The 72089-nt window shown below is 44.1% G+C and overlaps 2 protein-coding genes and 1 pseudogene across 3 annotated transcripts; all 3 read right to left on the minus strand.

The window, feature by feature from the left end:
* Nucleotides 1-11430: 11430 nt before the first annotated feature.
* On the minus strand, nucleotides 11431-12732 carry LOC125548051 (putative 2-oxoglutarate-dependent dioxygenase AOP1). Of its 2 annotated transcripts, XM_048711747.2 has the most exons (3): nucleotides 12266-12725; nucleotides 11834-12179; nucleotides 11431-11747 (listed from the first exon to the last, which is right to left on the minus strand). In XM_048711747.2, the coding sequence occupies exons 1-3, from the start codon at nucleotides 12670-12672 to the stop codon at nucleotides 11505-11507; spliced, it is 996 nt and encodes a 331-aa protein (XP_048567704.1). In that variant the 5' UTR covers nucleotides 12673-12725; the 3' UTR covers nucleotides 11431-11504. The 2 variants fall into 2 exon arrangements, with proteins under 2 accessions (XP_048567704.1, XP_048567703.1); XM_048711746.2 differs by having other exon boundaries at nucleotides 11431-12179; nucleotides 12266-12732.
* A 13510-nt stretch (nucleotides 12733-26242) lies between these two features.
* On the minus strand, nucleotides 26243-27474 carry LOC125548052 (uncharacterized). Its single transcript, XM_048711748.2, has 2 exons — nucleotides 26550-27474; nucleotides 26243-26444 (listed from the first exon to the last, which is right to left on the minus strand). Exons 1-2 carry the CDS (start codon nucleotides 27382-27384, stop codon nucleotides 26371-26373), a joined length of 909 nt encoding a protein of 302 aa, XP_048567705.1. The 5' UTR covers nucleotides 27385-27474; the 3' UTR covers nucleotides 26243-26370.
* An 11605-nt stretch (nucleotides 27475-39079) lies between these two features.
* On the minus strand, nucleotides 39080-41524 carry LOC147978742 (uncharacterized; annotated as a pseudogene).
* Nucleotides 41525-72089: the final 30565 nt, after the last annotated feature.

The raw sequence follows: 72089 nt of genomic DNA on the forward strand, positions 1-72089 counted from the left end.
GACCATTTTTTCCGAAAATTGCGATTTTTTATAATTTTATGAACAGTTTAGCAAAAACACCAACATTTTTTGAATCTGCAAAACTTTTCTGATTTTCTAACATTTTTGAATTCACATATATTTTTTATGATTTCTCAAACATTTTTTTGAAAAGTTGCAACTTTTAGAATATTAAAATCCCGAATTAATTTAAATAAGAAATAAGAAATCATGAACATTAGTTTTGTTTACATTTTTTTAAATGTATGAACCAGTTTCGAATTCATTAACATTTTTTGACTCAACAAACATTTGTTCAATCGACAAACTTTTTAAAAAAAATTGGGGAACAAATTTTTTTTTTATTTTTGTGAATGGACATTTTTTCAGATTCCCGAATATGTTTTGAATACATGATCATTTTTTCAAAATCATGAACATGATTTTCTTTCCTGACCATTTTTTCAAAAAATTGTGATTTTTTATAATTTTGTAAACAGTTTTGCAAAAACACCAACATTTTTGAATCTGCAAATTTTTTATGGTTTTCTAAACATTTGAATCTGCAATTTTTTTAATTCACATATATTTTTATGATTTCTCAAACATTTTTTTGAAAACTTGCAACTTTTAGATTATTAAAATCCCGAAATAATTTAAATAACAAATAAGAAAAAACAAAATGAGGAAAGAAAAGATAAAAAAACAAAAAAAAAACAAGGGAGTAAAGCCCTGCACATGGGCCATGAACGCATACATGGATAGGGACATGTGTGAGAAAGGAAAGAGAAATATTGTGAAAGCTGGGATTCGAACCCTTGTGTCCGCGCTACAAGAGTGATCAGCCAACCACTCTGCCGCTTATCGTTTCATGAATTATTCTCGTCGCGCAGCTATATGACAACGAAGGAGACGGTGATTTTTGGTCCGAAAAATTGAATTTTTTTCCCATTTATGGGTGATATTGGTGGGTAATTTTTATCAACTTAGAGGGTAATTTTAATGACGGACGACCAGAAGCGATAGCCGCTTTATTAGTAGGTAAAGATAAAGATTACTTACTCCCTCCGTTTCAGTTTACAAATCCTGCGCGTATACCTAGGTTGCCAATTTTGTCACCCTAATATAAACTATATAACACAAAAATTATAGCGTTTGAAAATAGACCATCTGAAGTTTATAATGATATATATTTTATTATATATGACTTGTATTAGGTTGGTCAAATCGACGACCTAGGGACACGCGCACGCCCTGTAAACTGAGAGAGAGGTAGTACCACATTTGTCTCATGGTCGAACTATGTCCTGTGAATCTACAATATTACTTTGTTTACCAAATGTTAAGTGCCTTTCTGATTCCACTTTTACGGTTTGATGCTCCTACTACTCAGTTGCCTGAATTTGAAGTAAGTAACCTTGTGATAGATCGTTCTAAAGTTGATGCCCTCCCCGAGGGTGTGATTGCATCTAAAACGGTGGCCATCTAATTTGGGTCCATATACGCTTGCCAACACGTTTGGGACGCGTACGCCGAAGGTGATCAGGTAGACCACATCTCTCTCTCCACAACCATATGCCCTACTCCCCGCAACAACAAAAAAACCATATGCCCTACCCTATATCCATACAAACTACGTACCATACGTAGATTAACATATGAACATAGCAATTCAGTATGGATATAACATATAAAATAACAATCCGACAAAGATATAACATTAAAAGTTAACACAATCCAATCCATGAACGTTTGTGTTGAATCTCGTGAATATTTTTAAAATTTTGGAAACACTTATAAAAATCATAAGCATTTCCAAAAGGAAGGGAAAACTAAAAGAAAATGAAAATGAAAAAACATGTAAAAGAAAACAGAAAAGTAAACAAGAAAGAAAAATCCCGTGAACAAAACGAAGGAAAGCGATTTAGAGCCGCTCCAAAAACAAGAAAAAATAACTTACCTAAATATCCTACGCGGTCTGGCCCATGACATTGCCCCCTATGCGATTGCACGACACTAAACTTGATCATGTCTAAGGATGGGCCTTGTTTAGGGACGGTCTTGACAAAGCCTAAAAGTGAAAACCCCAGGCTCGGGCATTAGCTGCCCCAAAACGTGTGAACAATGCACCTTCTCATTTGAAATTATTATTTAGTATTATACTTCCTTCATTCAAAAAAACTTGTCCCAAACTTGTCTATCAAATAAACGTATCTAGCACTAACTTGTTACTAGATACATCCATTTGAGGGATAAACTTTTTCGGACGGAGGGAGTACTTATTTGTCAACTAAAATATTTAACACAATTTGGGCTTTGTTTGGGCTTTTGGGCCGAACTTCGGGCAGACAATTCAAGCCCAAGCCCAAGCCGGATTTCGAGCATTCAAGCCCGGGTCATCAAGCCAGGTTGCCTATGAAAGGGTATACACGACACTTTACACAGTGAGCGCCAGCCGCTAGATAAGAATCCACCTAAAACTAGATAGACGCAACCTAGCATGTCAGCCTCGAACTCCATGGATGTCAGGGTTCCAAACTTTTGCTAGAAGCCTAGCTAGAAACGCCAAAATAGCGAATAATAAATTCATTAAGAATAGGCGCAATAATACATTTAGTTTCCAAAAAAGATTGAATTAAATAAAATGCATTGTGTATGAGTTCTGGTGTGGGCTTAGGCTTCGTGTTTACATATCGGGCTTCCACAAGGCCTCGCGGGGGTAGATCAGTCCTAAGCCAGACTTACGTAAATGAAGTGAGGGTGGCGCTAAGTGCCACTCGGAGGAGCGCCCATTAATAGATGAGCACTCGATCGCTTGACCCGTTCCCCCCCCCCCCCCCCCCCCCTCTCGCTCGAGGTTGACTAGTTGACTGGTTGACATTGAATATTTGACTAGTCAACCATTGACTTTTGGAAAAAAAGAGGAAAAATTAAAAACAAAAAAAATGCAAAAAATCAAAAAAATTGTGACTTCAAAAATGTTCACGGATTTTGAAAAAAAGGTTCACAAACTTCAAAAAAATTCATGAATTTGAAAAGGAAGTTCAAGGATAATGGAAAAAATTTCATTGAATTTATAAAAAGTTTATCCATTTCAGAAAAAGTTCATTGAATTTGAAAAAAAAATTATTTTGAAAAAATCATCAATTTGAAAAATGTTCATCAAAAGTTAAGAAAAACTTCATCAACTTTGATAAAAAGTTCACCGAATTTGAAAATAAACCATCAACTTTAAAGAAAGGTTCATCACATTCGAAAAAAATTCAACATTTTTTTTAAATCCTTTATTTTAGAAAATTCACGCATCTGAGAAAAGAAAAAATAAACATGAAAAATGTAGAAAACCCAAGTGAAAACGCAGAAAAAACAAACAACATAAAAGAAAAAAAATGGGTCAGCCCGTTACTAGATCTAGTGTACAAGGGGGTGTGCGCCCTGTTCCTTTAGGTCTGTAACGGTGGCCACGGGCGCCGTTTAGGAATTGCTTGAAGTGAGGTTATTACAACATCTGTAGTTCAAACATCACCTTCCAAAGTATGAAAATATCAAACAACCTATGCATGTAATTCATTTAACAATAATTTTTCAGATTTGTTGAGGAATATGTCATATCATGGCCTCTAAAATAAATACAAACTTTAGAGCTATCACTATTCTTTCCTTCTCATTTTGTCTTCTTGGTCACCTTGCTACAATGGTTATAATTAAACTAGTTACATATCTATATTGTTTTTTAGTATTCATTGAGGGAGTGTATGCATGTAGCATGAGACATCTACTCTATTATAAATATGCTATACTCTATGATTGAAATATTGTAGTCATGTAAGAAAATGCTTCGTGGGAGATGGATAGGGCCGAGAATCTTGTTGACTCATCACTTCAAAATAAACTGCTAAGCAATCGTGCTACCAAAGTCATTGATCACTCTGCATTTGAGATCGAGAGATAATTTCATTGTTCGAACATGGAAAGAAATTCATGCAGTCACGTTTAGGCGCAACGGTGCTCCCTATTTTTTTTTTTGAGGGAACGGTGCTCCCTGGTTAGTAGTAGCTCCTAATCGATGCTCTCACTGCAGGTTAGCGCTGCTGGCGCTCACAGGGACTTGTAGCGTGGCGGCCCAACAACCTGCTATCGAACAGCAAGTGCAAAGAAAAAATGTAACAAATCGTTACTCCAAATATTACTGCAATAAGCGACACTCGAACTCGACATTAGTTCACTTAGTTGAAAACTGTAACCAATAACCACTGGTCAAGTTCACTTAGTTGTCTACAATCATGAAACAGTGTTATTTGACTATTCTCGTAGTACAACATTAACACACATTATGTATCTAGTATAAAATATTTTAAAAAGAAAGCGTAAATTTGAAAAAGAATTCTTAAAAATGGTGAAAACAGCCAACAATTAAAAAAAGTTTCGTAGAAATTGGAAAAAGTTCACGGAAATTTTAAAAGTTCATGAAATTGTGAAAAGTTGCTGAATTTGAGGAAAGTTCACGAAATTCATGAAATTCGAAATAGTTCACAAAATTAGAAAAAATCAAGATTGTTTTTTAAAAAGTCCATAAGCTACAAGTTTGTGTATTTGAAGAAGTTTTCAAATTTAAGGAAAACTTTGTGAAATTTGACAAAATTTCATGAATTTGTAAAAAGTGCACTTCACAAAACTTTTAAAAGTTCATGATTTGTTTTTAAAATAATCACAAAATTTGGAAAGAGTTCATCAATTTGGGGAAAAATTTCATCAAGTTTGAAAAAAGTTCATCAAATTTTAAAAAAAACTTCACGGATTTTGGAATATGTTCGTAAAAATTGAAAAGATTTTCATGGATTTGAAAAAAGTTCAAGTATTTGAAAAAAAAAAGTTCACGGATTTGAAAGAAGTCCACCAGTTTCATACAAAGGTCCACAAATTGAAAAACTTTCACGGATTTGAAAAAAAATCACATCGTCCATTCTCGCCAATATATGAAAGAGCGTAAGAGGAAAAAGGAAGTAATTACTCACAACATGTGAGATATCCTTGTTTTTTTAATGAATGGAGGCCGGGTCAGTGCTAGGGAGGACACCTGCGTGGTGCTGGGCCCGGCCGGTTTCGACGGGGTATCGGGTGCCGCTTGTTCGGTGCCAACTGTCACAACCTCTTCTTTGGACAAGAAAACGTGAGATATCCTTGTCGGTTACTGCAATTTGTACCGAATGAGGAGGTCACGAGTTCGGATCATTTCACGCACATCTTTTTTTGCACAGGTTAACGGAAAAAAGGTTAAATGGTCGGCACAGCATGGAGGGTGTATAACATACTAAAGAGCGCATAAGTCACATACTCCCTAAGTCCGTATATCTTAATTATCTCGAGAGAACCAGCACACATGTCGGTTATACAAAGATAACGGGAGCAAGCTAAGGCAAACCCAGGGCAACAAGACGGGCGACCAAGAGAGACTATCACTAGATGGTCATTTTTCTTTATTTCTCTTGTGCTTTTTAGCGTGTTTGTGTTCATGCCCTAGCGGACTCCTTTATTTCCTTGCACTTGAACTTATTGTAGGAGTATTTATAAAGCAGGACGAAAGCTTATTTTAGTAGAGAGAGACAGTGTACACATGCTTAGGGCTTCATTTTTCCTTTCAGTCACCTTTTCATTTTTCATTCATGGATCAATGCGAGAACAGTGTGTATATGTGTGGCTATCACTAAGTGCACGTGCGATTCTGCTCTAGATTCGTTCAGCCATAATGGGCATATACAGTGGTCAATAAAAGAATCTTATTTTAATTATGTAATGTGATCTAGAGATAGAAAAAATTGATGTACAATAGATGACCGGTGGTGCTACATAGTGCGTCAAATTTAGAGGTAAGATCAAAAAAGGTTAAGATGGAACTGATACTTCAACAATAGTTGCGAGACCAAAAATGAACCTTTTTGTTTAAAATAAAATAAAATATAATGTGATTTCTGGTTTGAATTTCAAAATATGCATTTGGAACCATGTCCCATAGAAACCGTACAGTTAGTTTCCTCCCACCAAACCCTAGAGAGGTGACCTCCGAATGCGTCACCCCACAACTTATTCTCCGCGGGTATGTCGCCGTGCCCCTCCGCCTGGGAGTGTCTAGAACTCATCTAGCTGAGATATAGTTTGGTTTCATTCACCTGGCAGTTGCGACCCCTCCTTGAAGACATGTAGTTGCGACTCCATTTGAAAACATGCATTTGCAACCCCCTCTGAACACATGCAGTTGTGATCCCCTTTGAAGACATGTAGTTGCGACTCAATTCAAAAACATGCAATTGCGACCCCCTCTGAACACATGCAGTTGCGACCCCCTTTGAAGACATGTAGTTGCAACTCAAAAACATGCAGTTGAGACCCCTCTTTGAAGACATGCAGTTGCGACCCCTCTGAACACATGCAGTTGTGACCCCTTTGAAGACATGTAGCTGTGACTCAAAAACATGTAGTTGTGACCCCTCTTTCAAGACATGCAGTTGCGACCCCTCTGAACACATGCAGTTGCAACCACTTTGAAGACATGTAGTTGCGACTCCATTCGAAAACATGCAGTAGCGACCCCCTCTGGACAACATGCAGTTGCGACCCCCCTTGAAGAGATGTAATTATGACCCCCTTTAAATACATGTAACTGCGACTCCATTTGTAAACATGCAGTTGCTACCCACTCTAAACAACATGCAGTTACGATCCACCTTGAAAACATGTAGTTGCGACTCCATTTAAACACATGCAGTTGCGACCCCCTCTAAACAACATGTAGTTGCGGTCCGCCTTGAAAACATATAGTTGTGACTCCATTTAAACACATGCAGTTGTGAAGCCCCTTAAACACATGCATGATAATAATAAGACCACAAGAAAATGCAAGTGAGAGAAAAAAAATGGAAAACAAGAAGAAAAATGACCATCCTTCTCAATGGTGGTGGCGTATCTCCCTTTATACAACACCTCGTCTTGTATATTTGCATCGTTTCAAGAACATTTTGTACAAATTTGAAATCTTGACTAGAATAATGCCCGTGTGTTCCAACAGGATATAAATATTCTTGTACATTTGTGATTTACCTGTAAATAATAATGCGACTGTGTAAATAAATGTTCATCAAATTCTGCCCGTGAATTACCTTTTATTTTGATTAGAAGTTTGGCAAGTAAATTAAAATGAAATTGGTTCAGAAGATAAGTAAATTAACATGATTGATTATCATATATATATATATATATATATATATATATATATATATATATATAAAAGGTTGGACGAAGGGGTGGTGGGAAGAAAGGTGAAATGAAAACCTTACGTTATTTTTAAGTAGCAGAGATATGCTCCTCCAAAAACTCTACGCGCCGGTAGCCGTCCCAGCATGTCGCAGACATGGGCGCTATCACAACCATGCGAGCCCTCCACATGGTGGAGCACGAGGAGTGACGATGTGGCCACCACCGGTGGGAAGAGCCTTGCAATGTTTCGAAGCCACGATTGACGAAGCCATCACAGGAAACTTCATAGTTGATGAAAATGTCTCCTCCACTTAATAAACATTGTCGAAAAGCTCAAATAAATCCCAAAAAATGCAAGAACTAATGCCAAGTCTAAGACTTAGAATCATCGTGGGTTGGTTCCGTCACAAGGAACTTAACCATCTAAACTACACTTAGTTTGTTGAGAACAAAGGTGTTGATAACATGTTAAGAGCATCTACAAACAGACTGGACAAATTTAGACCTCTATACGTCCACGGACGTGTGGACGCGATCACAGACTGCACTGGTCCGACCCTCTAAAGTGTCACCGCTTCTTACATCATTGCAGCTCTACGAACAATACCCCAGTGAGCTTGGAGCTATCTGAATACACTCTACACATTGTTCCTAGTACCTTCTTGTGCTTGTGCAAAGATACATTGTTTACTACCATGAGGATCAGATAGTCTTCACAAACGCCGCACATTGAGAATAAATACCACCTGCAAGATAGTATTGTAGTTGTGCCAACTGACGGTTAGTTGTATGGTGGAGCTTCCCCATTACAAAGTCTCTTGAATAAATGAGATCATTCAAGAACATTGATGATATTATTAGGGCCAGGCGTACTAAAGAAAGCATGTCAAATCCGTAAGTCCTTCAGTGATGGAAAACTTGTCTGGTGGTGTATCTGCGGAGGAGTTGCACATACCGGAGCGGCGTCCGGTGGTGACGCAGTTAGCAGCCTTGTGGGTTGGGGACTCCGATGGTGGAGTTGTAGGTTGAGGACGACGGCAGACCAATGATGATGTGGGAGTTACAGTGGCGGTTGTTCGAATGAGGCAGAAAATAGAAGAGAAAGATGATAGGTCGGACAAGGACAAGGACGTTGGCACGGGTCATCATGGTCCGTCTGGCATAACGGAAGCATGTCACGTTATCCGCATATCTGCTACACGTATGAGCTGATACAGGGTTTGCCGGTCAGCCCCAACATTTCGGATGGGTTTATCCAACGTGTATGGTGGTGTTTCTATGTTCGCGCAGTGACCGTGCAGGCCGTCTGGGTTCAGACGTTTGGGCAAAAAAAGCGCAAAGTAAAGAGCGAGAGAGACAGAGAAATGATGATATATTTCTTTACTGATGATGGATTTGTGGTATATATCTATACTACTTATAAAAGAGTAAACATTATCTTCTTTAAATGTACCTCACAAAACGTACACGGATACATTATTACCGCATGATTAGTCCTACTAAACTCAATCTAACGGCTAGCCTTAACCTAATTTGTTCTCTGTGTGCACTTAACAATTTATATTGATTGACCGTACTCCACCGTGGAGTAAAATATGAAAGTCCACATCCGGTCAATTAGGAAACTATAATCACGGATACTCCTATTAAGAAACTAATCACGGGCGCATCTAATTATTAAGAAACTAATCAAAAACGCATCTTATTATTAGGAAACTAATCACGGACGCATCCTATTATTAGGAAAATAATCACGCGTACATCCTATTAGGAAATTAATCATGAATGCATCTAATTATCGGGAAACTAATCACGGACGAATCCTACTAGATAACTAATCATGGACGCATCTAATCATTAGAAAACTAATCGCGAGCGCATCCTATCGTCTCGGGAATCGCGATCGCGAGTCGCCTGCCGTCACCAGCCCACCACCCACGCGAGCCACAGTGGGAGACATGCGAGGAGTAGCTGCGGCTTCCTCCGAACACACACACGTGCCGTCGCCGCTTTCGTCTTCTGCTTGGAGGCCAAGTCACTTTTCTACTTACTGCAACAACTTCGTCCACGTCCTGGCATGCTCTCCGGGAACCACCGGCATCCGCGTCGACTTCAGATCCGTCCACAATACCCACGTTGACAACCACCCACCGCCGACACCCTTCAAGTGGGGGCAACATTGAGTATTCTGGACCAGTATAAGCGGACCAAAAGAATCGAGTGGGGGGCGCCCCGGTGCATGGAGGGCGCCGCCTCAAAGCTGGACGACTGATTCACCTGCATCGACAACGCCGCCCAGCTGGTCCGAGGACACGGTCGCCGCGGCCGCTCGCAGGCCTAAACGATGGAGATGCTCGCCTTCACACGAATGCGCCGCACGCACGTACTAATCAGGTAAGCACCGAGTGTTGTTTTTTTACTGTCATCGCTACCTCACCGGTGGTGACAAATCTAGAAGTACAGGAACTAGAGATGAGGCAATGAGAAACAGAGGCGCGCTGGAACACACACAGTTGGGTTTCAGGCAACCAATGTCTTCTTTATTTATTTATTTATTTTTTCACTGATTTTCGCGTACCTACAACACACATCCCTGTTTTTTAAGTACTGACTACCGGTTATTACATGGCCAACTCACGACTACATAGTGAACTCACAGATAAATTCGTTGAACCAAGACTTTAATTGCAGTCATGAAATTACGTGGAAAAAACCCAGAAGTTTGCATAAATTTTAGTGAAAAAAAATAAAGTTCGCATAAGTTTTACTAAAAAAAACCCTGAAGTTTGCATAAGTGTATTTGTTTGTCCAACAGATACATGGCAATTGTAATTTTACATGAGCATTTTCATACCGTCCTTATCTACAGTTGAGTTAACATGTTTTCTTGATAGAAAACTTGGACCACATACAAGAGAAGCAAAAAATGCATTTTGATTATGATGATGACGAATGTAGGATATTTTGTGGTCATGGTAAATTCTTATATCATTTATTTTATTCATTATTACACTCTGCATTACATACTACGCAAGACCACTTTGGTAGAGGTGACGGGTTCGCATCATACAAAGAGAGCAACCATGTTTCTCCGAATATCTTGAATCATGATCCTTATGACTTCATCTCTACTACTTATAAGAAGTACATTTTTTCATTTGACTATTTCCTGACTTGAGAGGTAAAGTATGTTTTATCCACTGGAGTTGCTAAAATTGGAAGCATGTCTGTAGTTTTTTTCTTTCTAAACCGGCATTTGTTGGGCTTTTTTTGCCACTGTTATTCTTACAAGTGGTAGCCTACGCATGTTGAAGACCATTTTCAAATTATTTATCTTCATATCATTATTACTACAAACTGAGAGGTATTTGTTATATTGTCAAAATTTTAGAATGTTGAGCCCTTAAATAAATGTGTAGTACTCAAGTAACTGTTCCAAGTTGTCATGTTAATGCTTTTGTCCAGTGAACAACAAGTATAATTATGCAATTTATCACTGTAATTTTTATTTGGTTTACATGTTCTATTTTCATAATAAATAAGTCACTTTTCTTGCTTCCAGACATTACGACACTTGTGTGCAATAGTAGAATCGGATGGTCCAACTAGCATTTTTTTTGTCTTGTTTCACAGCTGATTCTATCCAGTCAAGACATCTCTACACTTCTCTATCTGACAATGGCTTCCTTTTTTCAACAAACCATAGAAGTCTCTTCCCACTATTGTGGTTGACACTCAATTGTAATAATAATTCTTGACTGGAGTTTGTTGGTACTGAAACGATTTCTTAGCTTGTCCTAAGTGACATTTTCATGTGTGATTATACTTGCATAAATGTGTGCATATGGAGGATCATGATGAATCTTCTAAATAATTTTGAGTTTTATACATTGGGAACATTGGGTGGTCTTTTAATACAAGAGACATGTTGATTAAGAAGAAACGATATTTCAAATTGTTTGTATGAATAGGGAATAAGAGATTGTGTATTTTATAGAAAAAATTCAAATTTATGAATAAATTGTCTTGTATTAAGTTTATAGTATAGTGTGTTAATCTAAATAGACGCGTGTTGTATGTGCACACTTATTAGTTTAAATAGACGTTCGTTACACGTGCACATTTACTTGTACCCACATGCAAGTAAAGTAATAAGTAGCTTAATGAATTAGTAGAAATTAGTCAAGTGCAACGTGCAACTTGTCAACATGTGTAATTCTTAATTCGTTAACGTGCAAGGGGCCGACACCTTTGATAAAGGAAAATGCAACGTATCAAATCCCAGCGAAGCGGTCGAGCACGTCCTCGCCCTTGCCGCCGGCGTGCTTGAACCTGAGGTAGTCACTGTACTCGAACGGCCTGAACCGGCGCGGGGCGTCCACGGTGACCAGCTCTGGCGGCGCGTCGACGACGAGGTTCCTTCTTGGAAGCAGGAACACGCCGCAGGACAGCCGGTCCTCCCGCCCGCCGACGGCCACCCGGTGCACCGGCGCGTGCAGCCTCCCGTTACTCCAAGCCTGCAGCAAGTCAGTTCCCAACTACTCCACGAGTGAACCAAGAGATGCAATTGAAGCGCCGGCTGTGGCACAAGCTCACAACTCACCACGAGTGGCTGGTCGGCGACGACGAGGAGGGAGTCGGGGCCTGGAGAGTGCACCCTCGCCCACTCCCCGCCGTCCCCCGTCCTCATCTCGAAGCCGTCCACGTCGTTCTGGAACAGGACCGTCAGATAGCTCCCGTCGACGTGGGCGGCGAGGCCGACGGCCGGCTGCCCGTCCGACGACGACGTCCGCGTGTTGTCGTTGTGGTACCTGAGCATGCGGAAGTTGGTGTCCGTGGCGGCGACGATCTCGTCGGAGCGGTGCGAGAGGCCGTAGCCGTCGACGACCATGGCGAGGATCACGCGGGCCAGCCTCGCCATCTCTCCGGCCGTCGAAGTCAGCGTCTCCCTGGATGGCAACGTGGAGAAATGATTATTAGTACTTCGGCCACATCACAGCAAATGATGGCTCTGAACGGCCAGAGCTTCGCTTACAGGAAGCGGTCGTTGCCGTGCGGCCACGCGCGCGCAACGAACGCGCGGGCCTCCTCGCCGCCGCCGGCGGCCGCGTTGAGAACCCCGAACGCCTCGTGATGGCACGCGGCGGAGTCCCGCTTCTCCATGTACGCCCTGTACGGGCCGTCCGCGGCGCCGGTCCGGCGCTTCGTCTCGCGCGGGAGCGCGAACAGCTCCGCCATCGCCACGAGCATCCGCTCCCGCAGCTCCGGCGGTACGCGGCGGCGACACCCGACGGCGACGCACCCGTTGGCCTCAAGCGCGCGGCGGACGAGGCCCGCGCACCGCAGCCACTCCGGCGTGCCACGAACCAGCGTGCTCGTGTCCTCCCCGTCGAGGTCAACACGAGGAGGGCTCACAAGGGTCGACGACGGCGAGGCAGCCATGTTTGCTCGCTCTGATCCACGTACGGCGAGACAAAATCTGCTTCCCTACCTCCACCTTATATTATAGTATGGTCGAAAAGAATGGAGATACGACTACACCGCCATTGGTCGTATCTGCTGGAATTTTTTATTTTGGGCCTAGCCCAATAGCAGTTTCAGAAATTTCTAATAAATCCTAAAGGTCCACGTAGTCCATTTGTGCAAGACAAGAGGTGGAACAAAAGTTTAGTCCCACATTGATAGTTTAGAGGGAGTTGGACCTCTTTATAAGGGAGGTTCTTTCCCCACATGTATGAGCATGAGAATAAGAGGGACATCCACGCGCGCTCCTCCGCCGCGCCGCGCCGCAGGTTGCGGGAATGAGCCGAGCCGATGTCTAAATTTTTGCCACGCACGACGGGTATACGAGACACTGAATTCGAACGGCGCGCCTCTTCGGCCACTGCCTGTTCGCTTCGTTTCCCTTCGTTGCTTCATCTCTCGTCACAGCCTCTTCGCGTCCTTCTCCTGTGCCTATATAAGATCCCCTTCCTCTCGCCACAAAGTTCCGGAGCACTGCGCTGCTGCTACGATCTTCCCCATCCCGGCTTGCGGCGTGCACCGCAAGTCGGGACAGTAGGCCTCTGAAACCGCATCTTTTGAGTCATGTACGGGAGAAGGGTGATAAGGTTTTTGGGAAGCGCTCAGCGCGACTACTGGCTACTTCATCACGGATGATCCGGTCGCCGACGACGACTTCCCCGACGTCCCCGACCTCCTCGACGACATGGCAGGCGAGGACACCGATCCCAAGTCCAGCGCTTCTATATTCCCAACAATCCAAAAACCTTATTATAGGCAATTTACCCCAAGTGGTTTTGCTGCTTCCATGAGACCTCCTATGTTTGAGGGTATCCACTATAAGAGGTGGCGCGTGAGAGCAGTCTTATGGTTTCAAACCATGAATTGCTATGACGCCACTCTCGACAAACCTGAAGGAGAGCTTGATGCTCAACAGGCACAAGCTTTTTAGAAAATGGATACTCTGTTTAAGGCTGCTCTCTTGAGTGTTCTTGGTGAGAACATAGTTGATGCTTATGCGTCAATTGATAATGGAAAAGATATGTGGGATGCACTCGAGGCCAAGTTTGGGGTCTCAGATGCTGGCACTGAGCTGTACATCATGGAGCAATTCTATGATTACAGGATGACTGAAGAGCGCTCCGTGGTTGAGCAAGCTCATGAGATACAGTCATTTGCTAGAGAACTTGAGCACTTCAGTTGTATGCTACCGGACAAGTTTGTTGCCGGATGTATCATCACTAAGCTTCCTCCTTCATGGAGGAACTTTGCTACCTTGCTGAAGCATAAGAGGCAAGAGCTTTTCGTCCCGGATCTCATTGGCACTCTTGATGTGGAAGAAAAGGCGAGAGCAAAGGACACACGTGCTCGAGGTATTGAGGGAGGATCTAGTGCCAATGTGGTACAGAAGTAGAACTTCCAGCCCCACAAGTTCAAGAACAAGGGCAAGTTTGATGGTAAAGCAAAATTTGATGGGAAGAACAAGGCTGTGCAACACACGAACTTCAAGAAGAAGAATGGCAAGAAGAAAGGTGCTTGTCATGTGTGTGGGGATTCTGATCATTGGGCTCCTAGTTGCCCTAATCGCTATGACAAGCGTAATCCTGGGAAAGGCGGCAAGACCGCTAATGTTGTCATTGGAGACACTGACATGAAGGATGCTGGGTATGGTATATTTCCCACTATTCTTTCAGTATGTCATTCTCCTGACTGGTTGATTGACACGGGTGCTAATGTGCATGTATGCGGTGATATTTCCATGTTTTCGTCTTATCAGACCGCAGGGACTTCAACCGTGCTGATGGGCAACGGTTCAAGTGCTTCTGTTCGTGGTGTTGGCACGGTCGATCTGAAGTTTACTTCGGGGAAGATCGTGCGGCTAAAGAACGTGCATTATGTCCCCTCCGTCAATAAAAATCTTGTTAGCGGATCTCTTCTGTGTAGAGATGGCTACAAGCTTGTCTTTGAGTCGAATAAATTTGTAATATCCAAGTATGGAACCTTTAGTTGAACCGAGTGTGGCTACGCCCGGTCCTTGCGAAGGTTAAAATAGCACCAACTTGACAAACTATCGTTGTGGTTTTGATGCGTAGGTAAGATTGGTTCTTGCTTAAGCCCGTAGCAGCCACGTAAAACTTACAACAACAAAGTAGAGGACGTCTAACTTGTTTTTGCAGGGCATGTTGTGATGTGATATGGTCAAGACATGATGCTAAATTTTATTGTATGAGATGATCATGTTTTGTAACCGAGTTATCGGCAACTGGCAGGAGCCATATGGTTGTCGCTTTATTGTATGGAATCCAATCGCGCTGTAATGCTTTACTTTATCACTAAGCGGTAGCGATAGTCGTGGAAGCATAAGATTGGCGTGACGACAACGACGCTATGATGGAGATCAATGTGTCGCGCCGGTGACGATGGTGATCACGACGGTGCTTCGATGGAGATCACAAGCACAAGATGATGATGGCCATATCATATCACTTATATTGATTGCATGTGATGTTTATCTTTTATGCATCTTATCTTGCTTTGATTGACGGTAGCATTATAAGATGATCTCTCATTAATTATCAAGAAGTGTTCTCCCTGAGTATGCATCGTTGCAAAAGTTCTTCGTGCTGAGACACCACGTGATGATCGGGTGTGATAGGCTCTACGTTCAAATACAACGGGTGCAAAACAGTTGCACACGCGGAATACTCAGGTTATACTTGACGAGCCAAGCATATACAGATATGGCCTCGGAACACGGAGACCGAAAGGTCGAGCGTGAATCATATAGTAGATATGATCAACACAATGATGTTCACCAATGAAACTACTCCATCTCACGTGATGATCGGACATGGTTTAGTTGATTTGGATCACGTAATCACTTAGAGGATTAGAGGGATGTCTATCTAAGTGGGAGTTCTTTAAGTAAATTAATTAAACCTAAATTTATGATGAAACTTAGTACCTGATAGTATCTTGCTTGTTTATGCTTGATTGTAGATAGATGGCTCGGGCTGTTGTTCCGTTGAATTTTAATGCGTTCCTTGAGAAAGCAAAGTTGAAAGATGATGGTAGCAATTACACGGACTGGGTGCATAACTTGAGGATTATCCTCATTGCTGCACAGAAGAATTACGTCCTGGAAGCACCGCTGGGTGCCAGGCCTGCTGCTGGAGCAACATCAGATGTTATGAACGTCTGGCAGAGCAAAGCTGATGACTACTCGATAGTTTAGTGTGCCATACTTTACGGCTTAGAATCGGGACTTCAACGATGTTTTGAACGTCATGGAGCATATGAGATGTTCCAGGAATTGAGGTTAATATTTCAAGCAAATGCCCGGATTGAGAGATATGAAGTCTCCAATAAGTTCTATAGCTGCAAGATGGAGGAGAACAGTTCTGTCAGTGAGCATATACTCAAAATGTCTGGGTATAATAATCACTTGATTCAATTGGGAGTTAATCTTCCAGATGATTGCGTCATTGATAGAATTCTCCAATCACTGCCACCAAGCTACAAGAGCTTCGTGATGAACTATAATATGCAAGGGATGAATAAGACTATTCCCGAGCTCTTCGCAATGCTAAAAGCTGCGGAGGTAGAAATCAAGAAGGAGCATCAAGTGTTGATGGTCAACAAGACCACTAGTTTCAGGAAAAAGGGCAAAGGGAAGAAGAAGGGGAACTTCAAAAGGAACGGCAAGCAAGTTGCTACTCAGGAGAAGAAACCCAAACCTGGACCTAAGCCTGAAACTGAGTGCTTCTACTGCAAGCAGACTGGTCACTGGAAGCGGAACTGCCCCAAGTATTTGGCGAATAAGAAGGATGGCAAGGTGAACAAAGGTATATGTGATATACATGTTATTGATGTGTACCTTACTAATGCTCGCAGTAGCACGTGGGTATTTGATACTGGTTCTGTTGCTAATATTTGCAACTCGAAACAGGGACTACGGATTAAGCGAAGATTGGCTAAGGACGAGGTGACGATGCGCGTGGGAAACGGTTCCAAAGTCAATGTGATCGCAGTCGGCACGCTACCTCTACATCTACCTTCGGGATTAATATTAGACCTAAATAATTGTTATTTGGTGCCAGCGTTGAGCATGAACATTATATCTGGATCTTGTTTGATGCGAGACGGTTATTCATTTAAATCTGAGAATAATGGTTGTTCTATTTATATGAGTAATATCTTTTATGGTCATGCACCCTTAAAGAGTGGTCTATTTTTATTGAATCTCGATAGTAGTGACACACATATTCATAGTGTTGAAGCCAAAAGATGCAGAGTTGATAATGATAGTGCAACTTATTTGTGGCACTGCCGTTTAGGTCATATCGGTGTAAAGCGCATGAAGAAACTCCATACTGATGGACTTTTGGAATCACTTGATTATGAATCACTTGGTACTTGCGAACCGTGCCTCATGGGCAAGATGACCAAAACGCCGTTCTCCGGTACTATGGAGAGAGCAACGGATTTGTTGGAAATCATACATACAGATGTATGTGGTCCGATGAATATTTAGGCTCGTGGCGGATATCGTTATTTTCTCACCTTCACAGATGATTTAAGCAGATATGGGTATGTCTACTTGATGAAACATAAGTCTGAAACATTTGAAAAGTTCAAAGAATTTCAGAGTGAAGTTGAAAATCATCGTAACAAGAAAATAAAGTTTCTACGATCTGATCGTGGAGGAGAATATTTGAGTTACGAGTTTGGTGTACATTGAAAAATTGTGGAATAGTTTCGCAACTCACGCCACCCGGAACACCACAGCGTAATGGTGTGTCCGAACGTCGTAATCGTACTTTACTAGATATGGTGCGATCTATGATGTCTCTTACTGATTTACCGCTATCGTTTTGGGGATACGCTCTAGAGACAGCCGCATTCACGTTAAATAGGGCACCATCAAAATCCGTTGAGACGACGCCTTATGAACTGTGGTTTGGCAAGAAACCAAAGTTGTCGTTTCTGAAAGTTTGGGGCTGCGATGCTTATGTGAAAAAGCTTCAACCTGATAAGCTCGAACCCAAATCGGACAAATGTGTCTTCATAGGATATCCAAAGGAAACTATTGGATACACCTTCTATCACAGATCCGAAGGCAAAACTTTTGTTGCTAAGTTCGGAAACTTTCTAGAGAAGGAGTTTCTCTCGAAAGAAGTGAGTGGGAGGAAAGTAGAACTTGACGAGGTAACTGTACCTGCTCCCTTATTGGAAAGTAGTGCATCACAGAAAACTGTTTCTGTGACACCTACACCAGTTAGTGAGGAAGCTAATGATGATGATCATGAAACTTCAGAACAAGATACTACTGAACCTCGTAGATCAACGAGAGTGAGATCCGCGCCAGAGTGGTACGGTAATCCTGTTCTGGAAGTCATGCTACTAGATCATGATGAACCTACGAACTATGAAGAAGCGATGGTGAGCCCAGATTCCGCAAAATGGCTTGAAGCCATGAAATCTGAGATGGGATCCATGTATGAGAACAAAGTATGGACTTTGGTTGACTTGCCCGATGATCGGCAAGCAATTGAGAATAAATGGATCTTCAAGAAGAAGACTGACGCTGACGGTAATATTACTGTCTACAAAGCTCGACTTGTCGCAAAAGGTTTTCGGCAAGTTCAAGGGATTGACTATGATGAGACCTTCTCACTCGTAGCGATGCTTAAGTCTGTCCGAATCATGTTAGCAATTGCCGCATTTTATGATTATGAAATTTGGCAGATGGATGTCAAAACTGCATTCCTGAATGGATTTCTGGAAGAAGAGTTGTATATGATGCAACGAGAAGGTTTTGTCAATCCAAAGGGAGCTAACAAAGTGTGCAAGCTCCAGCAATCCATTTATGGACTGGTGCAAGCCTCTCGGAGTTGGAATAAATGCTTTGATAGTGTGATCAAAGCATTTGGTTTTATACAGACTTTTGGAGAAGTCTGTATTTACAAGAAAGTGAGTGGGAGCTCTGTAGCATTTCTGATATTATATGTAGATGACATATTACTAATTGGAAATGATATAGAATTTCTGGATAGCATAAAGAGATACTTGAATAAGAGTTTTTCAATGAAAGACCTCAGTGAAGCTGCTTACATATTATGCATTAAGATCTATAGAGATAGATCAAGACGCTTAATTGGACTTTCACAAAGCACATACCTTGACAAAGTTTTGAAGAAGTTCAAAATGGATCAAGCAAAGAAAGGGTTCTTGCCTGTGTTACAAGGTGTGAAGTTGAGTAATACTCAATGCCCGACCACTGCAGAAGATAGAGAGAATATGAAAGATGTTCCCTATGCTTCAGCCATAGGCTCTATCATGTATGCAATGCTGTGTACCAGACCTGATGTGTGCCTCGCTATAAGTCTAGAAGGGAGGTACCAAAGTAATCCAGGAGTGGATCATTGGACAACGGTCAAGAACATCCTGAAATACCTGAAAAGGACTAAGGATATGTTTCTCATATATGGAGGTGACAAAGAGCTCATCGTAAAAGGTTACGTTGATGCAAGCTTTGACACTGACCCGGACGATTCTAAATCGCAAATCGGATACGTGTTTACATTAAACGGTGGAGCTGTCAGTTGGTGCAGTTCTAAACAAAGCGTTGTAGCGGGATCTACATGTGAAGCGGAGTACATAGCTGCTTCGGAAGCAACAAATGAAGGAGTCTGGATGAAGGAGTTCATATCCGATCTAGGTGTCATACCTAGTGCATCGGGTCCAATGAAAATCTTTTGTGACAATACTGGTGCAATTGCCTTGGCAAAGGAATCCAGATTTCACAAGAGAACCAAGCACATCAAGAGACGCTTCAATTCCATCAGGGATCTAGTCCAGGTGGGAGACATAGAGATTTGCAAGATACATACGGATCTGAATGTTGCACACCCGTTGACTAAGCCTCTTCCACGAGCAAAACATGATCGGCACCAAGGCTCCATGGGTGTTAGAATCATTACTGTGTAATCTAGATTATTGACTCTAGTGCAAGTGGGAGACTGAAGGAAATATGCCCTAGAGGCAATAATAAAGTTATTATTTATTTCCTTATATCATGATAAATGTTTATTATTCATGCTAGAACTGTATTAACCGGAAACATAATACATGTGTGAATACATAGACAAACAGAGTGTCACTAGTATGCCTCTACTTGACTAGCTCGTTGATCAAAGATGGTTATGTTTCCTAACCATGAACAAGGAGTTGTTATTTGATTAACGAGATCACATCATTAGGTGAATGATCTGATTGACATGACCCATTTCATTAGCTTAGCACCCGATCGTTTAGTATGTTGCTATTGCTTTCTTCATGACTTATACATGTTCCTATGACTATGAGATTATGCAACTCCCGTTTGCCGGAGGAACACTTTGTGTGCTACCAAACGTCACAACGTAAATGGGTGATTACAAAGGTACTCTACAGGTGTCTCCAAAGGTACATGTTGGGTTGGCGTATTTCGAGATTAGGATTTGTCACTCCGATTGTCGGAGAGGTATCTCTGGGCCCTCTCGGTAATGCACATCACATAAGCCTTGCAAGCATTGTAACTAATGAGTTAGTTGTGAGATGATGTATTACGAAACGAGTAAAGAGACTTGCCGGTAACGAGATTGAACTAGGTATTGAGATACCGACGATCGAATCTCGGGCAAGTAACATACCGATGACAAAGGGAACAACGTATGTTGTTATGCGGTCTGACCGATAAAGATCTTCGTAGAATATGTAGGAGCCAATATGAGCATCCAGGTTCCGCTATTGGTTATTGACCAGAGACATGTCTCGGTCATGTCTACATTGTTCTCGAACCCGTAGGGTCCGCACGCTTAAGGTTTCGATGACAATTATATTATGAGTTTATGAGTTTTGATGTACTGTAGTTAGTTCGGAGTCCCGGGTGTGATCACGGACATGACGAGGAGTCTCGAAATTGTCGAGACATAAAGATTGATATATTGGACGGCTATATTCGGACACCGGAAGTGTTCCGGGTGATTTCGGAGAAAACCGGAGAGCCGGAGGGTTACCGGAACCCCCCCGGGAGAAGTAATGGGCCATATGGGCCTTAGTGGAGAGAGAGAGGGGCTGCCAGAGGTGGGCCGCGCGCCTCCTCCCCCCTGGTCCGAATTGGACTAGGAGAGGGGGGCGGCGCCCCCCTTTCCCTCTCCCTCCCCACTTCTTTCCCCCTCCTAGTAGGAGTCCTACTCCTACTAGGAGGAGGACTCTTCTTGGCGCGCCTATAGGGGCCGGCCGGCCTCCTCCCCTTGCTCCTTTATATACGGGGCCAGGGGGGCACCCCTAGACACAAAAGTTGATCTTCGTGATCGTTCCTTAGCCGTGTGCGGTGCCCCCCTCCACCATATTCCACCTCGGTCATATTGTAGCGGTGCTTAGGTGAAGCCCTGCGACGGTAGTACATCAAAGACTGTGGATTGTGTTTTCATGAGATATGCTTTTCATAGCATTGGCTATAGATTCTTGGTTGTAAAATCTGAGGTACCTGACATGCATGTCGGTACGATCATGGAGTCGAATGATGCGACTTTCTTTGAAAATATCTTTCCCATGAAGGATATGGCTACCTCATCTAATCAGGAGATGCCTAGTTCATCGAATCAGGAACCAGTTACAATTACCGAACCTACCATTTCGATGGAACACTTCGAAAGTCCTGTGGAGGAGAACAATGAAGTTCCTACCAGGAGCAAGAGACAGAGGACTGCAAAGTCCTTTGGTGATGATTTTCTTGTGTATCTCATAGATGATACTCCCAGTTCTATTTCAGAGGCCTATGCATCTGAACATGCTGACTACTGGAAGGAAGCGGTTCGTAGCGAGATGGATTCCATCTTGGCAAATGAAACTTGGGAGATAACTAATCGTCCTTATGGGTGCAAACCTATAGGATGCAAATGGGTATTCAAGAAGAAGCTTAGGCCTGATGGTACTATTGAAAAGTACAAGGCTCGGCTCGTGGCTAAGGGTTATACCCAAAAGGAAGGTGAAGACTTCTTTGATACTTACTCACCTGTGGCTCGACTGACCACTATTCGAGTTCTACTTTCACTAGCTGCCTCGCATGGTCTTCTCGTTCATCAAATGGATGTTAAGACTGCTTTCCTAAATGGAGAGTTGGACGAGGAAATTTATATGAAACAACCAGATGGGTTTGTACTATATGGTCAGGAAGGGAAAATGTGCAAGTTGCTGAAGTCTTTGTACGGACTTAAGCAAGCACCCAAACAGTGGCATGAGAAGTTTGAAAGAACTTTAACAGCTGCAGGCTTTGTTGTGAACGAAGCTAACAAATGTGTGTACTATCGCCATGGTGGGGGCGGGGAAGTTATCCTGTGCTTGTATGTTGATGACATACTGATTTTCGGAACAAATCTGAAAGTTATTAAGCAGGTCAAGGATTTCCTATCTCGTTGTTTTGAGATGAAGGATTTAGGAGTGGCTGATGTCATTCTGAACATCAAGTTGTTGAGAGACGATGATGGTGGGATTACTTTGCTTCAATCTCACTATGTGGAAAAGATCTTGAGTCGCTTTGGCTATAATGACTGCAAGCCCTCTCCAACACCATATGATGCTAGTGTGTTGCTTCGAAAGAATCGAAGAGTTGCTAGAGACCAATTGAAGTATTCTCAGATTATTGGCTCGCTTATGTACTTAGCCAATGCTACAAGACCTGACATCTCTTTTGCTGTTAGCAAACTGAGTCAGTTTGTTTCAAAACCAGGAGATGTGCATTGGAAAGCTCTAGAAAGAGTTTTGCGTTATTTGAAAGGCACTGCAAATTATGGAATTCACTACACGGGCATCCAAAGGTGCTTGAAGGGTATAGTGACTCAAACTGGATCTCAGATGCTGATGAGATAAAGGCCACGAGCGGTTATGTATTCACTCATGGAGGTGGCGCTGTTTCTTGGAAGTCTTGCAAGCAGATGATCTTAACGAGGTCAACAATGGAAGAAGAACTCACAGCACTAGATACAGCTACGGTTGAAGCAGATTGGCTTCGCCGGCTCTTGAATGACTTACCGGTTGTTGAGAAACCTGTACCGGGTGTCCTTATGAACTGCGACAATCAAACTGTGATCACGAAAGTGAGCATTTCAAAGGATAACATGAAGTCATCAAGACACGTTCAGAGAAGGTTAAAGTCTGTCAGGAAAATGAAAAACTCCGGAGTTATTGCGTTGGATTATATCCAAACGTCTAAAAATCTGGCAGATCCTTTTACTAAGGGTCTATCACGTAATGTGATAGATAATGCATCGAGGGAGATGGGTATGAGACCCACAATATGAGTTGTTCACAGTGGTAACCTATTCTTTGTGATCGGAGATCCCGTGAATTAGATGTGGAAGACAAGCTATTGGTCAACTGAGAGGAGAGTATCCTTATTATTCACAATACCACTCCATGAAGATGCAATACTCTCCTTATCTGCATGGCAGGTTGATGTATATCTTAATGTGTTCTAAGTGGCTTATTTAAGCAGAGATGTTATCCTGCAGAACATCTTTTGAAGAACACACATATACGAGTCTGATTGTCAAACGTCGCAATCTACGAGAGTAGGGTTCTCTCTAGTAAACTCACGACAGGTCACGGAGTATGACGCATAAGCTCCACCCGCGGGGAAAACCCACGGTAGCCACGTATCGGTCAAGGCTTTATGTGAAGCTAGATTCGCAGAAAACTTGCAGTTCAAGGCCCAATCCACTGTTCAAGTTGCTTACTAGTGTAGCATAGAGTTCTAGGTGGAAGTTCAACTTAACAGTCTCCACTGCAGTACCGGTATATAAAACAGTGTTTTGGAACCAAAGGCAAATTTTTGTGTGCCTCTGGGATCTGGTGGGGGATTGCTGGAATTTTGTCTATTTTCGGCCTAGCCCAATAGCAGTTTCAGAAATTTCTAATAAATCCTAGAGGCCCATGCAGCCCATTTGTGCAAGGCAAGAGGTGGAACAAAAGTTTAGTCCCACATTGCTAGTTTAGAGGGAGTTGGACCTCTTTATAAGGGAGGTTCTTTGCCCACATGTATGAGCATGAGAACAAGAGGGACATCCACGTGCGCTCCTCCTCCGCCGCCCGCCTCGCCACGCCACACCTCGTCACGACGCGCCGCGGGTTACGGGAATGAGCCGAGCCGATGTCTAAATTTTTGCCACGCACGACTGGTATACGAAAGGTCATGTGGGAGTTGAAACGTTTTTTTGTAGTGGACACTGAATTCGAATGGTGCGCCTCTTCGGCCGCTGCCTGTTCGCTTCGTCTCCCTTCGTTGCTTCACCTCCCGTCACAGCCTCTTCGCGTCCTTCTCCTGTGCCTATATAAGAGAGGTCGCTCCTCTCCAGAGACACACACCAGAAGATCCCCTTCCTCTCGCCACAAAGTTCCGGAGCACTGCGCTGCTGCTACGATCTTCCCTATCCCGGCTTGCGGCGTGCGCCGCAGGTCGGGACAGTAGGCCTCCGAAACCGCACCTTTTGAGTCCTGTATGGGAGAAGGGTGATAAGGTTTTTGGGGAACGCTCAGCGGACTACTGGCTGCTTCATCACGAATGATCCGGTGGCCGACGACGACTTCCCCGACGACGACTTCTTCCCCGACGTCCACGACCTCCTCGACGACATGGCAGGCGAGGACACCGACCCCAAGTCCAGCGCTTCTGCTGCTGCTGTCCCGTACGTGTTCTTGTCTCTCCTGTTAAAGGTTCTGCCACAGTTTCTTGTTCTAGTCCTTGTCCTACACATGTTAGGTTCTACTTCATATATGCTACTTGCTATTCTGTCTACTTTAGATATGATAGGCTACGGTTCATATATGCAGAAGCTATTTTCCTTCTCTCTGTCAGAACGCATGACTTTTTTATCTCTACTATATTAGTCATGCTTTATCTAATATTTCTGTTAATAAAATCATTCGGTAAATTGCTCATATTTCCAACAGTATCGTGCCAATTGAACCCTCGAGGCGTCGCCGTGATTGTGACACGTGACCAATGGCAACGCATGCAGTTCCACGCGTTAGTACTACTACTGGATAGTTCTGCATCTGCCATATCTTGTCCAGATAGTTGTGGTAAGGAATTTCTATGCACAACGAATCATTTTTGGACCCTACTATCTGATGAATGTTCACTATAACGGTTGGCATTTGGGAACATTTAGATGACGGTCGTAGTTGTGTGGAGGTCGACAATTTCTTCATAACAGCATGACAGTTACTGGGAAGAAGGAAATTTTGAGCAAAACCAAGAAGAAATTGCCATCGTTTGATCTTGCATGGCAACTAAAACTGCCAGCAAACAGCGTTCGTTTGCCATCCCTTCACAGGGAACGTCAACCGGATAGCATTATCGGTTTTTCCCTCTCTATCTGTGACTATTGACCATGGGAACTTTTTTATCCCGAGGGGATGACTGTGAGAACTTTTTTATTTTGATTTGAGGAGGTGACTACAAGAACTAGGAATTTTCTCGTACAGTCCAAGATAGATTTTTTCTCTATATATGAGAATCAGGCTTCACTACTCAAGCTCTCGTGAATCAAACCTACAAACCCCATTGGGGAGCCCGAAATACATGTGCCAAATTGTTAGGAAAGACCTCGTAGATTGGAACTCTCTCGAGAGCTCATGATGGAATTCCGCTCATGGTTGCCCTTACGGCGCCAGCTAAGCCAACTGATGCTCTCTCTCGCGCGCACTGGGCCGGCCAAGCTATGCCTAGTTGACTAGTGGGCCGCTGACGGGTTGACATGTGGACAGGTTGACCGATTTACTGCTGGATTGGTTGACCGTTCACCATTTGATTGTTGACTTGTGGAAAAAAACATTTGGAAAAATTGGTAAAATTGAAGAAAAAAATAAAAATAAACATGTATTTAAAAATTTTCATAAGTTTTAGAAAAGATATGAATATGAAAAAATCACGAGTATGAAATAAATTGTACTTTTGAAAAAAACCATGAATTTTGAACAAAAAAAGCAAATTTGGAGAAAATGTTGCGGATTTGAAAATGTTCATCCATATGAAAACATTTGTGGATTTAATTATTATTTTTACCAAATTGAAAAAAGGTTCACCAATTTAAGAAGATCACGCTTTTGAAAAACATTCATAAATTTTAAAGAGTTCCTGAATGTGTGAAAAATGTTGGGAAAAAATGAAAAAGAAAAATGAAAACCCAAAGAAAAAACAAAAAAGAAATCCGAACTGCAAGCATCTTGAAGCTTCCCAAATCAAAATGGGCCAGCAGCTGACGAAAAAACTGGCGTGCGTTGCGTACTCATGCGAATGAGAAGAAAAAAAAATGGACGGAGCCCATGATGAAAGGGGTGTGCGCCAGGTTGGCAAATCTGTAAAAAAAATGGCAGGTCAAGCGGTGAATATGATTTGTGTCCATCCATGTAAAGATGTAACAGCGAACCAGCGACCCGGCTCCTAGTTGGTGCAATAAGAAACTTAATTGGAACATAAGGTTTTATTGCGTTTCTGATCTCTGATTATGTTGTAACGAATTTTCAGATTAGACAATCAGTGGACGATAAATAACGCACATGTGGTTGCTTCATCCTTCTTTCTCCACTTCATCAGGGTAAAGCACACATACACCCACATGCGCCTCCTGCCAACATAGATAGCACGAGTAGCACCGGTGCTACAGCTGCCGGAAAACAAAACCTTGACTGTTAGTAATATGCAGCCTATTTCTGTCCGTGAGAAGAAATTGGAAACTCAAGAGAGAGAATGATTGATCAAGATAACTCACCGCCCCAGATAGTGTCGCCACACGCTGCAGTGGAGACCTCAAACCGCATGTAGCAGTTGAAGCCCACCACCGCGGCCGCCACGCCACCGTCGACGCGGGCAGCGTTGAGGTCCCAGTCCACGGCGTGCACCGAGTTTTGCAGGCACCGGACGCAGCCCGCCGCCGTGCGGTCCCTCCCGCACTGCGCCAGAACGTGCACTGTTCTGCTCACGGCGCTCTCGGAGTTGCTCTCCTCCGCTGTGGCCAGCATCCGCGGCCCGGAGATGTTCGCGGCCGCGCGCCGCGCCACCTGCTGCGCCATGGCGACCAGCTCATCGTGCAGGTGGACGTAGTAGAAGGATTTGGTGTTGACCTTAGAGGCAGGGACGGCGTCGAGGAGGACGAGAGCGCGGAAGGCGTCCTCGCTAGGCGAGGATGTGTTGGTGTCGGCGTAGGCGAGGAAGCACCGGTCGCTCCAGAAGCCGGCGCGCTGGCTGGTGGAGCCGCAGCCGGCGGTGAGGTTCCCAGCCGCGGCGGACAGGCACCGGGCGCACTCGGACGGCACCGTGGAGTTGCCGAAGCAGAGCCCCCGCGCGAACGCGCGCTCCCCGCGAGTGACGGACCGTAGGGAGGCGAAGCCCGTGGGCGCGGCGGCGGAGGGGAGAGAGCGGAGGAGCGGGAGCAGGGTGGCACGAAACGCCGTGCCGTTCGTGGCGTTGCTGAGCGCCGGCGCCGGGTAGCATTGCAGCAAGCCGCCTGCGCCCGCGATGCGCACGCTCTCCTCACAGGTGCTATGGGCTGGCGTCACGGCGAGGAGGAGGGAGATGAGCGGCCACGAGATCGCTGGAAGCGCCATGCTGTGGCGGTGGCGCCCCGCTTTGGCACTTGGAAGTGGAGCTGTGGAAGAGGGGGCGGCACTGGACAATGTATCGAACTTGAACTCCTCGGCTTGGTTGGTGCACGAGGATTAGTCAAAAAGAAAAAGGGAAAACGATGCACTGGACGACAATAATGTGGATTCTTTCCCTAAAAACGAAAGACTGCTGCCTGCTCGCAAATATGCAAACTATAATCATACACCTACACCTACGAATCTCTCCCTACCCCTGAATCTCAAGGGAGATAATCCTACACTAGTCCTCGCCATGGGCAGCCTGGCCCGAACGGCCCGAAAAAGCCCGACCCAATGCTGCATCCGGGCCTGGCCTGGGCCTAGATTTTGAGCCCGAAGGCCGGGTCGGGCTTGGGCTCAGGCCCGTCGTTTTCGTGATTTACTAAAGGGCCTCGGCCCGGCGGGCTTTATCACTTTTTGGCTAGGCTTAGGCCCAAAAACCAGGCCCGACGGCCGGGATGGGCCGGCCTCGGGCTTTGGTAGGCCCGGCCCGGCAGATGGCCAGATATATCCTGCACCTATCAGGTGGCTACGAAGACCTACGTAATTTTTCAAACTATAAGCCTCTTGCCCCGCTGATTTTGACGCGGGTGGTCCCCTTCCCCCTTACCGATCCAATAATCTTTCTCCACGATGTTGTTTACGTAAAACACGTAACAAACCTTACTTAGGTCTAGCATTGCCCTTTCAAGGGGGTGAGGCCGAGACAAAAAAATGTTACACCTCCGTAACTCTTAGGTAATGCTACATAACTTCTCTTCCTATAAACTGATTGCTCCCCCGCGAATTTCATGGGGTGGGCATGGGTCTTTTTTTTTACTTTCAACCAAATTAGGCCACATAAGCTCGACGTAAATTTCGTAACACCTTTTACGTAGATGTAGCAAAGCTCGGCCGAAACCCCCTATACGACGCCCACGAGCGTCAAAAGCCAGAGCTTTTGTGTAGGGGTGATCCTAATGGACCAGCCCATTCAGTGGCGCCATAAAGCAATCAGAAAATCCCCAAAAAATGTGCTACTAGAAAATCAAACTATGAACCACACAGTGAAGACCTGCGGTTCCTTAACACTTCAGCTGCTGAGGGTAAACAAATTTTTGGAAGAGCGAAAATTTAAGAACTAAATGCAGCGGCAGATTTAGAAAGTTCAAAAAAATAACCATTTGTTGGGAAAATTGTGAATAATTTAAATAAAATGTGAATAATGCTTTGGAATAGTGAACAAAATTTGAAATCTGAATAAAATTTTAAAACATGAAAAGGTTTTAAAATCTATTGAAAAAAAATCTTAATATAAATTGAACAATTTTTAAAATACACACTAAAATTTTAGTGATATATGCTGGACAATATTTAAATATGCATTGAACATGTTTTTTATATACGCTGAACAATATCTGAATACACATTGAACATTTTTGTCATATACTCTGAACAATATTTAAGTACACATTGAACATTTTTCTGATATATGTTGAACAATTTTAAAATGCACAATGAATTTTTTAAAAAACATATGTTGGATATTTTCTTAATATAGGGTCTCACACTTGACATGGCGAGAGCATCTCTCACTGTACAGGGTCCTGTGTCTGAAGCCCTGTTCAAGAATTCATCCGATTAATCAGTTAACTTGCCGATTAATCCCTACTCGTAGGGTCACCGAGTAGCCGATAAACTCAAAAATCGTCCGATTAGTTGATTAAATGGCCGATTAACTTGCCGATTAGTCGATTAATCCCCTACTCACCAGCCAACCGAGCAGCTACCAGTTAACGATTTCCTCAACAATGGTCTGAAGAGAGGCATCGGAGAGCTACATGCCTTTTTTTTAATTTTGATCGCTAACTTTGCTTGATGATGTGCTTTAACATTAAAACACCTATTGATGTGTGATACCCTGGTGCGGATAAAAGATGGCGACGCTTGAATAGAAGCAATAATGGGCCTTATGTTCAAGTGACATGTGTCTTTGAATATGGAACTCGTCATTGCTGCTGATGCAAGTACCAAACAATCCGTGTAGTACTGCGGTTCTGGGAGTATCAGCTATCATTGTGGCCAAGAGTAGGCCATATGCTTCATCTTGGAGAGAAGATGACACGGGGGGAGACATGGCTGAAACCTACAGCTGCTGACAATGACCATTTCCTCCAAATTGGATGGTCACACTAATACCTGCTGGAGAATGTTGCATATTTGCCTCATTTGTCCAAGCCACATCGCAGAAGATTCCTTGACCTGCAACTAAAGATGGTGTTTGTGTGATTAATGGTTGTCGTACTACAACAGTTGTTGAGCATTCATCTTGTCCTGCCATCACCTCCTCAAGCTTTGGGCCCTGTAAGATCGCATTCGCCACCGGGTATACTTGCGATGGTTGACAAAATTTTCTACCAAACAGGGCATCATCTTGTGCTTTCCAAAGGCACCACAAGAAAGTGAATACACTAGTTACATTGAGGATGGGCCAAATCCAGTAAAACCTTAATTATTTGTGGAATGGAATGGTTATGTTCAACCAAAACTTCTGTTCTAATATACCAATGAGACGAGAACCAAGCAGCCTTTGAGAAAGGCCCTAGAAAAAGCATGTGCATTTCATCCTCTTGGTTGCCACATCTAGTACAATTATCACTAACATGTTTCGAGAACTTACTTGCACGCTTACACGTTGGAAGTGCTCGGCGAAGAAGTGTCCATGCGAGAGTTTGAACTCTTGGCTCCATGAGTTTGTCCCTCCAAACCTGATTGAGAAGATTTACAATCTGCATTGGAACATATTTTGGTCTCTGATTTGCTAGTAGTACTAGATTATTGAAGTAGTGCTTGTAGGCACTTTTTGAAGAGTGGTCACCTGCAGGGGTTAGTCTCCAAACCAACACATCCTGTCCAGTAGTATTAACAATAGGGGTTTGCAGTATAGCTTGAGCAGTATGAGGATGAAACAGAGCATTGACAAGATGGATGTTCCAAGCTTTCTGATTAGGAAACCAAAGATCACTAACAATAGCTGGATAAGAGTAAGGTGGCTGCTGGATTATAAGATTCTCATAAATATTTTGCCACTGAGAACCAAGGAGTACTCTAGATGGAACTACTACCATCTACCAATTGATAAAAGGAGGCAGAAATGAGAAGAGGTCTGACCTTCAGGATAGCAGTCCAGAAGGCTGATTTGAGAACATCGTGTTTAGCTCTCCAAATTGACGTGTCACTGTGATACTTGGCCTTGAGAATAAGAGAGATGTAACTTTGGGGTTCCTTTGCAAATCTCCAAGCTCTTGACAGAATAAGACTTTGATTTATAGCCTGTAGATTTCTGACACCTAAGCCACATTTCTTCTTTTCAATACATCTATCAGCCCAAGATCGTAGACATAAAACTCTTGTTGAAGGATTCTCTCTATCAGCCCAAGTTCCTAATAATTGTTGTTAGTTTTGCAAGAAACTTTTTGGAGAAAAGAATATTTTACATATAATAGACATGTATAGAGGCAAAGACAGATCTTATAAGAGTAAGTCTTGCTGCGTGTGATAGCATGTCAGCTTTATAGGCACTTAGTTTAGATTTGAATTTGTCATATACAAAGTTCTAAGCAGCCGCTCTATCTTTGGCAGGGAGGATGAGAGGATGCCCAAGGTGAACAGTGGAACTGTCAATGTTAGGAACTGGAAAGATTCCTTTGATCTGCTGCCTGACCTGTAAATCTACATTATGACTAAACATAATGGCTGACTTATTCCAGTTTGGGATCTGACATGAGAGATTACAAAAATGTTGTAGAACCTGGGCTATAACTGAAGCTTCCTGCATATTAGCCTTATCACATACCAAAGGATCGTCATCAAACATGAGGGAATGAATTGGTAGACGTTGTGGTCCAAGAGCCATACCTGACACTTGGTTATTTTGTAATGCTTCTTGAAGTGAGAGAGAGAGAGTTCATTCACTGTAAGGACAAAGAGTGAATGTGGTAGAGGGCATCCTTGCCTAATACTGTTGGGGAACGCAGTAATTTCAAAAAAATTCCTACGCACACGCAAGATCATGGTGATGCATAGCAACGAGAGGGGAGAGTTTCGTCCATGTACCCTCGTAGACTGTAAGCGGAAGCGTTATGAGAACGCGGTTGATGTAGTTGTACGTCTTCATGATCCGACCGATCCAAGTACCGAACGTACGACACCTCCGAGTTCAGCACACGTTCAGCTCGGTGACGTCCCACGAGCTCCGATCTAGCAGAGCTTCGAGGGAGAGTTTCGTCAGCACGATGACGTGATGATGGTGATGATGATGCTACCGACGCAGGGCTTCGTCTAAGCACCGCTACGATATGACCGAGGTGGATTATGGTGGAGGGGGGCATCGCACACGGCTAAAAGATCAACTGATCAACTTGTGTGTCTTGGGGTGCCCCTGCCCCCGTATATAAAGGAGCAAGGGGGGAGGCCGGCCGGCCCTAGCAGGGCGCGCCAGGAGGAATCCTACTCCCACCGGGAGTAGGATCCCCCCTTCCCTAGTTGGACTAGGAGAGAAGGAAGGGGGAGAGAGGGAGGAAGGAAAGGGGGGCGCCGCCCCCCTCCTAGTCCAATTCGGACCAGAGGGAGAGGGGGCACGCGGTTTCCCTGGTCTCCTCTCTCTCTCCACTATGGCACAATAAGGCCCATACATTTACCGGGGGGTTCCGGTAACCTCTCGGTACTCCGGTAAAATCCCGATTTCACCCGGAACTATTCTGATGTCCAAATATAGGCTTCCAATATATCGATCTTTATGTCTCGGCCATTTTGAGACTCCTCGTCATGTCCGCGATCATATTCGGAACTCCGAACTACCTTCGGTATATCAAAACACATAAACTCATATTACCGATTGTCACCGAACTTTAAGCGTGCGGACCCTACGGGTTCGAGAACTATGTAGACATGTCCGAGACTCGTCTCTGGTCAATGACCAATAGCGAACCTGGATGCTCATATTGGCTCCTACATATTCTACGAAGATCTTTATCGGTCAAACCGCATAACAACATATGTTGTTCCCTTTGTCATCGGTATGTTACTTGCCCGAGATTCGATCGTCGGTATCTCAATACCTAGTTCAATCTCGTTACTGGCAAGTCTATTTACTCGTTCCGTAATACATCATCCCGCAACTAACTCATTAGTCGCATTGCTTGCTGATGTCTACTACACAACCTTCTTCTTGTAGACGTTGTTGGGCCTCTAAGTGCAGAGGTTTGCAGGACAGTAGCAAATTTCCCTCAAGTGGATGACCTAAGGTTTATCTATCCGTAGGAGGCGCAGGATCAAGATGGTCTCTCTCAAGCAACCCTGCAACCAAATAACAAAGAGTCTCTTGTGTCCCCAACACACCCAATACAATGGTAAATTGTATAGGTGCACTAGTTCGGCGAAGAGATGGTGATACAAGTGCAATATGGATAGTAGATAATAGTTTTTGTAATCTGAAATTATAAAAACAGCAAGGTAACTAATGGTAAAAGTGAGCGTAAACAGTATTGCAATGATGGTAAACAAGGCCTAGGGTTCATACTTTCACTAGTGTAAGTTCCCTCAACAATACTAACATAATTGGATCACATAACTATCCCTCAACATGCAACAAAGAGTCACTCCAAAGTCACTAATAGCGGAGAACGAACGAAGAGATTATGGTAGGGTACGAAACCACCTCAAAGTTATTCTTTCCAATCAATCCGTTGGGCTATTCCTATAAGTGTCACAAACAGCCTTAGAGTTCGTACTAGAATAACACCTTAAGATACAAATCAACCAAAACCCTAATGTCACCTAGATACTCCAATGTCACCTCAAGTATCCGTGGGCATGATTATACGAAATGCATCACACAATCTCAATTCATCTATTCAACCAACACATAGAACCTCAAAGAGTGCCCAAAGTTTCTACTGGAGAATCATGACGAAAACGTGTGCCAACCCCTATGCATAGGTTCCCAATGTCACGAAACCCGCAAGTTGATCACCAAGACATACATCAAGTGGCACGTGGTATCCCATTGTCACCACAGATATCCACGGCAAGACATACATCAAGTGTTCTCAAGTCTTTAAAGACTCAATCCGATAAGATAACTCCAAAGGGGAAACTCAATTCATTACAAGAGAGAAGAGGGGGAGGAGAAACATAGGATCCAACTATAATAGCAAAGCTCGCGATACATCAAGATCGTGCCAAATCAAGAACACGAGAGAGAGAGAGAGATCAAACACATAGCTACTGGTACATACCCTCAGCCCCGAGGGAGAACTACTCCCTCCTCGTCATGGAGAGTGTCGGGATGATGAAGATGGCCACCGGTGAGGGATTGCCCCCTCCGGCAGGGTACCGGAACGGGTCTAGATTGGTTTTCGGTGGCTACGGAGGCTTCTGGCGGCGGAACTTCCGATCTAATCTCCAGTTGATTTCGTTCCATTTCGACTCCGTCTGATATTCATTTTCTTCAAAACACTGAAATAGGCATAAAATAGCAAATCTGGGCTGGGCCTCCGGTTAATAGGTTAGTCCCAAAAGTAATATAAAAGTGGATAATAAAGCCCAATATTGCCCAAAACAGTAGATAATATAGCATGGAGCAATAAAAAATTATAGATACGTTGGAGACGTATCAAGCATCCCCAAGCTTAATTCCTGCTCGTCCTCGAGTAGGTAAATGATAAAAAAGATAATTTTTGATGTGGAATGCTAGTTGGCATAATTTCAATGTAATTCTTCTTAATTATAGCATGAATATTAAGATCCGAAAGATTCAAGACAAAAGTTCATATTGACATAAAAATAATAATACTTCAAGCATACTAACAAAGCAATTATGTCTTCTCAAAATAACATGGCTAAAGAAAGCTATCCCTACAAAATCATATAGTCTGGCTATGCTCCATCTTCACCACACAAAATATTTAAATCATACACAACCCGATGACAAACCAAGCAATTGTTTCATACTTTTGATGTTCTCAAACTTTTTCAATCTTCACGCAATACATGAGCGTGAGCCATGGACATAGCATTATAGGTGGAATAGAATGGTGGTTGTGGAGAAGACAAAAAGGAGAAGATAGTCTCACATCAACTAGGCGTATCAACGGGCTATGGAGATGCCCATCAATAGATATCAATGTGAGTGAGTAGGGATTGCCATGCAACAGATGCACTAGAGCTATAAGTGTATGAAAGCTCAAAAAGAAACTAAGTGGGTGTGCATCCAACTCGCTTGCTCACGAAGACCTAGGGCACTTGAGGAGGCCCATCATTGGAATATACAAGCCAAGTTCTATAATGTAAAATTACCACTAGTCTATGAAAATGACAAAACATATGAGACTCTCTATATGAAGAACATGGTGCTACTTTGAAGCACAATATATGAAACTCGCTATATCATGGTGCTACTTTGAAGCACAAGTGTGGAAAAAGGATAGTAGCATTGCCCTTTTTTTTAATTTATTTGGCCTTTCTCTTTTTTTATTTGGCCTTTTTTTAATTTGGGACAATGCTCTATTAAATGATGATCATCACACTTCTATTTATTTACAACTCGATGATACAACTCGATACTAGAACAAAGATGACTCTATATGAATGCCTCTGGCAGTGTACCGGGATATGCAATGAATCAAGAGTGACAAGTATGAAAGAATTATGAATGGTGACTTTGCCACAAATACTATGTCAACTACATGATCATGCTAGCAATATGACAATGATGAATGTGTCATGATGGAAAGTTGCATGGCAATATATCTCGGAATGGCTATGGAAATGCCATAATAGGTAGGTATGGTGGCTGTTTTGAGGAAGGTATATGGTGGGTTTATGGTACCAGCGAAAGTTGCGCGGTACTAGAGAGGCTAACAATGGTGGAAGGGTGAGAGTGCGTATAATCCATGGACTCAACATTAGTCATAAAGAACTCACATACTTTTTTTTGAGCCGGGCATAACCCCTTTCCATTACTTAGCATAATGGAAATACAAATAGTTTTAAGAGTTCAAAAGGAGACCTAGAAAGGGGAAGCGAGCTCAAAGCACCGCTGGGAAACCCACAATGAGCACTCGTCATCGAGCAGCTCACCATGGGGCGAAAACCCAACGACACCCTAAAACCAGCCGACTAACTCTAACCAGGAGAATTCCAACAAGTTTTAGGAGGGTTACTCCAGGACATAAACCATGAGCCCACGCAGGGGCAAAAGGACTATTTTTCCAGATATAGTTAAGCACTCACGCAGGAGCAAACGAACTATCTTTCAGCAGCAAACGCTTCAGCTCTCAGTTTGAGGTTCCCCTCGGCGCTGCACAGATCCGCATCATGTTCGACGCATTGGTCCTCAGCATCTTGGCTCCGTGCTCCATCATCTCTCGATCATCTCCTGTCATCAAACCTGCCCAGTAGGTAAGAAAACCACATGCAGAGTAAACCACATCAAAAGGCGACCTCATATGTTTAGACTCAAAGGTAACACTGTTACGATTAATCCACATCGCCCAACAGAAACCTACTAGACCAAAGGTATAAAATTTCTCCCCATCAGGTAAAAACATGTAAGCCCATGAATAGTACTGCCAAATGTTACTTGGACACAGATCCGTGCCTAGTACACAGCCTACAGTCCTCCAGAGGACTCTGGCCACAAGGCAAGTGAAGAAGAGATGCTGGGATGTTTCTCTCTCCGCACAGAAGGAGCAGGCAGGATTTCCCAGCCACTTTCGTCTACTCATCACATCTCTAGTTATGATAGCGTCCTGAAACAGTTGCCAAAGGAAAAGTTGAATTTTAAGGGGAATTTTTGCTTTCCATATCCACTTGTAGTTTTCCCCCGCCACATTTCTTTCCAAATATTCATAAACATATTTCGTAGTAAACCTACTTTTCTTCCCCAAGGTCCAGACCACTTGGTCGGCTTCGTTAGTCATCGGCCAAGTCCCCACTATAGATTTGATATTACTCCATTTCTCAAGCATGGGAGGGTGGAGTTGCCTTCTAAAAAAGTTTTTTTCCTCCACCCCTTCCCTGAACTTAGCAACCGTGATATCCTGATCATTGCAAATATCATAAATCATAGGAAACTGCAACTGGAGGGGAGGTTCATTGTCAACTGGATCAACCCACAGTCTAGCAAGATCTCCAGATTGTAAATTCACTTTTCTGCCAGCCAGGTAGTAATCTTTAGTTTTCTTGATTGCTTTCCAGATTGGCGAGTCATTGAATTTAGTTTTGACAGAGGTCACCGTGTCTTGCTTAAAGTACTTGGCCCGGATCACATCCTGCCATAACCCTTGTTTAGTTTCCAGCTTCCACCACCACTTGGTGAGGAGGCCTAAATTCTGTTTATGAAGATCCTTGACTCCCAGTCCCCCTTTCTCTTTGGATCTACAAATTCTATTCCATCTCACTAGATGGTTTCGTTTACGCCCCTCATGTTCTTGCCAAAAGAACCGCTTACGGTGTTTATCCAGTTTCTCAATCACCCCTTTAGGAAGAAGGAACATAGACATGTAGTAAAAGACAATGCTAGTTAATGAGGAATTGAGAAGGATGAGCCTCCCACCCAAAGATGCTGCATTACCAATCCAGGATTCACAGCATTTAAGGAACCTCTCATCCATAAAATCCCAGTCTATGCTACGCAAAGAAGAGAAACCGACTAGGACTTCCAAGTATTTCATTAGGAAATGTCCAATACTACAATTAAAGAGACCAACATAAAAGGAAAGGGTACTATCATCTCCACCGACACAGAGGATTTCACTTTTCATAAAATTGATCTTCAGTCCTGACATAAGTTCAAACAGGTACAATAGAAGCTTCAGATTCATAGCCGCTTCCTTATCATGTTCAAAACATATTACAGTGTCATCTGCATATTGCAGGATAGCCACACCCCCCTCAATCAAGTCAGGTGCTAAGCCCGTCAGCATTTTCTCTTTTTGTGCATTAAGAACCATTTTCGAGAGTGTCTCTACAGCTAGGTTAAAAAGGAAAGGAGAATGGGGATCGCCTTGCCGGACCCCCTTGTGACTTTGGAAATACGCACCTGTTTCATTGTTCAGTTTAATGCTCACCGTGCCATTATGTAGGATTCGTTCGATCCATCCACACCAGGTTGCCCCAAAGCCACGATTACGATGACATTCTAGTAGGAAGTCCCAGTTTATCTTATCATATGCTTTTTCAAAGTCCAATTTTAATACAATCCCACATTTTTTCTTTTGATGAGTGTGATGCAACACCTCATGTAGCGTGAGGATTCCATCCATTATATTTCTATGCTTGATAAAAGCATTCTGGTGCTTGCTAATCAGCTTATCAGCAAATACCGCAACCCTATTGTCCAGAACTTTCGTGATCAGTTTGTATGGGCATCGTAGGAGGCATATTGGGCGGTACTGTTGTATTTTCTTTGCTCCATTCATCTTAGGAATCAGTGTTATGACACCATAGTTCAGGCGTGCCACATCCAAGGTATTGTTGTGGAACGCTTTGAATAGGTGCATAATATCGTTTTTAACAAATTCCCAATAGTGTTTATAGAATTCCACATGGATATTGTCAGGGCCGGGCGCTCTGTTACTTTCCATACTAAACAAGGCTTTTTTAACTTCCTCTTCTGTAAATTCACTTGTAAGGATCAGGTTATCTTCTTCCGTAAGTTTTTCTTCATCCATCCAAGTATCAGGGGCAAGGTGAAATAAGTTTCCACTAGCAGGTCCAAAAATATTTTTATAGTAGGCAGTGGCATGGTCAAGGAGATTTTGAGTCCCTTCAATAATAACTTCTCCATCAGTAAAGGACTGTATCGTGTTTTTTCTCTTTCTGCCATTGGCTATTCGATGAAAATAGGCTGTGTTTTGATCCCCTTTAAGTAACCAACGCTCATTAGAGTGTTGCAGCCAAAAAAGTCCCTCATCTGCAAGGATTTCATTAAGCTCTATATTTAGGGTTGTCCTCCTCTCATATGATTCCGGGTCGAGGGGGCCTTCTTCTTCCTGTTTTTCTATTTTTTCCAACTCCTCCTTAATCCATTTTTCCTCTTTCTAGCATGCCCAAAGGAATGTGCCCCCCACCCTTTATAATATTTCTTGAGGCGTTTCAACTTGATATTATGGATATTGATAGGGTCATCAGAATGCACAGGTCTTTCCCAAATCTTTTTAGCCGTCCTAAAGAAATCCTCATTCTTAAGCCAGCTCAGCTCGAATCTGAATTCGCGCTGCCGGGTGGGATTTTTTCTAATAGGGTTCGTCGACAGCAACAACAGGTTGTGGTCTGAGACATCTCGTACCAACTTACGAACTGTAACCATAGGGAATAGATCTTCCCAAGTAGGGTTCATAAGGATTCTGTCCAGTTTCTCCAGTGTAGGGTGTTTTTGCTTATTGGACCAGGTGTATTTTCCCCCTCCCATATGAATCTCTCTAAGGTTCAGGGACTGAATGATAGCGTTGAAGCTATCTATATATTCGGAGTAGGTTAATTTTTTATTCTTGCCACCACTTTCACGTAAGATATTAAAATCACCACCAACCACATAAGGATTACTAATCGTGGCACATGTCGTAGCCAATTCTGCAAGGAAATCATTTTTCCCCTCTTTTTGGGCTGCCCCATATACCACCACTAGGGTCCACACACATTTGAGGTTCACATCAAAGACAGTAGTCTACATAAGGAATTCACCCCCCGACCAGGAAATAATCTCCAAGGTTTCTCTCCTAGTCCCACACAATATACCTCCAGACTTACCAATCGAAGGGATCCAATTTCAATTGAACTTATCAAGAGGGTCAATTTTTCTAAGGAGATTAGGGGTGAAATTCTTCTTCTTAGTTTCCTGGATACCAAGGAAGTCCAGGGAATGATCTTTTATTATATCAACGAAGCAGGTAGTCATCCCTTTCTTACCTGCTCCCCTGCAGTTCCAAAATATACCGTTCATTTTTTCTTTTTGACACCCCCCTGCCTGGTGTTTCTACTAGGAAGCAGAGTAGATCCACCGGCAACATTTTGCAAGGAAGCCCCCCCTTTTTGACTTCTAGTGCAAGGTCTAGCTATCACCACATTAATCTTTCTCTCTCTTTTCTTCCTAGATCGGACCACAACAAAGTTATCATTATCCACATCACTATTATCCTCCCAGTTCATATTAAGAGGAGTCTGGTCCCCTTTTGCATTAGTTAATACCAAATGCCCCCCACCCACATCAGGCTGAGTCTGTTTGTCCTTAACAGTTTCCACATTTCTACATTTTTCTAATTCTCTAATGATATCAACATTAGTAAAATCAGCATCTGGGATGTTTACCCCCATTTTCACAGCTCTGAGGATAAGTTCAGGATTAGATAGTGTATCAAAAGAGTTGGGGACTCGAGGATTACCTTCGATGTCTCTCTTTTTGCAGCTGCCCTGGCCTTTTCGTCAACTCTCTCCATCTTGTTCTGTGCATTCCTCAGACTGAACCGAAGATTTTCTTCAGTGACCAGGGGAGGAGCAGGGATCATTTCAATATCCCCCTCCACATCAGGAAACTCCACTCTGTATTCATTATTTTTGGTCGTCTTGGCCTCCCCAACCACCTTCTCAACCTATTTTTCATCCATTGTCTCCTGATTGAAGGAATCTAAAAACAAGGTCGTGTGCAGTGACTCATCAGATTCCACACTCTCCTGCGACTCCCGAACAGGGTCCTGTTTTTCCCCCTGGGGAATGCAGGGAGATTTCCCTCCAAGCCTAGTGGAAAAACTACCCAGGTTAGCTCCAGGAGTCGACAGCAAGGAATTTTTCATCTCCATATTTTTTTCACCAAGATTAGAGGAAGCTTGAACAACTTTTTTCTCTCTATTAGGATCCCTCACCAGAATCTGATCCACTTCATAAAAGAAATCATAAAAATGATCACCAAGCACAGCCTCTGCGACTGCAGGAATCTCCTCCACATTTCTACAACCAATCCGGACCCTGACAGATGTCGGACGGTGCAAGGTAGCAGCATCTACTTCCAAAGGAACACCCACCAGCGAGGCAACATAAGCCAGATTCCTATTACTCCTTTTGTCCAGAGGGATATTGCTAATTTTTACCCAAGCTATTTCCATAACCCCTTTAGCCCCAACAGCAGATGACCATTTAGTAACATGAATAACAGCCCCACTAGTTTTAAGAGTGATTTTCCCCACATAGCAAATTTGGGCCACTGCTCGAGGATTAGGAAAGCGCACTACAAAGGTTCCTGGTCCTATTGCATGAGCTGAACAGCGCCAATCAGTAGCTAAGTAAGCAGATAAATCAAGTTCCATTTGTCTAGTAGATGTTTCTCCCTCTACAATCGTGACCACAATGTTATTAGCCCTCTCTTTAAGCTGGTTGGCGGAGCAAGCGTCATGAATATAGTAAAACCCTTGCCCTTTGCCCTGGAACGCACACATCGGTGCCACACATTCTCATGGCAGAAATTCAGTACAGACAGAAGCAAGGTGTCCTAATTTGCCGCATCTTTCACAATATGCTTGAGGGCATCGAATAGGAGGATGTTCATAAGACTTGCAAATGGGGCAGGCAATGGATTTTTTGGACGGAGGCACCTGAGCAGGGTTTTGTATTCCCTGTATGTGGCGCCTAGGTGAAGCAGATTGATGCCCGGTGGAGATGCCGCCAGATTCGGACGATTCCTTGGCCTTCTGCACCCAGATCCCGCCATCTTGGTCGCGATGCTTGGGCGCCGCCGCCTCGTCCCACCGCGAGGCGCCCTCCGAGGCCGGCGCGATTGTGGAGGATGTAGAGTTGGTGTGGCCGCTTCCCTCGTCCCGCTTCCATGAGAACTTGCTGCGGTCGCCTCCGCGGCCGTTGCCACGGCCAGGTTGCCGCCCTCCTCCGCGGTTCGCATGTCCCGCTCTGCCCCCTCCACGGTTCCCGCGCCCCGCCTCGGTCGCCATGGGAGGAGGTGGTACCTTAGCGGTCGTGACCTCCGCAAAGGATCTGGGATCCCCTCCGACCTTGCCCTTCCACCACTCGAACGACTCCGAATTTCTCGATCTAGGGTTTTTCTCCGCCGCCCAGAAGTGGGAGAATGATTCCTCTAGGTCAAGGATCGGGCGAGGCGGGGGCTTTATACCAGTGTTTCCCACCTGCCGATGGGGATGGATGGCTGGATCAGCTCCCACGTGGCTTGCATCTGCCATTGGCGGGCGGTGAGTGGGGCTTGGGTCCGTTTCGCCTGGACTTGGTCCACGCACACGCAGCCCCGTGCCCTTCCCGTGTACCGCATTGCCACGTCCCTCGCCCCGCGCCTCCTTCGTCAGCGTAGCGCTCGCCGCCGGTAGTCGATCTCGAATCTTTGCGAAATGACACAGGAAGGAAACAATCTCGCCGATGTCGACGATTTCCCCCGAACGGAGAAACCGCGTGTCCACCGTAACTCCGCGCCTGTCCGAGAGAACGAGGCGGAGAGCGTCTCGCTGTAGCGTGAGCACGCCGTCGGAGAAGGAGACTGTGCGTGTGATGAGATCGGCGGCGAAGGAAACCCGCCATCGCACATCCTGTTCGTCGCCAGTCGTGTTGCTACTCGAGCACGCCATCTCAAATTCATACTTTTACTCACCATCTATTCTAGAACTCACATACTTATTGCAAAAATCTATTAGTTATCGAAACAAAGTACTACGCGCATGCTCCTAGGGGATAGATTGGTAGGAAAAGACCATCGCTCGTCCCCGACCGCCACTCATAAGGAGTACAATCAATAAATAAATCATGCTCCGACTTCATCACATAACGGTTCACCATACGTGCATGCTACAGGAATCACAAACTTCAACACAAGTATTTCTCAAATTCACAACTACTCAACTAGCATGACTCTAATATTACCATCTCCATATCTCAAAACAATTATCAAGTATCAAACTTCTCTTAGTATTCAACACACTCATAAGAGAATTTTATTATTCTTGAATACCTAGCATATTAGGATTTTAAGCAAATTACCATGCTATTTAAGTCTCTCAAAATAATATAAGTGAAGCATTAGAGTTCATCTTTTTCTATAAAATAAAACTACGACCATGCTCTAAAAGATATAAGTGAAGCACTAGAGCAAATGACAAACTACTCCGAAAGATATAAGTGAAGATCAATGAGTAGTCGAATAATTATGCAACTATGTGAAGACTCTCTAACATTTAATAATTTCAGATCTTGGTACTCTATTCAAACAGCAAGCAAAGCAAAATAAAATGACATTCTAAGAATAGCAAACATCATGTGAAGAAGCAAAAACTTAGGATCAACCGATACTAACCGATAATTGTTGAAGAAGAAAGGTGGGATGCCAACCGGGGCATCCCCAAGCTTAGATGCTTGAGACTTCTTGAAATATTATCTTGGGGTGCCTTGGGCATGCCCAAGCTTGAGCTTTTATGTCTCCTTAATTGCTCTCATATCACGGTCTCCCTAAATCTCAAAAGCTTCATCCACACAAAACTCAACAAGGACTCGTGAGATAAGTTAGTATAAACCATTGCAAAACCTTATCATACTCTACTGTAGCAAATCACTAAAATTATTATTCAACATTGCATACTAAATGCCTCTGCATATTTAATAGTACTATCCTCAAATAGAATCATTAAAGAAGCAACCATATGCAAACAATGCAAACATAACAGCAATCTGCCTAAACAGGATAGTCTGTAAAGAATGCTGCAACATCCATACTTCCCTAGCTCCAAAAATTATGAAATAAAAATTCCCACTGTAGTAAATTTATCAGAGCTTAATATTCAAAAGGTTTCAACATTTTATCACATTCTTACTTTTCTAGGGAATTATTGCAACAACGGTAAACTTTCTGTTTTTAAACAGCAACATGTGGACTTCTAAAATAGGCATAGTAAAGGCTATCAATGCCACTTTTATTGAAATAAAAGATGCAAACAATTATTCTAAATAACAGAAAGAAAATCCTAACAAAATAAATTGACGCTCCAAGCAAAACAAATATCATGTGGCGAATAAAAATATAGCTCCAAGTAAAGTTACTGATGAACGAAGACGAAAGAGGGGATGCCTTCCGGGGCATCCCCAAGCTTAGGCTTTTGGTTGTCCTTGAATATTACCTTGGGGTGCCTTGGGCATCCCCAAGCTTAGGCTCTTGCCACTACTTATTCCATATTCCATCGAATCCTTACCCAAAACTTGAAAACTTCACAACACAAAACTTAACAGAAAACTCGTAAGCTCCGTTAGTATAAGAAAGCAAAACACCACTTCAAGGTACTGTAATGAACTCATTCTTTATTTATATTGGTGTTAAACCTACTTTATTCCAACTTCTCTATGGTTTATAAACTCTTTTACTAGCCATAGATTCATCAAAATAAGTAAACAACACATGAAAAACAGAATCTGTCAAAAACAGAACAGTCTGTAGTAATCTGAATCAAACGTATACTTATGGAACTCATAAAATTCTCAAATAAATTGCTGGACCTTAGTAATTTATCTATTAATAGTCTGAAAAAATAATTAACTAAATATCACTCTCCAAATAAAAATGGCAGCAATTCTCGTGAGCGCTAAAGTTTCTGTTTTTGACAGCATGATCAACAAGACTTCCCCCAAGTCTTCCCAAAGGTTCTACTTGGCACAATCACTAATTAAACACATAAAACCACATCTAAACAGATTCTAGATGGATTATTTATTACTAAACAGGAGCAAAAAGCAAGGAACTAAAATAAAATTGGGTTGCCTCCCAACAAGCGCTATCGTTTAACGCCCCTAGCTAGGCATGATGATTTCAATGATGCTCATATAAAGGATAAGAATTGGAACATAAAGAGAGCATCATGAAGAATATGACTAACACATTTAAGTCTAACCCACTTCCTATGCATAGGGATTTTGTGAGCAAACAACTTGTGGGAACAATAATCAACTAGCATAGGAGGGTAAAACAAGCATAACTTTAAGATTTTAAGCACATAGAGAGGAAACTTGATATTATTGCAATTCCTACAAGCATATATTCCTCCCTCATAATAATTTTCAGTAGCATCATGAATGAATTCAACAATATAACCAGCACCTAAAGCATTCTTTTCATGATCTACAAGCATAGAAAATTTACTACTCTCCACATAGGCAAATTTCTTCGCATGAATAATAGTGGGAGCAAACTCAACAAAATAACTATCATGTGATTGAAAATTAAGATCAAGATGACAATTTTCATGGTTATCATTATTCTTTAAAGCATACGTGTCATCACAATAATCATCATAGATAGGAGGCATGCTTTCATCATAGTAAATTTGCTCATCAAAGCTTGGGGGACAAAAAATATCATCTTCATAAAACATAGCTTCCCCAAGCTTGTGGCTTTGCATATCATTAGCATCATGGATATTCAAGGAATTCATACTAACAACATTGCAATCATGCTCATCATTCAAAGATTTAGTGCCAAACATTTTACAGATTTCTTCTTCTAGTACTTGAGCACAATTATCCTTTCCATCATACTCACGAAAGATATTAAAAAGGTGAAGCGTATGCGACAAACTAAATTCCATTTTTTATAGTTTTCTTTTATAAACTAAACTAGTGATAAAACAAGAAACTAAAAGACTCGATTGCAAGATCTAAAGATATACCTTCAAGCACTCACCTCCCCGGCAACGGTGACAGAAAAGAGCTTGATGTCTACTACACAACCTTCTTCTTGTAGACGTTGTTGGGCCTCCAAGTGCAGAGGTTTGTAGGACAGTAGCAAATTTCCCTCAAGTGGATGACCTAAGGTTTATCAATCCGTAGGAGGCATAGGATGAAGATGGTCTCTCTCAAGCAACCCTGCAACCAAATAACAAAGAGTCTCTTGTGTCCCCAACACACCCAATACAATGGTAAATTGTATAGGTGCACTAGTTCGGCGAAGAGATGGTGATACAAGTGCAATATGGATAGTAGATAATAGTTTTTGTAATCTGAAATTATAAAAACAGCAAGGTAACTAATGGTAAAAGTGAGCGTAAACGGTATTGCGTGATGGTAAACAAGGCCTATGGTTCATACTTTCACTAGTGTAAGTTCCCTCAACAATACTAACATAATTGGATCACATAACTATCCCTCAACATGCAACAAAGAGTCACTCCAAAGTCACTAATAGCGGAGAACGAACGAAGAGATTATGGTAGGGTACGAAACCACCTCAAAGTTATTCTTTCCAATCAATCCGTTGGGCTATTCCTATAAATGTCACAAACAGCCCTAGAGTTCGTACCAGAATAACACTTTAAGATACAAATCAACCAAAACCCTAATGTCACCTAGATACTCCAATGTCACCTCAAGTATCCGTGGGCATGATTATACGAAATGCATCACACAATCTCAATTCATCTATTCAACCAACACATAGAACCTCAAAGAATGCCCAAAGTTTCTATCGGAGAATCACGACAAAAACGTGTGCCAACCCCTATGCATAGGTTCCCAATGTCACGAAACCCACAAGTTGATCACCAAGACATACATCAAGTGGCACGTGGTATCCCATTGTCACCACAGATATCCACGGCAAGACATACATAAAGTGTTCTCAAGTCTTTAAAGACTCAACCCGATAAGATAACTCCAAAGGGGAAACTCAATTCATTACAAGAGGGAAGAGGGGGAGGAGAAACATACGATCCAACTATAATAGCAAAGCTCGCGATACATCAAGATTGTGCCAAATCAAGAACATGAGAGAGAGAGATCAAACACATAGCTACTGGTACATACCCTCAGCCACGAAGGAGAACTACTCCCCCCTCGTCATGGAGAGCGCCGGGATGATGAAGATGGCCACCGGTGAGGGATTGCCCCTTCGGCAGGGTGCCGGAACGGGTCTAGATTGGTTTTCGGTGGCTACGGAGGCTTCTGGCGGTGGAACTCCTGATCTAATCTCCAGTTGATTTCGTTCCGTTTCGACTCCGTCTGATATTCCTTTTCTTCAAAACACTAAAATAGGCATAAAACAGCAAATCTAGGCTGGGCCTGCGGTTAATAGGTTAGTCCCAAAAGTAATATAAAAGTGGATAATAAAGCCCAATATTACCCAAAACAGTAGATAATATAGCATGGAGCAATCAAAAATTATAGATACGTTGGAGACATATCACTTGCAAGGCTTATAGTGATGTGCATTACCGATAGGGCAAGATTGTCACTCCGATTGTCACTCTGATTGTCGGAGAGGTATCTCTGGGCCCTCTCGGTAATGCACATCACTATAAGCCTGGCAAGCAATGTGACTAATGAGTTAGTTGCGGGACGATGCATTATGGAACGAGTAAAGAGACTTGCCAGTAACGAGATTAAACTAGGTATTGAGATACCGACGATCGAATCTTGGGCAAGTAACATACCGATGACAAAGGGAACAACGTATGTTGTTATGCGGTTTGACCGATAAAAGATCTTCGTAGAATATGTAGGAACCAATATGAGCATCCAGGTTCCGCTATTGGTTATTGACCGGAGACGTGTCTCTGTCATGTCTACATAGTTCTCGAACCCGTAGGGTCCGCACGCTTAACGTTCGGTGATGATCGGTATTATGAGTTTATGTGTTTGATGTACCGAAGGTAGTTTGGAGTCCTGGATGAGATCGGGGACATGACGAGGAGCCTCGAAATGGTCGAGACATAAAGATCGATATATTGGACGACTATATTCGGACATCGGAAAGGTTCCGAGTGATTCGGGTATTTTTCGGAGTATCGAGGAGTTACGGGAATACGGGGGAAGAAGTCATGGGCCAAGTGGTGGAAGAGAGGAGTGATACGTCCCCGTCGTATCTACTTTTCCAAACACTTTTCCCCTTGTTTTGGACTCTAACTTGCATGATTTGAATGGAACTAACCCGGACTGACGCTGTTTTCAGCAGAATTGCCATGGTGTTATTTATGTGCAGAAACAAAAGTTCTCGGAATGACCTGAAACTTCACGGAGATTATTTTTGGAAATAATAAAAAATACTGAAAAAAGATCAAGACCAGGGGGCCCACACCCTAGCCACGAGGGTGGGAGGCGCGCCCCCTACCTCGTGGGCCCCCTGGAGCTCCTCCGACCTCAACTCCAACTCTATATATTCGTGTTCGGAGAGAAAAAAATCAGAGAAAAGATTCATCATGTTTTACGATACGGAGCCACCGCCAAGGCCTAAACTCTCTCGGGAGGGCTGATCTGGAGTCCGTTCGGGGCTCCGGAGAGGGGAATCTGTCGCCATCGTCATCATCAACCATCCTCCATCACCAATTTCATGATGCTCACCACCGTGCGTGAGTAATTCCATCATAGGCTTGCTGGACGGTGATGGGTTGGATGAGATTTATCATGTAATCGAGTTAGTTTTGTTAGAGTTTGATCCCTAGTACCCACTATGTTCTGAGATTGATGTTGCTATGACTTTTCTATGCTTAATGCTTGTCACTAGGGCCCGAGTGCCATGATTTCAGATCTGAACCTATTATGTTTTCATGAATATATGTGAGTTCTTGATCCTATCTTGCAAGTCTATAGTCACCTACTATGTGTTATGATCCGCCAACCCCGAAGTCACAATAATCGGGACCACTTCCGGTGATGACCGTAGTTTGAGGAGTTCATGTATTCACTATGTGTTAATGCTTTGGTCCAGTACTCTATTAAAAGGAGGCCTTAATATCCCTTAGTTTTCGTGAGGACCCTGCTGCCACGGGAGGGTAGGACAAAAGATGTCATGCAAGTTCTTTTCCATAAGCACGTATGACTATATTAGTAATACATGCCTACATTACATTGATGAATTGGAGCTAGTTCTGTGTCACCCTAGGTTATGACTGTTACATGATGAATCGCATCCGACATAATTCTATATCACCGATCCATTGCCTACGAGCTTTCCATATATTGTTCTTCGCTTATTTACTTTTCCGTTGCTATTGTTATCATCACTACAAAATACCAAAAAACATTACTTTTCCTACCGTTACTTTTCCTATCGTTACCACTACTATCATATTACTTTGCTACTAAATATTTTGCCGCAGATATTAAGTTTCCAGGTGTGGTTGAATTGATAACTCAGTTGCTAATACTTGAGAATATTCTTTGGCTCCCCTTGTGTCGAATCAATAAATTTGGGTTGAATACTCTACCCTCGAAAACAGTTGCGATCCCCTATACTTGTGGGTTATCAAGACTATTTTCTGGCGCCGTTGCCGGGGAGGGTAGGACAAAAGATGTCATGCAAGTTCTTTTCCATAAGCATGTATGACTATATTCGGAATACATGCCTACATTACATTGATGAATTGGAGCTAGTTCTGTGTCACCCTAGGTTATGACTGTTACATGATGAACCGCATCCGGCATAATTCTCTATCACCGATCCATTGCCTACGAGCTTTCCATATATTGTTCTTTGCTTATTTACTTTTCCGTTGCTATTGTTATCATCACTACAAAATACCAAAAACATTAACTTTTGCTCCCGTTACTTTTGCTATTGTTACCACTACTGTCGGTGTCAAAACCGGCGGATCTCAGGTAGGGGGTCCCGAACTGTGCGTCTAGGCCGGATGGTAACAGGAGGCAAGGGACACGAAGTTTTACCCAGGTTCGGGCCCTCTTGATGGAGGTAAAACCCTATGTCCTGCTTGATTGATATTGATGATATGGGTGTTACAAGAGTAGATCTACCACGAGATCGGAGAGGCTAAACCCTAGAAGCTAGCCTATGGTATGATTGTATGTTGTGATCGTTGTCCTATGGACTAAAACCCTTTGGTTTATATAGACACCGGAGAGGGTTAGGGTTACACAAGGTCGGTTACAAAGGAGGAGATATCCATATACGTATTGCCTAGCTTGCCTTCCACGCCAAGTAAAGTCCCATCCGGACACGAGACGAAGTCTTCAATCTTGTATCTTCATAGTCTAACAATCCGGCCAATGGAGATAGTCCAGCTGTCCGGAGACCCCCTAATCCAGGACTCCCACAGTAGCCCCCGAACCAGGCTTCAATGACGACGAGTCCGGCGCGCAGTATTATCTTCGGCATTGCAAGGTGGGTTCCTCTTCAAATTTTGTGTACCTGTCGAAATAATGTTCGGTTCCTTGTGACGGTTCGTACTTCTTGGCTTCTATGCCCAATAATGGCCACTTTCCACGTGTCGAGCGAATGTGAAGAGCCAGGGTGTTTTCACATTTACCCCCCTAGCTATGTAAATGAGCCGCCTATTTAAAAAGACGAGGATTCAGATCCAAATCACATCATCCTCCTGTGCCGAGTCTTCATCGGAGCGTGCCCGACAGAGATCCATTCCACCATGGCCGGTCGTCGCAGCTCCTCCTCTCTCACCCCTAGTTCCAAGCCTGGATATTGGGAGAGATGTTCCATCCCGCACAACAAATTGGTGATGCTTCAGTCCAAGGGATTTCTTCCCCCAGCGTACCTGGTCCCGGTTCGAGCCGGGATTGCCACCTATAATGGCGGAGAGCAAGCGGAGAGCCATCCCAATCCCTCCAAGGGAGAGCGGGTATGCCTTGTCCCTTATCTGGTAAGACGGCTCAGATTCCCAATCCATCCGTTTCCCTGGGGGCTTCTGGAGTTCTATGGCCTCCAGCTGCACAACCTTATGCCTGCCTCCCTGCTGCATATCGCGGGATTCGTAGCCCTTTGCGAGTTATTTTTGGGCTGTGAGGCTCATTTCGCTTTGTGGAAGAAGCTGTTCTGCCCCGTTCTAAGAAGGGATCAATATATCACGTGGGCGAAGCCGAAGTGTGGCGTATTGCTGGGACCGGATACCTATCCGGGACCCTGAAGAAGACGTCCGAAGACTAGCCTTCAGAATGGTTTTATATAGAAGATGTCCCCCTTCCGGACCCTATTCGGATCGGCCTTCCTGAGTTTGACGACGCCCCTTTGAAGAAGCGCCAAAGCTGGCATCCACGGAGCCCCCTAGAGGAAGACGACCGGGACATTCTTTATCTGATGAGCCGGATAAGCTCTTTAGCTCGATCCGGATTGACCATGATCGAGGTCATGGCTATATGCATTATGCGGGGGGTGCAGCCGCTCCAGTATAGAGGCCACCCCATGTGGGACTTCAACGGGGAGGATGATGCCACCCGGAGATTGGCTGCGGACTTAACAAAGATCTTGTCCACTTTATACAAGGGAGAAGAGGAGGAGTTCCTCCGTGTCAACCCGCAGGGCGGATTCTCCATGTACAATCCTCCGAGCTGGGTAAGCGGAGATTTTTTCTCGCTCATCTGTTTCGTATTCCCATAGTTTAAGTATTCATTCTAGCGATTTCATCGCAGGAGCTGCGCCAGGAAGTAAAGGAAATAACCAGCCCTCCTCCACAGCCCGAAGACCCTGGACGATCCCTTGACCCGGCCTCCCAGGAGGATCCGGACATATCCGTGGAGCTGATCGACGGGGTATTTTACCAAGGGAGTAATGACAATACCTTGGTGGCCATTACGGCCGATTACCCTGGGCTAGTTCCAGCCTCACAGGTGACCGAGACCGAAGTCCCAGCACTTAACAAGGGATCCGTCCTTGTGCTCTTTTCTATTGTCGTATAACAGCCGTGTTTTGCAGGGGAGACCCACGAGGCAGAAGGCCGAGCCTGTGGCAACTAGCCAACAAGGGGCCGCTGGGCCAGGCAGGCTGAAAAGATCCATAGTCCGGATTGAGGCACCGGCGCAGCGGTATAGCGCGCCGTCTTTATTGCAAGACATTATTTACAGAGGCATATTAATGCCCAGGCTTTCTTTTCAGGAGAAAGAGCGCTCGCCGGACTATACCCGGAGAGGCTACCAACCGCGCCTCCACAAGCCAGGCTCCAAGGCCGGACTCGGGGGTGGGAACGAGTACAAGGCGTGCACCGGGTGCTCCTCTGACAGAGGATACGGATAGACTGTCCGCCACCCATTCTGAGGTGGAAAGTGCCATGAACCATAGGCGTCGCCGGACTGTTCTTCGTGATGCTTGTTTCTCCCAAGAGGCTTTGGATGCCTTCAACTCGGGAGATGTGCACCTCCGTGCCGCTCAAAATGGTCTAGCCAGAGCCATGGAGCAGTATGTAAAAGACATACGGGTGAGAAAATTTGATGATTATATATATCAGTAGCCCCTGAGACTTAAAATAGTTAGGATAACTGATTTAAGGATCATTTGTTATGTATGTTCTTACAGAAAAGAATACTCAACTGTCCCAGGAGCTGGAAGAGTGCAAAGCCCAACTTCAGGCCGCACTATCCGCCGCAGGGGAGCCCAAAGAGACCCCCGCTGGTAACATATCCGTCAAATGATAAGTATCATATTAGAGTGCGGCTTTATATGCAAATCTGACGATAAAATTGCAGATGACGCTGGAGTGAATCCGGATAAGCAGCAGCTCATGCGCCAGCTAAAGGCTGGTGAGAGCGTGCTAACGAGGGTGAGGCAGGAGAAGAATGATCTTCAAGATGCCAACACCAAGCTGGGCGTGGAACTAAAATATGTTCGTGCCCAACTGTCAGACTCTGTTAAGAAGAATAGGCGGCTTCGACGCGGCATATTTAGTAAGTGCTTGAACGAACTTTGAAAAAGAGTTCGGCGAGGAAGCTGGCTGACAGAGTTATGTCTGTAGGTATGCTAACAGGACGTCCTGCCGAGGAGATGCCTAGTTCGACGGGTGATCTTCTTCCCGAGCTTGCACAGTTGCACGAACGAGTTCGGCAGGTGATGCAAGGCATTGCCCAGGCCTTGTGGCCGTCCGTCTCCATGCCCGAAGGCCTCGGAGAGCTTGCAGAAAAGCTGAAGGGAGCACGGCGGCGTTTCCGATTATGGAAGATATCGGCCTACCGTCAGGGCGCCAGGGAGGCTTGGGCAATGGTGAAGACACGGTACACGAAGGCTGACCCGAACCACATGGCCGAAGTCGGACCTGTGGGGCCTGACGGCAAGGAGATCCCTGTGAATTTAGTGTACGGCCAAGTAGAATTGGCCGCAAAGTATTCCCAACAGGACTGTAGACTAGACAGCCTATTGGATGGCATTGAGGAGGAATTCAACCAGTCAAATTGACTATGTAATTTTAAAGTGACATGTATGATGCCTTCTAGCTGGATTGTAGATCGTTTGTCGTGGCGGACCTTTTTGCTTCAACCTCGGGACCTGACAGTCCGGAGTGTATCCGAATACCCTCGCAGTTATGTAAGAACCGGGGCATGCGTGGAGACCAGGCGTAGGGGTCATTAGTGCTTTATCAGACAAGTGCCCAACTAGTTATGTTATATTACATGGGTAGTAAGAAACATCTTCCAGAGAGAATAGTTCCGTCAAGGGTTCCTTTCCCTGGGTAGGCATGCCCTAAAGTGCATGTCCGGCCTGCGACGAGAAGCGCAGAAAAAACATCTGGGGGCAGATATGGATAATAAATAAAAGTCATCTTTTGTTCACCGACCGAATATTCTCTTAAGAACGCTAGCTTTTGGCTTCACCCAGTCTGAGGTACACGTCCGGCTGACCCGGCGGTAACAATCGCAGAGGTGCTCCCCTTATGCCCTAGCCGAATTAACAGAAACGTAGGGCATAAATACAAGAGCCAGGCAACCCAGCTTGGCCAAAACTTAAGTCATATCGATGCATATAATGGTGAAAAATGGTACATGCGGAAGTATAACGCATGTGTTGGGCGTGATGCCCAGGTAAATAATTTAAGCTTCTGTGAAAGAAGCCCCCAGGTGTAGAGAGTGCGGCTAGCACATATGTTATGTACAAGTGAGGCACAAGGTGACCCTTGAAGGCCTAGAGGAATAAAAGAAAGAAAGGAAACAAGACAGATGACGCATATGCAGAAAATGGACAAAGGAAGGGGACTAACATAAAGTCCGGTGCTAGGCGTAGAATCTTCAGAGCATGGCTGCGTTCCATGGGTTCGGCTCGAGTCGACTAGTCGATGCATCCCGCAGTCGGTATGCTCCGCCGGTCAGAACTTGGTCGATGATGAAGGGACCTTCCCATTTGGGCTCTAGCTTGTTCTTTTTCTTATTCGGCAGCCGGAGAACTAGTTCGCCAATGTTATAAGTTTTGGCTCATACTTCTCTGCTTTGGTATCTACGAGCCTGTTGCTGGTAAAATGCGGAATGGGCTTTGGCTACGTCACGCTCTTCCTCCAAGGTGTCCAGACTATCCTGCCGAACGAGCTCGGCTTCTCTTTCTTCATACATGCGCACTCGAGGTGAGTCATGAATTATGTCACAGGGTAGGACTGCCTCTGCGCCATACACCATGAAAAATGGTGTGTATCCGGTACTACGATTCGGCGTGGTCCGCAGCCCCCAGAGTACGGAGTCGAGCTCCTCTACCCAGTGCGTGTCAGACTCTGTTAAGGAGCGCACTAGTCTGGGTTTAATGCCACTCATTATAAGACCATTTGCTCGTTCTACTTGACCATTGGTTTGTGGGTGGTAGACTGAAGCATAATCGAGCTTGATGCCCATTTTGCTACACCAGAGTTTTACCTCATCGGCCGTGAAGTTCTTGCCGTTATAAGTGATGATGCTGTGGGGGACGCCGTAGCGATGTACAACCCCGGATATGAAATCTATCACCGGTCCGGATTCGGCTGTTTTAACCAGTTTGGCCTCTATCCATTTGGTGAATTTATCCACCATGACCAATAAGTATTTTTTCTTGTGGGTTCCACCTTTAAGGGGTCCAACCATGTCAAGCCCCCAGACCGCAAAGAGCCATGTAATGGGGATTGTTCGGAGGGCGGTGGGTGGCATATGGCTTTGATTTGCAAAGAGCCGGCAACAGGCGCAACGCTGGACTAAGTCCTGTGCGTCTGCCCGGGCCGTTGGCCAATAGAATCCTGTACGGAAGGCCTTGCTCACAAGAGCCCAGGCTGCGGCGTGATGACCGCCGAGTCCGGCATGAATTTCTGCCAAAAGGTTCCGTCCTTCCTCTTCGGAGATGCACCGTTGAAGGACTCCGGTAGCGCTTTTTTTGTAAAATTCTCCCTCGTGGACCCTGTAGGCCTTTGATCGCCACACTATGCAGCGTGCCTCATTTGGGTCCTCCAGGAGTTCCTGTCTAGTTAAGTAGGCCAGGAATGGTTTTGTCCACAGGGCAATAATGGCCATTATTTCGTGGGTTGATTGTGTTATTTCGGTGGCGGAGCCTCCGATTGTGTCAGAGAGTTTGGTATCGGGTATTTTGGCCGGGTCCAAAGTGTTGTTACCGGTGTCCCCTTCCCATGCTACGGATAGCTCGAAAAGCCTTTCCAGAAAAATGTTGGGAGGGACCGCGTCGCGTTTGGCGCCAATGCGGGCAAGGATATCCGCCGCCTGATTGTTTTCCCGGGCCACATGGTGAAATTCGAGCCCTTCGAACCGAGCTGACATTTTTAGGACGACATTGCGATAAGCGGCCATTTTTGGATCCTTGGCATCAAAGTCTCCATTTATTTGGGATATCGCGAGGTTTGAGTCCCCGCGCACCTCTAGGCGTTGAATGCCCATGGATACTGCCATCCGGAGACCATGTAGAAGGGCCTCATATTCGGCTGCGTTGTTGGAGTCCGTATACATTATCTGTAGTACGTATTGAATGGTGTCTCCTATTGGGGATGTCAAAACGACGCCAGCCCCCAGACCAGCCAACATTTTGGAGCCGTCGAAGTGCATGATCCAGTTTGAATATGTGCCATACTGTTTAGGGAGTTCGGCTTCCATCCATTCAGCGACGAAGTCAGCAAAAACTTGCGATTTAATAACTCGCCGTGGCTTGTAAGTTATGTCGAACGGGAGGAGCTCAATGGCCCATTTGGCAATCCGGCCCATCGCGTCGCGGTTGTTTATAATATCATTAAGTGGTATTTCCGAGGCTACCGTTATCGAACACTCTTGAAAGTAGTGTCGCAGCTTCCGGGATGCCATGAATACCGCGTACGCTATCTTTTGATAATGCGGGTACCGTGATTTGCATGGAGTAAGGACAGTGGAAACGTAGTAAACCGGCTTTTGAAGGGGAAATTTGTGTCCGTCCACTTCTCGCTCAACGACAAGCACTGCGCTTACTACTTGATGAGTTGCCGCAATGTATAATAGCATTGGTTCGCCAATGTTTGGCGCGGCTAGGACTGGGTTTGTTGCCAATACGGCCTTTATTTTGTTGAGTCCAGCCGTGGCGGCGTCCGTCCACTCGAAGTGTTCGGTGCGCCGGAGGAGGCGATAAAGGGGTAATGCCTTTTCTCCCAGGCGGGAGATAAAGCGGCTTAGAGCCGCCACGCATCCCGTTAATTTTTGTGTTTGTTTGAGGTCTGTTGGGGTAGCCAACTGTGACAACCCTCGAATTTTGGCCGGATTGGCTTCAATACCTCTACTGGAGACAATGAATCCCAGGAGCTTTCCTGCTGGTACGCCGAAAACACATTTTTCCGGATTGAGCTTGATGTCATATGTTCGGAGGTTGTCGAATGTGAGCCTCAAGTCGTCTACTAGAGTTTCGACATGCTTGGTTTTAACGAGCACGTCATCCATGTATGCCTCCACTGTTTTGCTGATCTGGTTTGCCAGGCATGTCTGAATCATGCGCTGATACGTTGCACTGGCGTTTTTTAGCCCGAAGGGCATTGTATTGAAGCAGGATGGGCCGTATGGTGTGATGAATGCCGTTGTGGCTTGGTCTGGCTCTGCCATTTTGATTTGATGGTAGCCGGAGTATGCGTCGAGGAAACACAATGAATCGTGTCCTGCGGTAGCATCGATGATTTGATCGATGCGGGGGAGGGGGAAGGGATCCTTTGGGCAGGCCTTATTAAGGTCCTTAAAATCGACGCACAAGCACCAGGATTTTTTCCTTCTTTGGTACCATCACCAGGTTTGCTAGCCATTCTGGATGTTTTATGTCTCTGATGAATCCGGCCTCCAATAGCTTGGCTAGTTCCTCTCCCATGGCTTGTCTTTTAGGCTCAGAGAAACGTCGAAGAGCCTGTTTGACTGGCTTGAATCCTTTTAGGATATTTAGGCTGTGTTCAGCCAGCCTGCGTGGGATTCCTGGCATGTCTGAAGGGTGCCAGGCAAAAATGTCCCAGTTCTCGCGTCGGAATTCTCACAGTGCGGCATCGACATCAGGGTTTAATTGTGCCCCGATGGAAGCTGTTTTTGTAGGGTCCGTTGGATGGACTTGGAATTTGATTATTTCGTCCGCCGGTTTAAAGGAAGTGGACTTGGATCTTTTATCGAGTATCACGTCGTCCCTGTTCACCGTGGAGCGCAGCGTAGTTAGTTCTTCGGCCGCTAGGGCTTCAGATAGTGCCTCAAGGGCCAGTGCAGTTGTCTTATTTTCGGCGCGGAGTGCTATGTCCGGATCACTAACAAGAGTGATGATTCCGTTGGACCCGGGCATTTTGAGCTTCATGTACCCGTAATGGGGTATGGCTTGGAAGATTGTAAACGCCTCCCGCCCTAATAGAGCATGGTATCTGCTGCTGAACGGGGCCACTTGGACTGTAATTTCTTCGGACCTGTAATTATCCGGCGTGCCGAATACCACGTCTAGTGTGATTTTTTCAACGCAGCGCGCTTCCTGACTGGGGATGATTCCTCTAAAGGTTGTGCTGCTTTGCTTAATGCGGCTCCACTCTATTTCCATCTTTTGAAGAGTTTCCTCATAGATGAGGTTTAATCCGCTGCCGCCGTCCATGAGTACCTTGGTGAGTCGAAAGCCGTCCATGATTGGACTGAGGACCAGTGCGGCTGGTACTCGGGCTGTTCGGATTTTAGGTTCGTCACTGGCATTAAGGTAATAGCCGTCTCGCTCCAAGGATTTGTTTCTACTATGTGGCAGATTTCGAACGTGCTGCGGAGTGTTCGCTTCCGTCTATTATTTTACGCGAAGGTCTCAAAGACCGTTAAGACCGTGTTGTTGTCCTCGGGGTTGTGCTCTGTGGTTTTTGGGAGGAGTAGATCCTCACCACTTTTGGCCACCTGCCAGAGTATCCAGCATGCTCTAAGGTTGTGCATTGGTGTCGCATCCGCTGTACTATGAATTTTGCAGGGTCCGTTGAGCCATCCCTCCAGTACGGTTCCTTGCCCCGTAGAGGGCTTTTGCTTTTTGGTAGTTAACCCAGGTGTATTCTGATAGTGCACCCTTTTATTTCGGACTGGGTTTGTATTCAGGGCCGGATTATCTCAAAATTTTATTTCGGTTTTCCAGGTGCTTTCCATCGCACAGTACTTTCGTACTATGGACACCAAGTCGGCAAAGCGTGTAATTTCGCGACGCCTTATGGCGTTGAGGATTCCCTTGTCCGTGCAATTATTGCAGATGAATGAGATTGCCTCTTCCTCGCGGCAGTCCTTTATCCTGTTCTTGACCAGGAGGAATCTGGCCCAGTAATGGTGTACTGTTTCTTCGGGCTCTTGCCTAATTTGGGATAGATCGCGTATGTTTGGGTGGTTGGGTGGAATTGAATCCGAATCCTCACCCAATCTGAGGCTCAATGGCCAAGGAGTTTCTGAACTCGAAAGTTTGGATTCTTGGATGTTTTCCGGTAAATCTAGCCCGCTACCTGATTCTGGGTTCAGGCTTTGAGTGACATCCTCCCCTCCGCGGGTATCCGGCCTGGAGGGATCGGGAATCCATACGTAGCTAGTCCTTAAGATGGATGAAGGGTTGCGGCATTGTTCTTCCACCACTGCAACGTGATGGGTGACCTGGGGAGAGTTAATTTCTCTCAGATCGGGTTGAGGCCCAATCTGATCATAGTCTGTAGCGACTCCCAGGGCGACGATGCGATCCAAGAGCTCGTTCAGAGAAGAGAGCTCCATTGGATCTAACTGCTCGGCGAGTTCCGAGTTGACGTGAAGATTGCTTTTGATGACCCGAGAAGTCATCATCGGCGCGGCGACCGAACAGGCGGTCATAAGAAAACCACCTAGCCGGAGGGTTTGGCCGATAGCCAGGGCTCCCTCAGCGATAGTGTCGTCTTTAAAGACGGGACGAGACATCCTTCCTGGTGGCGACGGCACAGCGGAACTCTCAATGAAAGCACCAATGTCGGTGTCAAAGCCGGCGGATCTTGGGTAGGGGGTCCCGAACTGTGCGTCTAGGCCGGATGGTAACAGGAGGCAAGGGACACGAAGTTTTACCCAGGTTCGGGCCCTCTTGATGGAGGTAAAACCCTACGTCCTGCTTGATTGATATTGATGATATGGGTGTTACAAGAGTAGATCTACCACGAGATCGGAGAGGCTAAACCCTAGAAGCTAGCCTATGGTATGATTGTATGTTGGGATTGTTGTCCTACGGACTAAAACCCTTCGGTTTATATAGACACCGGAGAGGGTTAGGGTTACACAATGTCGGTTACAAAGGAGGAGATATCCATATACGTATTGCCTAGCTTGCCTTCCACACCATTTAAAGTCCCATCCGGACACGAGACGAAGTCTTCAATCTTGTATCTTCATAGTCTAACAGTCCGGCCAATGGAGATAGTCCGGCTGTCCGGAGACCCCCTAATCCAGGACTCCCACAACTACTATCATATTACTTTGCTACTAAATACTTTGCCGCAGATATTAAGTTTCCAGGTATGGTTGAATTGACAACTCAGTTGCTAATACTTGAGAATATTCTTTGGCTCCCCTTGTGTCAAATCAATAAATTTGGGTTGAATACTCTACCCTCGAAAACTGTTGCGATCCCCTATACTTGTGGGTTATCAAGACTATTTTCTAGCGCCGTTGCCGGGGAGGGTAGGACAAAAGATGCCATGCAAGTTCTTTTCCATAAGTACGTATGACTATATTCGGAATACACGCCTACATTACATTGATGAATTGGAGCTAGTTCTGTGTCACCCTAGGTTATGACTGTTACATGATGAACCACATCTGGCATAATTCTCTATCACCGATCCATTGCCTACGAGCTTTCCATATATTGTTCTTTGCTTATTAACTTTTCCGTTGCTATTGTTATCATCACTACAAAATACCAAAAACATTACTTTTGCTACCGTTACTTTTGCTATCGTTACCACTACTATCATATTACTTTGCTACTAAATACTTTGCCGCATATATTAAGTTTCCAGGTATGGTTGAATTGACAACTCAGCTGCTAATACTTGAGAATATTCTTTGGCTCCCCTTGTGTCGAATCAATAAATTTGGGTTGAATACTCTACCCTCAAAAACTGTTGCGATCCCCTATACTTGTGGGTTATCAAGACTATTTTCTGGCGCCGTTGTCGGGGAGCATAGCTCTATTCTTTGAGTCACTTTGTATTTATATCTGCTTATCATTATGAAGAACTTGAGAGATCCAAAAACCAAGATTTATCCCTCAACTACGAGGGGAGGTAAGGAACTGCCATCTAGCTCTGCACTTGATTCACCGTCTGTTTTGAGTAAGCTTGCGACACCTAAACCTGCTTCTGCTATTGATTCTAATATGTCGCATATTATTGATGATGCCACTTCTTCTATGCATGATACTTATGATGAAACTACTTCTATGCTTGATACAACTATGCCACTTGGTGAATTTCTTGATGAACAACTTGCTAGGGCTAGAGAGAATGAAATTATTGAAACTGATAATACAGATGAAAGTGATTATGAAGGCTCTCCTAATAAATATGAATTACCTGTTGTGCCTGAGGGCTATGTTATGGATGAAGAAACTAAAATAGGCTTTCTTGCTTGCAATGATAGAAGTGATCTTAAGAAATTATTAGCTAAGCTTAAACAAAAAACTCTGAATGTTAGAATGAAATATGATCCTGCTTATGCTACTTCACCTATCTTTGTTACTAATAAGGATTATGAATTCTCTATCGACCCTGATATAATTACTTTGGTTGAATCTGATCCTTTTTATGGCTATGAATCTGAAACTGTTGTGGCACATCTTACTAAATTAAATGATATAGCTACCCTGTTCACTAATGATGAGAGAACTCACTACTTTTATATCCTTAAAATATTTCCGTTCTCATTAAAGGGTGATGCTAAGATATGGTTTAATTCCCTTGATCATGGTTGTGTGCGTAGTCCCCAGGAAATGATTTATTACTTCTCTGCTAAATATTTCCCTGCTCATAAGAAACAAGCTGCCTTAAGGGATATATATAATTTTGTGCAAATTGAAGAAGAGAGTCTCCCACAAGCTTGGGGGAGGCTTCTCCAATTACTTAATGCTTTGCCTGATCATCCTCTTAAGAAGAATGAAATACTTGATATCTTTTATAATGGACTAACCGGTGCTTCCAGAGATTACCTGGATAGTTGTGTTGGTTCTGTTTTCAGGGAAAGAACACCGGATGAAGCTGAAATTCTATTGAATAATATGTTGACAAATGAAAATAATTGGACACTTCCTGAGCCAACTCCTGAGCCTACTCCTAAACCAACTCCGAAGAAAAGGGGTGTTCTATTTCTCAGTCCTGAAGATATGCAAGAGGCAAAGAAATCCATGAAAGAAAAGGGTATTAAAGCTAAAGATGTTAATAATTTACCTCCTATTGAAGAAATACATGGTCTTAATTTACCGCTTGTTGAAGAAATATATGGTTTTAATCCATCTCCTATTGAAGAAACACATGGTCTTGATAAGCCGACACAGGTAGTAAAGGTAAATTATCTCTATAGATATGATAAAGCTGAAATCCCATTTACTAAGTTTGCTAGCCCATGCTTAGATGAGTTTGGTAAATTTATGGTTAAGCAAGAAGACTTCAATGCTTATTTTGGTAGAGAATTAAAACACAATGCTGATATGCTTGAACACTTGGGTGATTATATGGCTAATGTCAAAGGTGAACTTAAACTTATTAGTAAACATGCTTCTATGTTTACCACTCAAGTAGAACAAGTACTTAAGGCTCAAAATGATTTGCTCAATGAATTGAATAATAAGAATAAGGACTATGCTGATAGAGTGGCTACTAGAACTGGTAGAATGACTCAGGAACCTTTGTATCCTGAAGGCCACTGTCGGTGTCAAAACCGGCGGATCTCGGGTAGGGGGTCCCGAACTGTGCGTCTAGGCCGGATGGTAACAGGAGGCAAGGGACACGAAGTTTTACCCAGGTTCGGGCCCTCTTGATGGAGGTAAAACCCTACGTCCTGCTTGATTAATATTGATGATATGGGTAGTACAAGAGTAGATCTACCACGAGATCGGAGAGGCTAAACCCTAGAAGCTAGCCTATGGTATGATTGTATATATCTCTCTATCGACTAGCCTGGCCTCAGTTTATATAATGCACCAGAGGCCTAGGATAACAAGAGTCCTAGCCGAATACGCCGGTGGGGTGGAGTCCTTGTCTTGATCGCCAAGTCTTTGTGGAATCTTCCTTGCATGCGGCAGCTGTCCGAACTGGCCCATGAGTATACGGCCATGGGGGGCCTCGGCCCAATCTAATAGATCGGGAGATGAAGTGGTGAGTACCCCCTAGTCCAGGACACCGTCAGTAGCCCCCTGAACCGGTCTTCAAGTTAGGGACGCTCCTCAATTCTTCCGAACTATTCTTCATCTTCGGTCGTCGGTCTTGAAAACTAGTTCAACAAATCTTCTTTATCTTCGATCTTGAGGATCGCCGAAATGCATTCGATGAGTTTACACGTCGGGTATCCGAGGAGCCCCTTTAAGTTTCCGGCCTTTAACAATGCCTTGTTATTTTTATGCCACACCTCGGGTTTGAAGTTGTTCCCGGGCGGCAGCGTCCTCTTGCGTCTGATCTCCAACACCGGAATGTATCCGAGCTCCAACGCCGGACTATGTATCCGAGCTCCAACGCCGGACTGTATCCGAGCTCCAACGCCGGACTATATCCGAGGTGTCATAAATCACCTTGGTTCAAAGAAGTTTGAAGGAGTTTAGCCAAGCTTAATGCCGGAAATGCCCTCTATGGAGCTAGCCACTAGCACCCGAGCTTTATGCCAGGCTGCTTCCGAGGTGGTGCACCACCCCGAATGTGGGCCGATTTTTGTGAATATTTTTTATTGGTTCAATTTATTCTCTGCCGAGATATATAGCCAGTAGCCCTCAAGGTGTGTATCGGTCTAAACCCCGTGATGCACCTGAAGGATGACGTAAGACCGCTGATCCCAGTAGCCGCTGAGACTCAGGTTGATTTGCCAAATCGTCCTGAGGATCAAGTCCAAGCTCCGCAGAATACTTCGGGACACTAAAAGCGGCGTGCTCAGTTCTCGAGACTCAGGTTGGGTGCGGCCGACCAACCTGAGGATCAAAATCTCCTCGGAAACTATATTGCACATAAAATTTTCTGCATTGGACAAGCAATGCAGTAGCCCCTGAGACACTGGTCGGGTGGTAACACCAGATCAGGGGATCAATGTGCCCCTTTAATATGTGTAAATAATAAGCCCGAAGCCCAGTATCCCCCGAGCCTTAATGCGGGCACGGGTGGCCGAATTAAGGATCAATATCCATAGTAAAATCACAAATTATGTGTAATGACTCTATGTATCCAAGTACTTTACGTCAGTAATGCTCGGATCCGCATTGTACAAAACTTTGTTGACCGACCATCGGCTTCCACCTCCTCGGCCAGTAGCCGAGGAGTGTTTGTCCTACTTTATAAAGCCTTTATGAGGGCAAATATTTACAACAAACAAGGCAATCTGGCCATACGGTTTTATAAACAAAGGTACGTAGAGAGTTATATTACTGTTTAACAGAAGAAATGTCTTTCAAAGAAAATAGTCCCGCTATCGGTTCCTATCTTTGGGTTGTCATGCTAAGCATGATCATTAAACCTCAGCTCTAATGTAAGAGAAAAATATTGAGGATTTAGTTTGGGAGGCCATTTAATAGCCCCCGACAGTGTTCGGCGACAGTCGGGGTCAAGCCATAAACACTTCGGCCAATGTTATGAATGGCCCATCATTTAACATAGTCATCGGATCGCTGACGAGTTTACGCTTATTGTGAAAGTCAGTTTTCGGCTTTCTCCACTGAGGTGCTTAACCATGTGAGCTGGAAGCACAATCACAATGGTTCTCCCTTTGCACGCCTAGCCGAACAAAACGGAACGTAGGAAGCAAGTGCAGGAGCCGGGCAACCCAATATTGACCGAAGACACAATTCGAAACCGATGCATATGTAGCAATATCTAAGAATGTTTTTGCCGAATCCCTAAAGGTTCCCGGCGTTGCACTGCGAGACTAATGCTGGAAAAGCACAAATAGTTTAAAAATGCAAAAAATCTTGGAAAACCAAGAAACATCAGTAAAAACATGACGTCCGAACAATATTAAGTGTTCGATGCCAATCCGAAAGTTGGTCTTAGAAAAAAGAAGTGCTTCTGTCGTGTTTTAACATGATACATCCTATCTCAAGACTTTGAGCGGGTCAGCCTACGGCTTCAACCTCCTACCCGAGGGCAGAGTACTTCTCATCAGGCCAGTTTAGCAAACTAAACTCTAGCGGCTTTGAGAGAGAAATTAGGCTCCCCGGCTAGTGACCGCACACTCGTGTCGAAAAAAGGAGTGATAAATAATAATAATAAAACTTTGCAACGACTAAGAAGAAGAACACTTATTATAAAACGGCTCAAATAAACTTAAGAGCCCCCAAGTGACTCGGGTAGAAGAATGATTGCATGTACCGAAGTACTTATATCATATCTATGTTCAACCGAACTTTAAACGCGTCTTAACCGGCCGTCAGCTTCTCCCTCTTCGGTCAAGGACCGAAAAGTGTTATGTACTCCATCGGTCGAGAATATCGACGGTGTTTCCAATAACCAGGCAATCAGGCCATAAGGCTGTAACAGACAAAGTGCGCTCAGGGAACTTATGCTATAGTACCGTGAAGTGTAAGAAGCATCTTCGAAGAAAATAGTACCCCCACCGATACCTTTCTTCGGTGCTCATTGTTATTATGAGACTTGTGCAATAGATTTTTTGTACTCATGAGTTCCGTTGTGTGCCGACCATCATTGAAAACTATAAGAGCGCTAGCTTTCGGCTTCACCTAGTCCAAGGTCCGGCTCGGGCGACCCGATCGTGACAATCACAGAGGTGCTCCCTTTACTCCCTAGCCGAACAATCGGGAACGTAGGGGTAAACACAAGAGCGAGGCAACCCAGCTTGCAAATCGCTTAAGTCAATATGGTGCATATTGTGGCGTAATACACGAACAAGGAACGAAGCCGTACAAGTATAATCATATGCAAGTGGAAAAGCTTCATGAAGGAAGCCCCCAAATGAATTGGGTATTTGAATTTATGCGTCACAAACAAAGTTTGGACAAGGAAATTTTTTACAAGCAACTTTTTTCCAAAAAAGTATAATGCTTGGTCGAACCGAACACAAGTTAGAAATTAAAGCTTTGAGCATAAAAGTGACTTAGCTAGTTAATGTGTTCGGTATTGATGACGCGGTACGAGCTTGATGCGGGGCAAGGTTCCATCCCCCAAGCTGGTCCCGAGGTGGTGGAGCAGAGAGGTCGACACGCCGAAGTGGTGACATACCACGGTCAATGCAGACCGGCAGAGTGACGCCGAAGTCCCCGGATCATTTTCCTGTGCACAAAAAATAGTGCAAACCAGAGGTAATAGTAGTAATGATAATTAAAAAAAATGTTGCATAATAAATAATTTATGCAAAGTGAGGAATAGAAGAAATATGGCCTGGCGCCGAAGTCAATGTCGATGCAGGGCGTCGGCGTGATGTAGTAAAGGCGTGGCAAAGCCTGAATTCACAGGTCGGTCCGAGCTTCGGATGCGGCGTTCGCCGGACTATGTACAGAAACTGATCGAACCACCACGCGACCGTTGTTAATGCGGTCACCATTTGATAGACCTGTGTACATATCATGGACAAACCAGAGTAATAATTCCTTGGGAAAAATGAACCCAAACAAGCAAAAAATACTGGGATTAATAGCACCTGGTTTATTTGTTGTAGCAATCCGAAGGAAGGTGATTCCCAAAATTGGGACTCGCTCCGCACACCCATTGCCTGATGGGCGATAAAACGATAGCATGGCAATGCTGGTAAAGGTTGACTCACCGAGGCAAAGCCCTCGGCCCAGCTAACGTGACGGAGCTGGTCGGCTAGTGACGCCGAAGTGTCTGGAGTAGGTTGATGAAGAGATGGCGCAGCCCCCGGTCCAGCCGAGATGTCGAAGCCTTGACGTCAGCCGATGAGTCGAAGTAGGTCGGCATGATGGACACTAGCTTGAAGAAGCAATAGTGCGGCCCTGTCGATGCAGGTCGTGACGTGGTCGATGCTGGCTTGATGAAGCGACCGTGCGGCGATGCCGATATGCCCGCTCCGTGTAATCCGTGGGGCGGCGATGTTGATGATGATTTATCCTTCGCGATGCCGGACTTTTGTTCGGCTTGCCGAGATGATGATCCAAAGAAGTTGAGCTTGGCTAAAGTGACGACGTGTCTAGCGCAGGTCGGCAGCCGTGGAGTAATATTGCCGGACTGGTTTGACACCAGCATGATGTTGAAGATCATGTTCAAAAGATCTTAAAGTTAGTGGGATGTGTTCGGGAACAAAACACAATACCCCACACAAAACTTCCTTCAAAAGGGATGTCCGAAATCCCGTTCATAAAAAAGATGAACTCGGGTCGGATTCGTTTTCGCGCAGAAAACAGATCCGAAAAGTGATGTACTAATCGAAAGGTTCCCGGAGTTTGGACGGTCAGATCGAGCTGAAATTTTGAGAGGTGGTAGATATAGGAATTCCGCAGCCGATCAACGGTTGGATCTTCCAAAGGACGTCGGAGCTAGAAGCTGGACACCACACCCTAAACTCACCCAAATTCCCATTCAGATTTGACAGGGCTCCGGTATATCGTGGATTGTCAGAGATTCCTCCATCGGAACTCGATGAAATTTTCCAGGGTTGTTATAGACTCAATTCCGCACAATTCCACCAAAGCGATCGTAAAAACGATACTCTACGAGGTGGTGGCGGCAGATACGAGTTCGCTGTCCAAAAAAAACAACACGGTCGCTTGAGGGCAATGTTGACATTGAGCCCCCGAGCTCCATAGATGATTCCTCCATGATCTTGATAGAGATCGGAGTTGATGTTTGATGAAGGCCCTCGTCCGAACATGGTGATCCAAACACGAGGCGCAATTCTTGGTCGAACCAAGGTGACCAGTCGAACTGGTGACGAAGACGCCGAAGTCGCAGTTGATCTGCAGGCGAGCCATCGATCCTTTTGTCGATCACACAGCGGAACTCTCAATGAAAGCACCAATGTCGGTGTCAAAACCGACGGATCTTGGGTAGGGGGTCCCGAACTGTGCGTCTAGGCCGGATGGTAACAGGAGGCAAGGGACACGAAGTTTTACCCAGGTTCGGGCCCTCTTGATGGAGGTAAAACCCTACGTCCTGCTTGATTAATATTGATGATATGGGTAGTACAAGAGTAGATCTACCACGAGATCGGAGAGGCTAAACCCTAGAAGCTAGCCTATGGTATGATTGTATATATCTCTCTATCGACTAGCCTGGCCTCGGTTTATATAATGCACCAGAGGCCTAGGATAACAAGAGTCCTAGCCGAATACGCCGGTGGGGTGGAGTCCTTGTCTTGATCGCCAAGTCTTTGTGGAATCTTCCTTGCATGCGGCAGCTGTCCGAACTGGCCCATGAGTATACGGCCATGGGGGGCCTCGGCCCAATCTAATAGATCGGGAGACGACGTGGTGAGTACCCCCTAGTCCAGGACACCGTCAGCCACCCTAAGAGAATCGAGCAAGATTCTGAGAGAAATAATATAGATGCACCTAGTCCTTCTAAAAGGAAGAAAAATAAAAATGATAGGACTTTGCATGCTTCTAGTGAACTTATTGCTGAAACACCTGAGAATCCAAATGATATTTCTATTTCTGATGCTGAAACACAATCTGGTAATGAACATGAAACTAGTGATAATGTTCATGTTGATGCTCAACCTAGTAATGGTAATGATATAGAAATTGAACCTGCTGTTGATCTTGATAACCCACAATCAAAGAATCAACGTTATGATAAGAAAGACTTTGTTGCTAGGAAACACAGTAAGGAAAGAGAGCCTTGGGTTCAAAAACTCATGCCTTTTCCTCCCAAACCATTCAAGAAAAAGGATGATGAGGATTTTGAGCGCTTTGCTGAAATGATTAGACCTATTTTTTTGCGTATGAGATTAACTGATATGCTCAAAATGAATCCTTATGCTAAGTATATGAAAGATATTGTTACTAATAAAAGAAAGATACCGGAAACTGAAATTTCCACCATGCTTGCTAATTATACTTTTAAAGGTGGAATACCAAAGAAACTTGGAGATCCAGGAGTACACACTATACCATGCTCCATTAAAAGAAACTATGTTAAAACTGCTTTATGTGATCTTGGAGCCGGTGTTAGTGTTATGCCTCCCTCTTTATATCGTAGAATTGATTTGAATAAGTTGACACCTACTGAAATATCTTTGCAAATGGCTGATAAATCAACTGCTATACCTGTCGGTATTTGTGAGGATGTGCCTATTGTGGTTGCAAACGTTACTATTTTAACGTACTTTGTTATTCTTGATATTCCCGAGGACGATAGTATGTCTATTATTCTTGGAAGACCCTTTTTGAATATTACAGGAGCTATTATTGATTGCACCAAAGGCAATGTCACTTTTCATGTTAATGGTAATGAGCATACGGTACACTTTCTGAGGAAACAACCTCAAGTCCATAGTATCAATTCTATTAGAAAAATTCCATCGATTATTTTTGGAGGTTTTGAATTTCCTCTTCCTACTGTCAAGAAGAAATATGATATTCTTATTGTTGGGGATGTGCATATCCCCGTTGAGGTAACCTAGTGTTATTCGAAAATTCTCCGGTTCCATGTTATTCGGAATGAGTTTGTTAACAAGACTTGATCAACCTTGTTAATGGATTCCTTTTGATGATCATGAGATGGATGAATTTAGAAAACACAACTCTGCGTACCCTCTTTCTACTTTCTGTTATTTATATTAAATAAAGCAAAAATAATAATTTCTGTCTGTCATCTGATTATCCGTGCAATATAAAAATACCTTGAAAATAAAAGTTCTCCAAATGCCCTGAAATTTAAATATGATTTTTTCTGGAATATTTGAGAATATTTGGCACTGAGAACACAGCAGGGGGGCATCCACCTGGCCATGAGGGTGGAGGGCGCGCCCTACCCCCTGGGCGCGCCCCCGTGCCTCGTGGGCCCACGGTGGCCCTCCTCCACTTATTCTTGCACCCACACACTCCTTCTTCCTCCCACAAACACCATTATCCAGCTCAAGCACGAGTTCTAGCTCATTTTGCGGCGATTTTCGATCTCCTTGCTCAAAGCACCTCTCACAAAACTGCTTTGGGGGATTGTTCCTTGGTATGTGACTCCTCCAATGGTCCAATTAGTTTTTGTTCTAGTGCTTTATTCATTGCATATTTTTGCTGCTTAGGTGAGCCTGTTCTTGAGCTTGCATGTCAAATTTATGTGGTTCCAAGTAGTTTTGATGCAAGATATAGGCTCTAGGCACTTGTAGGAGTAGTTGCTATCAATTTTGTTGAGTTTGGTTCACTTTTATTTTGAAGTTACTAAACATTTCAGAAATTTTTCAGAGGAAGAAATATGTTTAGGAAAATGTACCAAGGTGGTTCTTCAAGGAAACAAGGACCCAGGCTTGCAATGCGTGATGCTGATGATGAGCCACCAAGGGACGCTCCAGTGTGGCCTTGTGAATGGCCTTCAGAGGACTTCATGGATCGAGCATGAATTAAGGAAGAATTTAACGCATATTTGCGTAATGCTGATCTTGTGAGCTTCGAGGCAGAAAAGTGCCGTCAGTACCACTATCTCACTAGTTCCTCTGTGAGGAGGTTTGTATTTTCATCTTCACGCAATTCTGAAACTGTCTTGTTTGATCTTTATGAAAATTCTTATACTATGGACTTAGAGGATTTTACCACTGCTTGCAAACTTCCACAATGGGGTAGTACTAGGGAACCTCGCAAATCTGAGTTTAGAGATTTTCTTGCTAGTATAACTGTGGGGGAATCTAGAGATATAACACAAGCTACCATAGGGAGCATTCATTTTCCTGCTATACATTATTTTGCTCTCTTCATAGGTAGATGCATTAATGGTAAAGATGAAGCATGTCATACGTGTGTCCCTAACCTCAGTATTCTTAGGAGTGCCGTGTTAGGAGATAAATCTTATAATTTGGGAGCCATTGTTGCATGTATGTTGCATCTAAATAGATTTAATGGAGATTTCTTTGGTGGAATTTATGCAACCCGCATAGCTAATTTTCTTGGTATAACCATACGTGAGGATGATATTGAGTTGCCCCCTGCTTATTTGGATTATGAGGCTATGGTTCGTCATCAGTTTGTTGAGAGGAATGACCAGTTACTCTAGTACCGACTAATCTTTGACAGACGACGCACCTATCACGTCCCTCTCCCTACTTCTACTTTCTTTGACTTTCAGGCAAAAGGGAGATATTTATAACCAGAGAGGAAGCGGAAGAGTATAAGAGGAGGGCTGAGATAGCTCACCTCCAAGCTGCAGCCCACGATGCAATGACTGTTGCAACTCAGTACGACCACAACTACAACTTTGGATATCCGCCAGACCATCCGTGGCATTAGGCCAATGATACGTCTCCAATGTATCTATAATTTTTGATTGCTCCATGCTATATTATCTACTGTTTTGGACATTATTGGGCTTTATTATCCACTTTTATATTATTTTTAGGACTAACCTGTTAACCGGAGGCCCAGCCCAGAATTGCTGTTTTTGCCTATTTCAGGGTTTTGAAGAAAAGGAATATCAAACAGAGTCCAAACGGAATGAAACCTTCGGGAACGTGAATTTCTCACCGAACGTGATCCAGGGGACTTGGACCCTACGTCAAGAAACAAAAGAGGAGGCCACGAGGTAGAGGGTGCGCCTACCCCCCCAGGCGCGCCCTCCACCCTCGTGGGCCCCCTGTTGCTCCACCGACGTACTCCTTCGTCCTATATATACCTACGTACCCCCAAACGGTCAGATGCGGAGCCAAAACCCTAATTCCATCGCCGCAACTTTCTGTATCCACGAGATCCCATCTTGGGGCCTATTCCGGAGCTCCACCGGAGGGGGCATTGATCACGGAGGGCTTCCATCAACACCATAGCCCCTCCGACGAAGTGTGAGTAGTTTACCTCAGACCTACGGGTCCATAGTTAGTATCTAGATGGCTTCTTCTCTCTTTTTGGATCTCAATACAATGTTCCCCCCTCTCTTGTGGAGATCTATTTGATGTAATCTTCTTTTTGCGGTGTGTTTGTTGAGACCAATGAATTGTGGGTTTATGATCAAGTCTATCTATGAACAATATTTGAATCTTCTCTGAATTCTTTTATGTATGATTGGTTATCTTTGCAAGTCTCTTTGAATTATCAGTTTGGTTTGGCCTACTAGATTGATCTTTCTTGCAATGGGAGAAGTGCTTAGCTTTGGGTTCAATCTTGCGGTGTCCTTTCCCAGTGACAGTAGGGGCAGCAAGGCACATATTGTATTGTTGCCATCGAGGACAACAATATGGGGTTTTCATCATATTGCATGAGTTTATCCCTCTACACCACGTCATCTTGCTTAAGGCATTACTCTGTTTTCATTAACTTAATACTCTAGATGCATGCTGGATAGCGGTCGATGAGTGGAGTAATAGTAGTAGATGCAGGCAGGAGTCGGTCTACTTGTCTCGGACGTGATGCCTATATACATGATCATACCTAGATATTCTCATAACTATGCTCAATTCTGTCAATTGCTCAACAGTAATTTGTTCACCCACCGTAGAATACTTATGCTCTCGAGAGAAGCCACTAGTGAAACCTATGGCCCCCGGGTCTATCTTCATCATATTAATCTCCCAATACTTAGTTATTTCCTTTGCTTTTTTACTTTGCTTTTATTTTACTTTGCATCTTTATCACAAAAATACCAAAAATATTATCTTATCATATCTATCAGATCTCACTCTCGTAAGTGGCCGTGTAGGGATTGACAACCCCTTATCGCGTTGGTTGCGAGGATTTATTTGTTTTGTGCAGGTACGAGGGACTGGAGCGTAGCCTCCTACTGGATTGATACCTTGGTTCTCAAAAACTGAGGGAAATACTTACGCTACTTTGTTGCATCATCCCTTCCTTTTCGGGGAAAACCAACGCAGTGCTCAAGAGGTAGCAAGAAGGATTTCTGGCGTCGTTGCCGGGGAGGTCTACGCAAAAGTCAATATCAAGTACCCATCACATACCCTTATCTCCCTCATTACATTATTTGCCATTTGCCTCTCGTTTTCCTCTCCCCCACTTCACCCTTGCCGTTTTATTCGCCCTCTCTCTCTATCCTCCTTCTATTTCCCGTTTGCCTCTTTTTTCCTGCTTGCTCTTTGTTTGCTTGTGCGTTAGTTCGTTTGCTTGTCATTATGGCTAGTCCCTTATCTTCTCCGTTGTCTCCCGAAAATGAAATTCTATATTTTAAGCAAAGGGAGGGAGAAAATCTAAAAGACGC

The sequence above is a fragment of the Triticum urartu genome, chromosome 3A (assembly GCF_056163025.1).
Source record: "Triticum urartu cultivar PI428250 chromosome 3A, HENAU_Tu73, whole genome shotgun sequence".
Lineage (NCBI taxonomy): Eukaryota > Viridiplantae > Streptophyta > Magnoliopsida > Poales > Poaceae > Triticum > Triticum urartu.

Bases quoted from the DNA above. Each gene is read 5' to 3' on its own strand.
- LOC125548052 (XM_048711748.2), bottom strand. From the start codon at position 27,384: ATGGCGCTTCCAGCGATCTCGTGGCCGCTCATCTCCCTCCTCCTCGCC. The intron at 26,445-26,549 runs GTGAGTTATCTT...GTTTTCCGGCAG, and splicing joins TGGCGACACTATCTGGGGCG to CTGTAGCACCGGTGCTACTC.
- LOC125548051 (XM_048711746.2), bottom strand. From the start codon at position 12,672: ATGGCTGCCTCGCCGTCGTCGACCCTTGTGAGCCCTCCTCGTGTTGAC. The intron at 12,180-12,265 runs GTAAGCGAAGCT...GTTGCCATCCAG, and splicing joins CACGGCAACGACCGCTTCCT to GGAGACGCTGACTTCGACGG.